This window comes from Vicia villosa, unplaced genomic scaffold (assembly GCF_029867415.1).
Source record: "Vicia villosa cultivar HV-30 ecotype Madison, WI unplaced genomic scaffold, Vvil1.0 ctg.001217F_1_1, whole genome shotgun sequence".
NCBI classification, from domain to species: Eukaryota; Viridiplantae; Streptophyta; class Magnoliopsida; order Fabales; family Fabaceae; genus Vicia; species Vicia villosa.
The window spans coordinates 53,579-125,667 of NW_026705539.1; the positions used below are offsets into that span (position 1 = coordinate 53,579).

The following is a 72,089-nucleotide window of genomic DNA, read 5'->3' on the forward strand; positions in this document are numbered from 1 at the left end:
CAAAGGTTTGCCCACTAAGGACTTAGGAGCAAATACCCTTAAGAACCGGTAATTGATAAGTTGAATTTTGTTAATGAAACAAGGATTCAGAGTTGTTACATATGTTAATGCACACACCTACCCTGGCATGTTACTCATATTTGTCAAAAAGCCAATTTACTTTTCTGCTTATTTTAATTATTGTTTAGTGACAATTTGCAAACAAAACCCCAACATTAGTTTTTTGTTTAATTGAACTATAATTTGAACTTGGTATTAACGTGCAGTCCTTGAGATCGACATTCGGGGAATTTTCCCTTTATTACTACAGAGGCAAAATAGTACACTTGCTATTTTACCGATCACCCATGCACCACCTTTTTCCGATACACATGCACTTACTTCCTCTACAGGTTCCTAATAAAGAAGGGAAAGAGAGTCAGTACTTTCGGCCAATGGAAATGTTTAGCCGTTTGCAAATCACTATCCCATCTTTAGAAGGTTTAAAGTTAAAGCCAAGATTTGAAAAATTCATCACGGAGAGGTTCTCAAAGAAGAAGAAATTAACGGATAAGGAGGTTATCTCTCTTGAGGAGAGAAAAAAACAAATGAAGGAAGAGAGATCGCGAGTTGAAATGGTAAGAATTAAGGATGAAGAAACCAAACAAGCAAACATGAAATACTTTTGGGGCTTCACATTGGTAAGAAAAGTGCCAAGAAAACGAGACAATGGTTGATGATTCAACCATGAACCGTCGAGCCATGCGACGTTAAACGAAGCGCTTCGTGGAAGGCAAACCACACTTCTAATGTTTTGTTTTGTTTTGTTTTGCTTTTATTTCAGGAAATAATCAGGGAACCCGTCTGGTGAAAGCTAGGAGGCAGCAATTGATATTGCGTTACTCTCTGTAAGTCACCCTCTCGGACTTGTTACGAAACATTGAGGTCAATGTTTAGTTCAAGTTTGGGGGGTGGAGCTATTTATTTTTTGAATTGTTCAAATTTTCTGTTTTTTTTTTTATTATTTAATTATGTACTCCCAGTTAGAGTAAGTATTCCCATAACAAAGCAAGAATCTCAAGCAAAGTATCAACAATGAAGCAACATGTATGAAAGTGGTAGGAAATGAATGTTCAAACTTTTTTCAGTTTCACTTTCTTTTTCAATAAGTAACAAAGCAGGTATGAATTTTTGAACTCAAACTCTTAATGTGTGCAATGAAACTTAAGGTGTTAGTAAGTACTGTCAGAAGTTCTTTATGGTACATTGTTTATTGGATCGGCTTAGCTTTAACCATTGTGAGGAAAGCTTTCCATTGTCTACTATATGCAGGAGACCATCAATTATTTTGACTTGTTTGTATCATGCTAAACCGGTTGTTGCATCATCTGTGGAAATCTGTGAAAGTGATTTAGGCAATTGTTTGAATCTGAGAGTTCTTTTAGCCTATTCTAAACGTGCAACTTAATTTCTTCTGTGAGAGTGTGATCCTTTGCTAACCATTCTTTGAGCCTGAGGTCAAGGTAAGTGTCCTAATATGCACCAAGGAAATATCTGGTGAGTTTGATCTCAATAAAAAGTTTTGTTGTGGACCATCAACCATAAAATGTGGTGATGTGTTTTCTCTTTGACCTTTGTTAGAAAGTAGGGGAGCATTCATATAATCTAAATACAGGTTGATCTCCAAGTTGGGGAGAGCCACATTCAAAAGAAGAGTAAGTACATGTGGTAATTGGTGAAAGACAAAAGAAGTCGTAGCTTGAAAAAAAAAAAAAAAATTTTGGAAAATTGAACACCGTTTGAATATAACGGTTATTGAAAAAAAAAAGAGAAACCAAGCTACGAATGGAAAAGGATGATCGGGTGAGAGAATTAAAGTTATAGAGGAGAAGGAATGAGTTATGATTTGGATGCTTCCCTAGATTAGGAACAACCCTTGATTATCTTCTTTTCTTTGAATCTAAACCACACTACAACCCGAGAAAGACCTTCTGATTCTCAGATTCCACAGGACTTGATGCTAGCAATTTGGTGAACGTATGATATGGATTTTTGTTGATTGAATTGTTTGGATGAGTGTTAAACCCCTCTTTTATTCATCATACTTCTTGATGAGAGTGATTAGTGCTGATTCAATTACAATTGTGTAGTGTTTTGAACTTCTGAAGGTAATTTGCTTTCAAAGTTTGTTTCATGTGTATATTTTGAGTTTGCAGGTAGAAGAGGAGTATTTGACTTAGTTACTGGGTTGAACCACTTGAGAAAAACTTTTTGAAGAAAAACTTGTTGCATGATTGTCGGTAAGCTTTGCTAGAGGTAAGTAATTTTGTTTAGGGACAAACAAAACTCTAAGTTGGGGAGAGTCTGTTAGGAGTAAATTAATGGTAAATTCATGTGTTAATATAAGTGATTTCTTCTCTAGACCAATGCAAAAATGTGATGAATCCATAGGTTTCTATTAAGAATTGAACTAAATAAGTTTAGTTCGTGCGTAAATCAAATCGAATCACTTGTGGGTGTTATTGTTGCAGGTTCTGAGCTGAATAAGAACTTAAGAAGAACATGAGGAGGAAAGAAAGCGTGAAGTATCAAAGGCAGAAGAAAAAGATGGAAAGTACAAAGGGCGCGCCGCGAGAGTTCCTAGGGCGCGCCGCGAAAATATCTCTGTTTGAGGGGCGCGCCGCGCCAGTTCGATGCCGCGCCGCGGCCTCGGCGTTAAAAGCCCTAAACTTCTATTTAAAAGCCCTAGCTTCCAACTTTGTGGCATATACTTTTGTGAGCGAAATTAGGAGAGCAATCTGATTCTGAAGAGAAGAACAACAATTGAAGGTGGATTCTTTACCAATTGAAGACATTCCATTGATGAAGATGAATTCCTCCATTGATTCTTGTGTGTTCTTCATGTCTATGGAGAGCTAAATCCCTCTTGTTGAGTCTAAGGTAGTAGTTAGCCTATGAATATACATTGCCATTGATTAATTCCTGTGAACAATTGTTTGAATTCATTATCAATAAGAAACCTTGTTTTTATTCTTAAATTATCGTTGAATCTTTGATCGAAAGAAAGGATTTAACTTTTGCCCTAGGTTACTATATTGATTCAAGAGCAATTTGCAGAGATGGAATTGTGATTGGGTTTTCATAATTATCGTTCTTAATTACTATTATCGATATTGATATTTGGAGAGATCGAATCTCATACCGGTAAAAGTTTATCTAATTTGATTTGCAGACATGGAATCTTATTTGAGGATAAGTGAAGATAATGATTCAAAGGATTGTTCTATTGAGAATTAATTGATAATTGTATAGGATTAGGTTGATGAACCCTAAAGACTCAACATCTTTATTTAATTGTTAACACAAAGTCTGTTACTTGCTTTTATTTTATTAGTTGCTTTTGATATTATTATTAGTAAAAAAACAAACCAAACCAAGTTTCCTAACTCAAAATAAACAACTATAGAACGGCAGTGATATTAACCAATCCCTGTGGATACGATATATTACCGAAAATATTTACCCAAAAATACTTTCAACAAATTGGCGCCGTTGCCGGGGATTGGTGTCAATATCGCACGCATTGCAATAGTTTTTATTTTGAGTTAATTCCTTATTTTTAGTTAGATGATTTTTATTTATTTACTTATTTTTAGATTTTTTGTTTATTTACTTAATTTTAGATTTTTAGTTTAGATTTTTGTTTAGTTCCTTTATTTTAGATTTTTAGTTTAGTTCCTTTATTTTAGATTTTTAGTTAGTTACTTTATTTTAGATTTTTTTTATTACAATAGTCTTTTAATTTTGATTTTTTTATTTAGTATTATTATTTCTATCTTGCTATTTCACTTGGTTGCTAGTTTTGTAGATTTTTGTTTGATGGAGTGGTTTGACCCAAATATAAATGACGCGATTCATGCTCAAAACGAGATCCTTTTTCAACACATGGAGTATCTCATTCAAAGTATGTCACAGTACACACCTCAAGCTAATGAGTTTCATGATATCGGATGGTACACACCGGAAGATACGATGGAGTATCATATAGCTGACCATGAATATCAACAACAAGCCTTTCAACCGTACACTCAACCGTCGCCACAACAACAAGGTTATCAAAGTGGACCCTCTGAGTTAGAAGAGACCATGAATCAGTACATACAAATGTCAATGACAAATCAACAACAAGGGCTTTCACATTATAATCAAGGTTATCAAAGTGGACCCTCGGCGTTAGAGGAAACCATGAATCAATTCATGCAATTCTCTTTATCCATTCAACAAAACCGGGAAACGCAAGATGTTCAACTTACCAAACTCTTAACCGAGCAAAACGTAAGTCAAGTCTTAACTTTTCAAAACCCTATGACTGGTGTAGAAACTTGCAATGCGACTTCTATACAGAGTGTAAAACTGATTGATGAGGAAGATGATGACAAGGAAGATGTTGTTGAAAAGGATAATATAGAGCATATAAACATCAAGAAAAATATAGAAGTTGAGTATGAGCCCTCAATGAAGCTACCTTATCCAAGACCTCCTAAAAAAGTAGATGATGTGTTAGTCGAAGGAACAAAAAAGGAGGATATCATCAAAGAAGTTGTGAATGAGTCAGAAACTTCAAAAGTTGAAACTTTTTCAAAAGATAATATGGTGGACTTAGAATTGAAGAAGAGTAGTAATGCAAGTGAGCAGAGACTCTCATTGGAATTACTTCCTCTACAGGTTCCTAATAAAGAAGGGAATGAGAGTCAGTATTTTCGGCCAATGGAAATGTTTAGCCGTTTGCAAATCACTATCCCATCTTCAGAAGGTTTAAAGTTAAAGCCAAGATTTGAAAAATTCATCACGGAGAGGTTCTCAAAGAAGAAGAAATTAACGGATAAGGAGGTTATCTCTCTTGAGGAGAGAAAAAAACAAATGAAGGAAGAGAGATCGCGAGTTGAAATGGTAAGAATTAAGGATGAAGAAACCAAACAAGCAAACATGAAATACTTTTGGGGCTTCACATTGGTAAGAAAAGTGCCAAGAAAACGAGACAATGGTTGATGATTCAACCATGAACCGTCGAGCCATGCGACGTTAAACGAAGCGCTTCGTGGAAGGCAAACCACACTTCTAATGTTTTGTTTTGTTTTGTTTTGCTTTTATTTCAGGAAATAATCAGGGAACCCGTCTGGTGAAAGCTAGGAGGCAGCAATTGATATTGCGTTACTCTCTGTAAGTCACTCTCTCGGACTTGTTACGAAACATTGAGGTCAATGTTTAGTTCAAGTTTGGGGGGTGGAGCTATTTATTTTTTGAATTGTTCAAATTTTCTGTTTTTTTTTTATTATTTAATTATGTACTCCCAGTTAGAGTAAGTAGTCCCATAACAAAGCAAGAATCTCAAGCAAAGTATCAACAATGAAGCAACATGTATGAAAGTGGTAGGAAATGAATGTTCAAACTTTTTTCAGTTTCACTTTCTTTTTCAATAAGTAACAAAGCAGGTATGAATTTTTGAACTCAAACTCTTAATGTGTGCAATGAAACTTAAGGTGTTAGTAAGTACTGTCAGAAGTTCTTTATGGTACATTGTTTATTGGATCGGCTTAGCTTTAACCATTGTGAGGAAAGCTTTCCATTGTCTACTATATGCAGGAGACCATCAATTATTTTGACTTGTTCGTATCATGCTAAACCGGTTGTTGCATCATCTGTGGAAATCTGTGAAAGTGATTTAGGCAATTGTTTGAATCTGAGAGTTCTTTTAGCCTATTCTAAACGTGCAACTTAATTTCTTCTGTGAGAGTGTGATCCTTTGCTAACCATTCTTTGAGCCTGAGGTCAAGGTAAGTGTCCTAATATGCACCAAGGAAATATCTGGTGAGTTTGATCTCAATAAAAAGTTTTGTTGTGGACCATCAACCATAAAATGTGGTGATGTGTTTTCTCTTTGACCTTTGTTAGAAAGTAGGGGAGCATTCATATAATCTAAATACAGGTTGATCTCCAAGTTGGGGAGAGCCACATTCAAAAGAAGAGTAAGTACATGTGGTAATTGGTGAAAGACAAAAGAAGTCGTAGCTTGAAAAAAAAAAAAATTTTTGGAAAAATGAACACCGTTTGAATATAACGGTTATTGAAAAAAAAAAAAGAGAAACCAAGCTACGAATGGAAAAGGATGATCGGGTGAGAGAATTAAAGTTATAGAGGAGAAGGAATGAGTTATGATTTGGATGCTTCCCTAGATTAGGAACAACCCTTGATTATCTTCTTTTCTTTGAATCTAAACCACACTACAACCCGAGAAAGACCTTCTGATTCTCAGATTCCACAGGACTTGATGCTAGCAATTCGGTGAACGTATGATATGGATTTTTGTTGATTGAATTGTTTGGATGAGTGTTAAACCCCTCTTTTATTCATCATACTTCTTGATGAGAGTGATTAGTGCTGATTCAATTACAATTGTGTAGTGTTTTGAACTTCTGAAGGTAATTTGCTTTCAAAGTTTGTTTCATGTGTATATTTTGAGTTTGCAGGTAGAAGAGGAGTATTTGACTTAGTTACTGGGTTGAACCACTTGAGAAAAACTTTTTGAAGAAAAACTTGTTGCATGATTGTCGGTAAGCTTTGCTAGAGGTAAGTAATTTTGTTTAGGGACAAACAAAACTCTAAGTTGGGGAGAGTTTGTTAGGAGTAAATTAATGGTAAATTCATGTGTTAATATAAGTGATTTCTTCTCTAGACCAATGCAAAAATGTGATGAATCCATAGGTTTCTATTAAGAATTGAACTAAATAAGTTTAGTTCGTGCGTAAATCAAATCGAATCACTTGTGGGTGTTATTGTTGCAGGTTCTGAGCTGAATAAGAACTTAAGAAGAACATGAGGAGGAAAGAAAGCGTGAAGTATCAAAGGCAGAAGAAAAAGATGGAAAGTACAAAGGGCGCGCCGCGAGAGTTCCTAGGGCGCGCCGCGAAAATATCTCTGTTTGAGGGGCGCGCCGCGCCAGTTCGATGCCGCGCCGCGGCCTCGGCGTTAAAAGCCCAAAACTTCTATTTAAAATCCCTAGCTTCCAACTTTGTGGCATATACTTTTGTGAGCGAAATTAGGAGAGCAATCTGATTCTGAAGAGAAGAACAACAATTGAAGGTGGATTCTTTACCAATTGAAGACATTCCATTGATGAAGATGAATTCCTCCATTGATTCTTGTGTGTTCTTCATGTCTATGGAGAGCTAAATCCCTCTTGTTGAGTCTAAGGTAGTAGTTAGCCTATGAATATACATTGCCATTGATTAATTCCTGTGAACAATTGTTTGAATTCATTATCAATAAGAAACCTTATTTTTATTCTTAAATTATCGTTGAATCTTTGATCGAAAGAAAGGATTTAACTTTTGCCCTAGGTTACTATATTGATTCAAGAGCAATTTGCAGAGATGGAATTGTGATTGGGTTTTCATAATTATCGTTCTTAATTACTATTATCGATATTGATATTTGGAGAGATCGAATCTCATACCGGTAAAAGTTTATCTAATTTGATTTGCAGACATGGAATCTTATTTGAGGATAAGTGAAGATAATGATTCAAAGGATTGTTCTATTGAGAATTAATTGATAATTGTATAGGATTAGGTTGATGAACCCTAAAGACTCAACATCTTTATTTAATTGTTAACACAAAGTCTGTTACTTGCTTTTATTTTATTAGTTGCTTTTGATATTATTATTAGTAAAAAAACAAACCAAACCAAGTTTCCTAACTCAAAATAAACAACTATAGAACGGCAGTGATATTAACCAATCCCTGTGGATACGATATATTACCGAAAATATTTACCCAAAAATACTTTCTTGTCGACTAACTCGCGAGAGTGTGACGACTTCAGCTTAATATTGTCCTCTTCAAAGATTCAACTGCAGTCAACCAAATCAACAAACCTGTGAATCCTCTGATATCTGATACCCTGTTTAATCTCATCACGGAGATTATTCTCAAACTTAACACACTTCGAGAACTCGCTAGCCTAATCATTGTTGTAGTGGACATAGTACTTCGCCAGTTCAACAAACTTGGACGCATACTCCGGCACGGTCATGTTACCTTGTGTCAGCTCCAAAAATTCAAACTCTTTCCTGCCTCTAACATCCTCAGGAAAGTACCTCCGCAAGAATTCTCTCTTGAACACAGTCCAAGTAATTGCAACACCAGTAGCTTACAGTTCATTCCTACTAGCCATCCACCAATCATCAGCTTCTTCAGACAGCATGTGAGTACCATATCTCACCTTTAGATTTTCATCGCAATCAATCAACCGGAAGATCCTTTCAATTTCCTTCAGCCACCTCTGAGCGCCTTCGGGATCGTGAGTGCCTTTGAACAACGGAGGGTTGTTCCTCTGAAAATTGTCCAGCTTCTTGTCAACACAGATTCCAGCCCCATTGGTATTCCATCCCAGCACACCCACAATCATGCCCAGAGCCTCAGCAATCGCGTCGTCTTTTCTTCCTCCTCTTCCGGCCATTGTTCTGCTAAATATAAAACAATATTTATTAGAACAAGAAGTATCGATAGTGTCAACCTTACACTAATTGCATACGAGGGATTAACCGACACTAAGACTATGACTCAAACGATCGACTATGCTCTGATACCACTAATTGTAACACCCCTCTAATACCCCGCATAAATATTAAACAATAATAACATTAAACATGAAAAAGGGCATTACAACTTCCATATAATTAAAGCAATACTCATTTCATTCCATAAAAGAGAACGTCAAGCCAAACTTATTCAGATCATCATCTTAACACAGAGGAATTATCTTTAACATCTGAATAATAAAACAACCAAGTCATAGACTTAAAACACCAACATAATCAGTCCACCCGAATAAAAAGAGTTTAACAAGTAACTTTAAACAACATTCTCAGTGTTACACGACAAGAGCATGACACGGACCCAACTGACTCTAACGAACCACTTGACGAGCTAATCCTCACCCAGTACGAGAGCTACTCCTCAATCTAAAAAATAACAACAGTAAGGGTGAGTCTCATTCATATTTAACTAATGTTATAAAATATAGATAATAGAATATCAATCACATATCATTCACCCAATTACAGTTACGGTCAAATTCCCAAACACACAATTAATCACAACCAATACACGATCACACGTATTATAACATTGGACAATCTTCCATTCATGTTATAATAACACAAGTAACCTAATGCAATGCAACTACATGCATGTGGTACCAAAATCTAGGATAACCCATCTCACCGATCCACCATCGTCAAGGATACGACAACACCCACTCACTAATTCCACACAATGGGAAGTAGCTACCACTGATCCACCATCATCAAGGATCAGCCATGTAATGATTATGAAATGCATGTATCAACCATAACATGCTTATCATCCACATAAACCAACCAAATGTCATAATCATCAACCAATAGAGTAATCAATAGCCACACACAGTTTATGCTATCCTCAACAAAATAGAGTGCATATTTTACATCAACAATGTATGTATAACAAACACCAATTACAACCACGGCCTCATAACAGTAAACATTCATTAATGTACCTGTACGCAAAAACCATCACAATTAAATAAAATCGAGAGTTTTTAAAATAATTTTGGCTCACGACCCAAAACACTATTTTATTATGCAACTAATTTGATTAGTTTTACTATGCTTAAAACGGCACCAAAATCTGATTTACGGTTTAAAAGTTATGCCTCTTTAGCACTTTCCAAAATGGCCTGTCACTAACAGCACGCAGCACCAACATTGGTTCGCAGGGCGAACTGAACGAGTAAAAATTCCTTAACCTTCTGCCAAGCACTTCGTGGCGCAAACATGTGTTCGCAAGCGGGAAACGAGAAAGAAGTACGCATTTGCGGCGCAAACATGTGTTCGAGGCGCGTACTGAATACATAAAAACTTCTTGGCTTTTTGCCAAGCAGTTCGCGGCGCTAACTCCTGGACGCGGCGCGAACTGGCAATTTCTTGGAATCCGAATCGCAGAAAACAACTTGCGATTTTGTCCTTATTTTACCGAATCATTACCAAACCGATTCCATTTTTACCAGATTTCACGTACAGTAAAAACAACACATATTATAACACACTTCAACCATCCAATTCACACCATACATGATCAATACGACATTATTAATCAATTCTCCCAAAACCTAACACTTCTACAACCTAAGCATAACTCAATTGACATAAACAACATGATCAATTCTATCATACTACCTATAACCCCATAATAGAAGATAAATGGAATAGTCCCCCCTTACTTGAAGGTTGATTCTTCGCCCTTCCTCTGTCGTACTTCTCTGCTTCTCTTCTCTTTTCACGTTCAAGCTTTTTATCTTCTCCTTGGTTCTATTCCTCTTTCCCACAATTCCTCTATTTTGTGGAAAAATAAAATAAAACTATTTTAATTAGTAATAAGGCCTAACAATGCACCCCCTCTTTACTAATCACGACTTAAGCCCATTTGCTTAATTTCTCAATAATTCCAAATAATTCCAAATAATTGTCCATAATTCAATTAAATTAATTTTTAAATTAAATTATGAAAATATGGAGTGTTACAACTCTCCCCCAATAAAAGAGTTTTCGTCCTCAAAAACATACCTTAGGCAAATAACTCTGGGTAGGAATCCTTCATCTGACTTTCCAGTTCCCAAGTCACATTCCCACATGCTGGTCCTCCCCAAGCTACTCTGACCAGTGCTATCTCTTTTCCACGCAATTGTTTCAGCTTTCGATCTTCAATTCTCATAGGAAAAGCTTCAACTGTCAGGTTATCCTTTACCTGCACATCATCTACCTAGATCACATGAGATGGATCCGCGATGTATTTCCTCAACTGTGATAATTGGAATATATTGTGCAAATTCGCAAGCGTTGGTGGAAATGCATTACGGTAAGCCACCTCTCCAACCCTCTTTGTAATCTGATACGGACCAATGAAACACGGAGTCAACTTCCTCGATTTCAATGCTCTACCAACACCAGTCGTAGGAGTCACTCTCAAGAACACATGATCTCCCTCTTGAAATTCAAGTGTCCTTCGTCTTTTATCATGGTAGCTTTTCGGACGACTCTAAGAAGCCTTCATCTTCTCATGAATCATCTTAATCTTCTATGTGGTCTCTTGTACAATTTCTGGTCCAATCACAGTACTCTCACCAGATTTATACCAACACAAAGGTGTTATACATATCCTACCATACAAAGCTTCAAATGGAGCCATACCAATGCTCGAATGAAAACTGTTGTTGTAGGAAAATTCGATCAACGACAAACAGCTATCCCATGCACCACCTTTTTCCGATACACAGGCACGTAACAAATCTTCCAATAACTGAATTGTCCTCTCAGTCTGACCATCAGTTTGCAGATGATAAGCAGAACTCAACCTCAATTTAGTACCGAAAGCCTTCTGCAAACCTTCCCATAATCGAGATGTAAACCTTGGATCTCTATCTGATACGATACTCGAAGGAATACCATGCAGACTTACTATCTTCTCAATATACAATTGAGCTAATCTCTCCATCGGATAATCCATTCTCATCGGTATAAAGTGAGTAGACTTCGTCAACCTGTCCACAATAACCCAAATAGCTTCACAATTATTTACCGTCCTCGACAAACCAGAAACAAAATCCATAGATATACTATCACACTTCCATTCAGGAATAAATAACGGTTTCATAGCTCCATACGGCTTCTGATGTTCAATCTTCGACTTCTGGCAAGTCAAAAAGCATAAACAAATTCAGCTATCTCCTTTTTCATTCCAGGCCACCAAAACAACTTCTTCAAGTCATGATACATCTTGGTAGCACCAGGATGAATAATCAATCCACTACAATGTCCTTCCTCAAGAATACATCTTCTCAATTCAGCAACATCAGGAACATAAACACGATTGCCAAACCTCATTATACCATTCTCGTCGATTCTGAATTTACCTCCTTTACCTCGGTTAATCAGAGTCAACTTATCAACCAACTCTACATCAGTCTTCTGACCCTCTCGAATTTCCTCAAGAATACCACTAGTCAGCTTCAGCATACCCAATTTAACACTGTTAGGAGTGTCTTCGTATATTAAACACAAATCTCTGAATTGTTCAATTAAGTTCAACTCCTTCACCATTAACATAGACATATGCAAGGACTTCCTACTCAAAGCATCGGCAACAACGTTTGCTTTACCCGGATGGTAATTCAGTCCAAAATCATAATCCTTGAGAAATTCTAACCATCTTCTTTGTCTCATATTTAGCTCTTTTTTGTCAAATAGATACTTCAAACTCTTGTGATTGCTAAATACTTCAAACCTCGAACCATACAGATAATGCCTCCATAGCTTCAAGACAAATACAACTGCTGCCAACTCTAAGTCATGAGTCGGATAATTCTTCTCATGAAATTTGAGTTGTCTTGACGCATAAGCGACTACCTACCTGTTGATTCTGTATTAGCATACCTCTTAATCCCATCAATGAAGCATCACAATAAACAAAAAATGATTTCGCCGGATTTGGAAAAATCAAGATCGGCGCACTAGTCAACCTCCTCTTTAACTCTTGGAATCCTTCTTCACATTTCGAATCCCAGATGAACGCTTGACCCTTCCTAGTCAACTTAGTTAACGACAACGCTAACTTTGAAAAGCCTTTAATGAACTTTCTATAATAACCCGCCAGACCAAGAAAACTACGGATTTCAGAAACTGACTTCGGAGCTTCCCACTGAGACACAACTTCTACCTTTGTTGGATCCACGACGATACCATTTTTGGAAATCACATGTCCAAGGAAACTCACTTTGCTTAACCAAAAATCACACTTCGACAGTTTAGCATACAGTTTCTCCTCTTTCAGCAATTCTAATACCACTCTAAGATGATTTGCATGCTCTTCTTCATTCTTATAATATATTAAAATATCATCTATGAACACGCATGCCCTAACCAGTTGATCCATTAGATCATCAATCCTCGGTAACAGATACCGATTTTTTATAGTAACTTTATTCACCTGTCTATAATCCACACACAACCTCATTGAGCCTTCTCTCTTCTTCACTAGTAACACTGGTGCACCCGACGGTGAAACACTAAGACGAATAAATTCCTTCTCAAGTAACTCTTCCAATTGACTCTTAAATTCAGTCAATTCTGATGCCGACATGCGATAAGGTGCCATCGACACAGAACTAGTTCCCGGAATTAACTTAATAGCAAATTCCACTTCTCTCTCAGGTGGCAAATCTCTAACATCTTCTGGAAAGACTTCGGGAAAGTCGCATACTACCGGTAAATCACCACTCATCACTTTCTCCTTCACTGCCATAGATGCAATCAACATAAACACGGAAGCCCCGTCCTTAACCGCTTTATCTACCTGCCTAGCTGTCATCGCCAAACCTTCCCCACTCACATCTTCCGGAAAAATAACCGTCTTCAAGAAACAATTGATATGAACCCGATTGAATTTCAACTAGTTTATTCCCATAATAACATCGAGTTGTTCCAACGGAAGGCACACTAAATCCATTCTGAATTCTCTACCAAAGATATCAATTGGATAATTCAAGCAAGCAAACGAAGTATTCACTGAACCCGACGCAGGAGTGACAATGACCATACTTCCATTTATATCATATATTTCTAAATTCAACCTTTTAGCACAATCCATAGAAATAAAAGAGTGTGTCGCGCCAGTGTCTATAATCGCAATTAAAGGAGTGCCATGGATAAAACATGTACCTTTAATTAATCGATCCTCTAGAGTAGTCTCGGAACCAGATAAGGCGAACACCTTACCACCAGCTTGATTCTTCCTCGACTTAGGACACTTAGGACTAATATGGCCCTCTTCTCCGCAGTTGAAACAAGTTACAGTGTTTCCTCTGCACTCAATAGCAATGTGACCTACCTTTCCACATTTATAGCACTTCTTTTCTTCACTTTTGCACTCGTGAATGTGATGTCCAGGTTCTCCACACTTGAAGCACTTAGTAGGGGCACTAGAGTCTCCCCCACTAGGCTTCTTCCAACCTCCAGCTTTCTGGTTACCTTTACCATACGGCTTACCACGATCCATATGCTTCTTCCCTTTCTTGTCGACTAACTCGCGAGAGTGTGACGACTTCAGCTTAATATTGTCCTCTTCAAAGATTCAACTGCAGTCAACCAAATCAACAAACCTGTGAATCCTCTGATATCTGATACCCTGTTTAATCTCATCACGGAGATTATTCTCAAACTTAACACACTTCGAGAACTCGCTAGCCTAATCATTGTTGTAGTGGACATAGTACTTCGCCAGTTCAACAAACTTGGACGCATACTCCGGCACGGTCATGTTACCTTGTGTCAGCTCCAAAAATTCAAACTCTTTCCTGCCTCTAACATCCTCAGGAAAGTACCTCCGCAAGAATTCTCTCTTGAACACAGTCCAAGTAATTGCAACACCAGTAGCTTACAGTTCATTCCTACTGGCCATCCACCAATCATCAGCTTCTTCAGACAGCATGTGAGTACCATATCTCACCTTTAGATTTTCATCGCAATCAATCAACCGGAAGATCCTTTCAATTTCCTTCAGCCACCTCTGAGCGCCTTCGGGATCGTGAGTGCCTTTGAACAACGGAGGGTTGTTCCTCTGAAAATTGTCCAGCTTCTTGTCAACACAGATTCCAGCCCCATTGGTATTCCATCCCAGCACACCCACAATCATGCCCAGAGCCTCAGCAATCGCGTCGTCTTTTCTTCCTCCTCTTCCGGCCATTGTTCTGCTAAATATAAAACAATATTTATTAGAACAAGAAGTATCGATAGTGTCAACCTTACACTAATTGCATACGAGGGATTAACCGACACTAAGACTATGACTCAAACGATCGACTATGCTCTGATACCACTAATTGTAACACCCCTCTAATACCCCGCATAAATATTAAACAATAATAACATTAAACATGAAAAAGGGCATTACAACTTCCATATAATTAAAGCAATACTCATGTCATTCCATAAAAGAGAACGTCAAGCCAAACTTATTCAGATCATCATCTTAACACAGAGGAATTATCTTTAACATCTGAATAATAAAACAACCAAGTCATAGACTTAAAACACCAATATAATCAGTCCACCCGAATAAAAAGAGTTTAACAAGTAACTTTAAACAACATTCTCAGTGTTACACGACAAGAGCATGACACGGACCCAACTGACTCTAACGAACCACTTGACGAGCTAATCCTCACCCAATACGAGAGCTACTCCTCAATCTAAAAAATAACAACAGTAAGGGTGAGTCTCATTCATATTTAACTAATGTTATAAAATATAGATAATAGAATATCAATCACATATCATTCACCCAATTACAGTTACGGTCAAATTCCCAAACACACAATTAATCACAACCAATACACGATCACACGTATTATAACATTGGACAATCTTCCATTCATGTTATAATAACACAAGTAACCTAATGCAATGCAACTACATGCATGTGGTACCAAAATCTGGGATAACCCATCTCACCGATCCACCATCGTCAAGGATACGACAACACCCACTCACTAATTCCATACAATGGGAAGTATCTACCACTGATCCACCATCATCAAGGATCAGCCACGTAATGATTATGAAATGCATGTATCAACCATAATATGCTCATCATCCACATAAACCAACCAAATGTCATAATCATCAACCAGTACAGTAATCAATAGCCACACACAGTTTATGCTATCCTCAACCAAATAGAGTACATATTTTACATCAACAATGTATGTATAACAAACACCAATTACAACCACGACCTCATAACGGTAAACATTCATTAATGTACCTGTACGCATAAACCACCACAATAAAATAAAATCGAGTGTTTTTAAAATAATTTCGGCTCACGACCCAAAACACTATTTTATTATGCAAATAATTTGATTAGTTTTACTATGCTTAAAACGGCACCAAAATCTGATTTACGGTTTACAAGTTATGCCTCTTTAGCACTTTCCAAAATGGCCTATAACTAACAGCACGCAGCGCCAATATTGGTTCGCGGCGCGAACTGAACGAGTAAAAATCCTTAACCTTCCGCCAAGCACTTCGCGGCACAAACATGTGTTCGCGCCATGAAACGAGAAAGAAGTACGCATTCGCGGCGCAAACATGTGTTTGTGGCGCGTACTGAATACATCAAAACTTCTTGGCTTTCGGCCAAGCAGCACGCGGCGCCAACTCCTGGACGCGGCGCCAACTGGCAATTTCCAGGAATCCGAATTGTAGAAAACAGCCTGCAATTTTGTCCTTATTTCACCGAATCATTACCAAACCGATTCCATTTTTACCAGATTTCACGTACAGTAAAAACAACACATATTGTAACACACTTCAATCATCCAATTCACACCATACATGATCAATACGACATTATTAATCAATTCTCCCAAAACCTAACACTTCTACAACCTAAGCATAACTCAATTGACATAAACAACATGATCAATTCTATCCTACTACCTATAACCCCATAATAGAAGATAAATGGAATAGTCCCCCCTTACCTGAAGGTTGATTCTTCGCCCTTCCTCTAACGCACTTCTCTGCTTCTCTTCTCTTTTCACGTTCAAGCTTTTTCTCTTCTCATTGGTTCTATTCCTCTTTCCCACAATTCCTCTATTTTGTGGAAAAATAAAATAAAACTATTTTAATTAGTAATAGGACCTACCAATGCACCCCTTCTTTACTAATCACGACTTAAGCCCATTTGCTTGATTTCTCAATAATTCCAAATAATTCCAAATAATTCTCCATAATTCAATTAAATTAATTTTTAAATTAAATTATGAAAATATGGAGTGTTACAATTGCATACACAGACTTTTCTAGTGAGGGATCTTTTACAGTATCTCCTTCCAAAGTAAGGCTCTCATGGAGCAGTTCTAGGTAGTGTCCATTGACATTGAATTTTGTATTAGTGCCTTCTCCTTTTATTCCAAGATCAAAGAACGATTTTCGATAAGTAGAATTTTCTAATGGGAACGTGAAAGTGATCTCATTTTTCATATTATCAAGGATCAAAGAGTTAAGGGCATGCCTCACTACTTTTGCTTCACCTTCAAGTAAGATCTTATGCATATACATGGTTGGGATAATATTAGGAATGTTAGCCAGGGTCCATCCATTTCCCTTCTTATATTCCTGCAATAATTTCTCTTCTTGCTCAAATTCAAACTTTGATGAATAATTTAAATCTCCAAGAAGTGGTTCAAGCTCTAAAGAAAATGGGTTTTCAATGGACGGTATGTTTGGGGAATTTGGTCAGTCAAGAGCTCAAACTTCATAAATAGCTTCATTTATACTATCACCCTGCAAGGCAGCATAAATCTTTGCACAAATAACACAAAGGTTACTGTTAGTACAATCATCACACAAATAAACATCATCAAAACCAGATAAAGATGGAAAATCAGTGGAAAACAAATCAGAATAATTTCATCATCAACATCAAATTTTTTTATTTTTCTTTTCATGAATGCCCAAAATGATTGGTGATCTTCTTGAATTTGTTTCTCCAACCATGTCCATAATGTAAAAATCTGCATGAAAAATCAAGTCTTTAACTTGAACAAGTACATGTTCCACTACTTCAAAAGGTCTGGCATTGCTCTTGTTTGCCAACTGAATAGTAAGACCTGTATGCTCAAAAGGACCAAGATCAAAATGGCTAAAAATAGAAGTAGGTATACCATAAATAGAAGCTCCTAAATCTAACATGCAACTTTCGAATTTACTATCCTCAATGGTACATTGAATAGCAAAAGTTCATGGGTCCTTGCATTTTTATAGCATTTTTTAGGGCTGGAACGGTGACCTTTTCATGAAAAGGTTTAGGCTGAATAAGAGTCGAAACATTTCATTCCAAATTGATTTTCGCATTTCACTTCAGCCTTCTCTTGTGTGCGCACAAATCTTTTAGTAGTTTTGCGTATTTTGGAACCTGATTAATCACATCAAGTAGTGGAATGTTCCCTGCCACCTTTCTGAATACATCCACAATCTCTCTCTCTCTCTCTCTCTCTCTCTCTCTCTCTCTATCTCTCTCTTTCTCTCCCTCTCTCTCTCTCTCTGTTAGTTGCCATTCTCAACACCATGTTATTATTGAAGAAAACTGCATGTATATTGAGAAGATTAGAGATATTTGACAAGATGACATGATTGAGGAAAATTTATCGAATTGTTCTTTTGATAAGAAAAGTTGTTAGACATGGACTTAGAAATATTTTCTAAGTTTTTGATATTTGGTTCGACAGAAACAAGCCTTCGATAAGAGGTTAAGTCTGGACGAAGGCGTGGCCGGGTAGTGCAAGTATAAACACTCAGCCTAAAAAAATTATGTAACACCACTATAAATAGTAGGAAGACGACTCTGTCAACATCGGCAAGACTCTCAAACAATCTTCGGTGAATACTTACAAGGGGCTCTGACCCATAAGCCGGTTAAGTCTTCGGGCCACTGTCCGCAACTCGGTCAACCTCGCCAAGGCTCTCAAACCATCTTCGGCGAATCCTTGCAAGGGGCTCTGAACCACAAAGACTACCCGATCAACCTCGTTAAAGCTCTTAAACGACCTTACAGGGGGCTCTGTACCCAATAACAAAAAATTCTAAGCGCACTCTTAAGCATATGGCATAATCGACTTCGGCCAGGTTAAGTAAACTTAAACCTCTGGCCTAACCGAATCCAAGTGTACTTGAAGTCTCTAAAATAAAACAAAAATTCCGAGCATTCTCAAAAACTCAGACAAAACAAAATTAAAACTTCTCGTCCAGGAGACAAGTAGTTATAAATGTCTCGCTTAAAAATTCGGGTATATAAAATAAAGATCATCCAGAAATCAAATATACTTAAGCATATGAGTTATGTGCAAGATAAAATGGATATCCAAATAGAGATGAAAACCAAGTAAGCTACCTGGTCAAGAAATCAAGTAGGCTAGAAAATAACTCGAAAGCACAAAAGCATTTAATATTAGCTAGCACAAGTAAATAAAAAACGCTTGGGGCTTACATAACACGAGCTTTCACCCGCTTCATAATCGTGGAGCTATATAAGTCGTCATAACGAAGCAGTAAAAGGAACGAAAGTTCTTATTTATGATTGACGATAATGATAAAATACAAAAGCAAGAATAAAAAACTATTCTTCTTATTTGCGGAGTCGATGATCTTCATATATGAGGTATTGAAGCCAATCTTCAATTTAGTCTCTGTGACTTTACTCTTTTGAGTATTGGAAGTATTCTTCACATTCTGAGAAATTCGACCTTGAAAGCTCGACCCATTCCCAGTCTCGCCAACACTTTCTTTTACCTTTCTCGAATTGCATGGTCTTGAGACTTCAAAGGGTTGTTTACCTCCATTTTTATCCATTTTTAAAAGGAGAAAATGATCTTAAAATTAAAAAAAAAATCATTTGCCACACCTTATATAGGGACTTTGGGAAAGGCACAAACATGAATATAATCGGCAAAAATAAAAGTTGTACAAATCTAAAGTAAAAAAGATTAAAGCAAAAATGACCATACGATTATAAAAGCTACATAGGACAGTTCAAAAGACAAATCCCTTAGACAAAAGCCATTGGCATACGCCTTAAGGTGATTGTTCGCCACTAAGCCGGTTACGCCCCTAGGCCTCAGTCTGCACCTATTAACACTCCTCGTTTAAAAGAGTCGAGTAATAAAATGACACTCTCTATTTAAGGGCCGAGTTCTAAAATAAACACTCCTCGGGTAAAAGGTGAAACCCTTTCTATGGCCACAACTAATAGAAAGAAAAGGGAGTATAATATCTGTAACACCCCTTACTAACCCCGCAACAATTTAAACAAGTATTCAGAGTATATGAAAATAAGGGTGCCACAATTCATAATAAATAAACATCATTCAGTCATGTCATGCATTCACTAAGGTAATCATCATAAATTAAAACGTTTAAAACATCGTTAAAACTTATCCTTCAAAACATCAAAACATAACTAGAGTTATCAAACATAAACTCTAAACATCGCGTCCCCAGTGTTACAACTATCAGAGCATGACACCTGACGCTAACTAAATAATTGACTCATGAGCTAATCCTCACCGAGTCGAACAACCGCTATCCTTAATCTGAAAATGACAACATGTAAGGGTGAGTCTCATCATAATTAACAAATGTAATAAGGTTATAAAGCAATAACACATCACATTTGCATTATTCACCCAATTGTTTCATAAACAGACATTCAAAACAAGTCTCATCATCACAAACAAACAACCAACACATCATCAAATTTACAACACTGGAATACATCCAATCATGTTATAAAATTATGCATATGTATGAATTGACACTATGCATGTGGTACCAACATTATCAAATGGGAATAACCCATGATCGATCCAACATCATCAAGATACGGCCCTACCAGCACAGATTCCACACAATGGGAATCATGCCCTTCACTGATCCAACACATCATCATGGATACAGTATCATCAATAAACATGAATGAATGCAACATATACAACATACTTATACCATCATCATCATCATCATCAATATCATCATCATCATCAAGTATGTTCATATATATTAACATCATTCAATTACAATTCCATCATCATCATCATACAAAAAACATACACGTATTTACACCAATCATCATCATCAATAAGAAATAGCATACATGTATTTTCATCATTCTAAAACCAATCAATCATCATCATCATCATATATTATTTATAAGGTTCGTTTAGCTCGAAACAGCACATCAAACAGACCAACAGTTAAAAAGTTATGCATCTTTGAACTTTTTAAAATATCCCAAACATCAACAGCACGCGGCGCCATCTTGGTTCGCGGCACGAACTGAGCGTCTCAAAAATCCTTGGCTCTCTGCCAAGCTATTCGCAGCGCAAACATATGCACGCGACACGAAACGAGAAAAAGTTATGCCTTCGCGGCGCCAACACTGGTATGCGGCGCGACCTGTGCGTATCACAACTTCCTGGCATTCTGCCCCTCTGTTCGCGGCACAATCGATGTACGCGGCGCGAACCGGTAATTTCAGAAACCCCAACCTGCAGAAAATAACATTCTACACATTCCAAACTCACTCATTTCATACCAGTACGGACCTAAGGAAATGGAATGCACATACAACACGGAATACACCTCATAACACACCAATTACGCATCAATTGAGACCATAATAACACAAACATCATGGATTCAAACATAGGGATCAAACATCATACAATTTGACTCAATCCCTAAATCTATCATATGACTCAATCGACCCGAATTCTACATCTATTCAGTATTATCAACCCCTAACCCGATAATAGATGCTAATCAGATAAGTCCCCCCTTACCTTAGCCAAATTCTTGAATTAGTTCCTCTTCCTCTTTGGTTCTCCTTCACGTTCTTCAGCTCCTCTTCTCACAACTTCTGATTTTCACGTTCTAACTTTCCCCTCTCTTCTTGTTTTCCCTTATTTTATGAAAAACATAAAATTAGAAATGGGCTCCTACACAATTACACCCCCACTTTACTAATTCCACCGCACGACCCAATAACTTAACATTTTATATTTTTCCACATAATTCGATAAAACGTTAATTTCCCATAATTAATTTAAAACTCGATTAAATTAATTAAATAAGAATTTTCGGGATGTTATAATATCCATAATCTTGAAGGGATTCTAGCAAGAATCGATTGAGTGTAAGTGCATGGAATTATGAGGCTCTTTATAACCGAACACTTCATCCTAGTAACGAGACTCGTGCTCGGGGGGCTTGTTATATTCCCCATAATTCTCCAGGCCAAGGACAATCAGTTATGTCGATCAATGCAATGGTAATAGAAGCCGACTAATCATATACTGGTCTGGTTGCGCCTGGCCAAGTTATGCCTGGCCGAGTTGTACAATACTTATGGATAGCGGTTACGAACGTTACAAGTCATTATGGGCAGTTACGAATGTTATAGTACTTATGGACAGTTACAACCGTTACAAGCACATTAATAACCATTACACAAGAACATTTCCGGTTTTTTACACAGGAACACTTCCAAGTAGTGATTTAGTTGCTTGCAGGATCAATTAGATTGGTCCTAGAACATATATGTCTAAGTTTCTAAAATTTGTTGTAGTTTGTGTTTAAAAGAAAAAAAAATAAGCAATATAGAAATGATTTGCAACAATGGAAAATAACGTAAAAAGAATTTGACAGAACAATAAAGTGCAGAAAAAATAACTTAATGAAATTGACTTTGTATTGAATAAATGAAAATGGTGTTTCATACGTACATTTTCACTCAATGACTCTTTTCTCAATATGCTAGATACTTTGAGTAATCATGAGTTTGTATACAACTAAACACATGAATCCTATTTTTAAAACTCATATTTTTACTAAATCGAAATAACTGTCTTCAAACGGGTTTTTCTTCAGCCATCGACACATTTCTTTCTACATGCATCTTCTCTCTGACTTGTTTCAACGTATCTTTCGCCATTGGATAAGGCCAACAAATAATTATTTAGCTTGTTTTTAAATCTCCCAATTGACTCATCTTCAATTTCACTTAATATTTCACTAAGTCTATTCTCATGTGTCATACCCCAAAATTTGCCCATGCTATTCAAAACACAAAGCTCCAAAACATAGTCTCCTACACAGAAGCTCCAAACTAGGGTTTGACTAATTCTAGGGAAAATCAGTGAATCAGTGGATCAAGGTGGTTCAATAAGGTTCCTAATATCCCAAAGCATCTCCATATAAAATTTCAAGTCAAACAGAACAAGTTTGGTCCTTCAAATCATGATTAGGTCAACAGTCGATCCACAAGGGCAAAACAGTCATTTCAAGTCAAAATACAGTCAAAGTTCAAGACATTTGGTCAACAACATCCCCATAAACCTAAAATCATCATTTGATCAAGGGTTGATCATGATGATGCAAGGAAAGATCAGAAAAGTCAAAAGTCAAAAGTTACTATTTTTGGCATGAACTGAAAAAGTCAACCAAACTTTGAAAATTCACCAAAAATTCATAATTCATCAGAAAAATTCCCACCAAAGCTCATTTTGAAGGGAATTCAATCCTCTATCCAATGGTACAAGAATCAAAGCTTATAGGTCAATGGTTTAAAAATTATGGCCTCATACATTACAGGTCCTTTTCAAAAGTCAACAAAAAGACACTTTTTTCAAAAGCTCATAAAATGAGAATGAAAAAAGATTTTTATATGGGACCAAGGACATTGGTTAGAGGACTCTCCAAGGTTTTCAAAATGTCCTAGAACACCTCCATACCTCAAAAATTGAGGGAGATACACCTTGTCAAAGTTAGGCTATTTTTGAAGGAAAAATGTGAAGGAATTTGAATATTTTTGCAAATGGGCCTAAGATATTTTAACTCAATCTTGATTCCCAAGTATCCAAGAGCCCAAGATCTTATTTCCACGAAATAAATAATTTATTTGATTTATGGTGATTTTTTATTTCATTTAAAAGGATTTAAAATGACATAAATCAAAAGAAAATCAAATCTTTTGCAAGAGGTGTGATTTGAGCCTATTCTTATCATCAAATATATCACATAATCAATGCAAATTCGTGCAAGGGATAATAAGTGGAGAAAGATTGGATTTGGCTTGAAATAGAAACATATTTTCCAAAATATTTTCTAAAAATCTCCAAGATTACCAATATTGGATTCAACAAGATTTGTTTGGGTTTTGTTGACCTAAAACATTCCTCTATAAATAGATGGCAGATTCTGAGGGCAAGGGGAAGAGTTTTTGCAGTCATAGAGTCCAAAATCCGGGTGCAAAAAGTGGAGAAAAAATCAAATTCGATTTTGGCATTACAAGAAGGTGCAGAGAGATTCAAAGACTCCTATACCTTCAGGAAAGACCGCTGAAGCTATTCAGACCCAAAGCAAGCTCCATAACGATCGGAATTGGTAACTGTAAGCCATTATTCTTCTTGAATATTTTTGATCGGATTGGCATAATTCATGAAGCATAGGCATGTTTTTTTTGCATATAATTGTTTGTGATACTATGCTGATTAATTCTGGGCGCTTAATTGGATCATTACGCGTTTAAACCGTGAATCACCATTGTTGCATATTAGGGTTCGTGTTTGGGGCTTTACTTTACAGGTACAATTAGGCCAAATCAAGGCCATAATCGTGTTCAGGGGGACTGGACGATTCCAAGGGCATAGTCGCGAAATATTTTCGTTTTGTTTTTGTGCATCCTTGAATTTCGCAGGTGTGATAAATACGAGCTTTCACAGCTAACATAAAAAGGGCGCTGTAAAAGGTGAGTTTCAGTTTTTGGGTGAAGGAGACGAAGAGGTGGCGACCGCTGATTGGCTGGTTCGAATCTCTTTTTGGCGCGTCTGTTGGGAATGGACGGAAAGATCTGGTGCGCACCGGTCCATGTGAGTATGATACGACCTCGTCCAATCAGCCATCTGATCATCCTCGTCGCGGATCTAACGCACGTGAAACTGCGGGTGCATTGTAGGCCATATACGCGCGCCACACTGAATCAAAGCTAAGAAATTTTCCAATTTTTTTTATATTTAATTATACAATTCTCTTTTTTATTATTTATATATATATATATATTTATGTTCTTTTATTTGTTTTTTTTTCTTTTACTTATAAAAATTATATTTATTTTTATTTTCTAAAAAAAAACTTTTTTTTTATAATATTTATTTTATTTAAAATTTGTTTTATTTTCTTAATATCATATATTTATTTATTTTAATTAGGTATTATATTTATATATTTCAATAATCCATATATATTTTATCTTAATTCCAAAAAATGCATAAAAAATGTTTTTTGCCCGATTTTATTTTTCTTGTTCGATTTAATTAATTAGGTTGTAAACCAATAATTAATTTAATTGGTTTTGGTTATTTTACGAACATTGATTAATTTTCGCCCTAATCAGGGTTTACGAGGGACATGCCAATACACTGATTTTTCTTTCTTTTTGTGCATGATCAGGGTTAGCAACATGATTTGCCTCGAGTGCGCGCCTTCAACAAACCTCCGAAGTTAAGTACTCTATTTAATTTAATTTAACTTTCTATTTTGATGATTATATTTTTTAGGGTTTTCCTGTCTTTCACCTCCTTTTTTGCCTTGACTTTTCAGGTTTACCCCCGAAGTTTCCTCCGACTGCCAACCATATCAGATCAAATGCAAAGCTAAGTATTCTCTTGTATAATTTTATTTACTTTCTTTTAATTTCTTTATTCTTTACTTTTAGGGTTAACCCCTTTCGCCTTTGAATTAGCCATACACTCACCCCATCTTTTGGTTTGCTTGCCTTTCAGGGTTCGATGATTCTAAAGCTGCGGGTTTGGTAACCCTAAAACTTTATCCATTTATTTTTCTGTTCTATTATTACTTGTATCAAACCCTAACAAGGGATCCACTGGTTACAATTTCCCGCCCCCTTATTGCTTTATATTATTATCTGCGTGGTTAGTAATCTAGGGAGTGATAACTTCGAACTGAACATAGAATAATTAATTATAAGATAAATATTATCTGAATACAATCACGTGATTGGTGCACACACGCACACTTTTGGGTAACCCTCTCTGTTGCCTTGTTGCCTATTGCCTTTGTTGCCTTGTGTTTTTTTGCAGAATAGTCAGTCCCTCGAATACGAGATACCTCAGCCAGGTTGCCTCGATAAAAGGTCATGAGACCCTAAAAATGATGCTGCCTTCGATACACTAACATGACCTCGACCCTACGGAAAAGGCTGAGGTATCTTCTGGTTGCCTACAAAAAAAAGGCTATTCTGATCCTTGCCTTAGACTACCTGCCCTTCTATGGCATGGGACAGTCTTATGGCAAAGGATACTTCGATGACCCTTCAACCTCCAAACGAAAGGCTTCCTGCCCTCTTATGGCAAGGATAGACCCTTTCATTCTGAAAGGCTAAAAAGAGACCTATCTTCTAAGTTTAAGGTAATTGCCCCTAATTGCCTTGCAATGCTCACCTCTAATATTTCTTCTCACAATTCTTCCAAAAACTGGCTACGCTCATTTACGAGCTAAAGTCCACTTTCTTCCTTCATCTACTTTTTTCTGAAAACGAGCAGGCAAAGCAATTAAGAGCCCATGGAAAACCATGGATGCAAAGGGTGCTTTACACCTTCCCTTTGCATAAATTACCCCCCGAACTTAGATTTCTTTTAAAAGGTTTTTTTCTGTTTCTTTTTGCCTTTCTGATTTAGTTTGGATAAAATAAAAGTCGGTGGCGACTCATGCTTAACCGCGACATTTCGATCATTAAAAAGTCAGTTCACCGTATTACATCATGACTACATCTGTAGGAACTTTGATCAATTTTCTGCAAACTTATATGTCGAACCAAATTTTCTATATTAAGAACTGTCAAACTATTCGCCAACCTAGCTTCAACTTACTCCAACATTTAATCTATTCAACTTTTTGCATAATCATCAAATACGTCAGAAATACCAAACTAACACCTAGGTCCATGTCCATTACTATCAGGACCCCTAACAAATTCAATGAAAACACTTGAGATTTGATCAAGATCATGTGCAACTAGGGCTGTTCATAAAACACTATGAACCGAACCGTACAGCCGAACTGAACCGTACTGAAGATAAAATATATGAACCGTTATGTTTGGTTAGTGAAACAAACCATATTGTACAAATAGTTCTAGAACCGAACCAAAATTGTAACTGAACTGAGCCAAAACTATAACCGAACCGAAATTGAAAATGAAAAATTCAAAAAAACAAGTTTTAATTTTTTTAAAAATAAAAATAGTTTAATGGTTCGGTTCTTTAATAACTATAAAGTGCAGAAAAAATAACTTAATGAAATTGACTTTGTATTGAATAAAAGAAAATGGTGTTTCGTACGTACATTTTCACTCAATGACTTTTTTCTCAATATGCTAGAAACTTTGAGTAATCATGAGTTTGTATACAACTAAACACATGAATCCTATTTTTAAAACTCATATTTTTACTAAATCAAAATAACTATCTTCAAACGGGTTTTTCTTCAGCCATCGACACGTTTCTTTCTGCACGCATCTTGTCTCTGACTTGTTTCCACGTGTCTTTCGCCATTGGATAAGGCCAACAAACAGTTATTTAGCTTGTTTTTAAATCTCCCAATTGACTCATCTTCAATTTCACTTAATAGTTCACTAAGTCTATTCTCATGACTACATCTGTAGGAACTTTGATCAATTTTCTGTAAACTTATATGTCGAACCAATATAGAACTGTCAAACTATTCACCAACCTAGCTTCAACTTACTCCAACATTTATTCTATTCAACTTTTTGTATAATCATCAAATACGTCGGAAATACCAAACTAACACCTAGGTCCATGTCCATTACTATCAGGACCCCTAACAAATTCAATGAAAACACTTGAGATTTGATCAAGATCATGTGCAACTAGGGCTGTTCATAAAACACTATGAACCGAACCGTACAGTCGAACTGAACCGTACTGAAGATAAAATATCTGAACCGTTATGTTTGGTTAGTGAAACAAACCATATTATACAAACAATTTTAGAACCGAACCAAAATTGTAACCGAATTGAGCCAAAACTATAACCGAACCGAAATTGAAAATGAAAAATAAAAAAAAAACAAGTTTTAATTTTTTTAAAAATAAAAATAGTTTAATGGTTCGGTTCTTTAATATACAGTTTGGTTTGGGGAAAATTAACTATTACAGTTCGGTACGGTTTAGAATTTTGAAACGGTATACTAAACCAATTATTATAGTTCGGTTCGATTCTGAGTAAACTGAAACAGTTCAATTCAGTTCGAGTCTATTTTTATTATAAATCAATTAGATTTAATTTGATTTTCACATTAAACCAAATCACAAACAGTCCTTTGTGCAACTATCAAAATGGTTTTTTTTAATTCCAATTCTCAACATCAACCTATAATTTTAATGTACCAATATTTTGTACCATCCATTCCAATAGTTATAACTGTATTTCGAAATTCTCCATATTTAAAAAAAAATCAATATATTGAAAAATCAAACCTTTCAACAAAAAAACTTATCAAAGCCTAGCTAATTTTTTTTTAAAACTATTGATAAGATTCAAAATGTCCTCTTGAAGAATCTCATCTTAAAAAAAAATGACTTAGACTTACTTTGACAAGTAGGTGAAATGTCAAACCTTCTTTCGTTTGGTAAATTAAAATACCCTCCGCGATAACGGGAGAAACTAATCTAATATTCAAAAGATTACTTCCTCACAACATATATTTTTCCATAAACACTAATTCAAAATCGAGTCCAACATCAAATAACTAATGTATTCGAGTCTCAACTCTCGACCACTTGTTTCAAACCATTACCATTTCAGATGACTAATCCTTTTAGATTCGCCAAGGAAACAAAACAATGACGCAGCTGCCAAAACCGCATACAAGTTTTAAATTGAGTTTTAACATTCCATAAATGTTTGTTTCGTCTGCAAAATCCATACATAGGGATCGAGTTAAACATTTTCTCATAAAAAGTGAGATAAAAAAAAAATAAAAACTTAAAAAATGTTAAAATTAAAACAGACACCGTCTTTAACTCAATTATGTTTTTTTTGATAAATAAATGATCTTAATTCTCAATTTAATAGTCGAATTTAATTTAAGATTCATTCATTTATCCAATTTTCGTTTTTTATTTTCATTTTCCTTTTTCAGATAGCTTCAAACCATGTCATCATCATCCTCTTAATCAGATAAATTCCAATTCAGTACAATTACCAAACTATCCTCGCGCCATTCTCTAGTGTTGCATTCATCGGCACCACCACCATCGCCGTCGCTACTATGGAGGGTGGAAACCGACCTGAAGCTGAGCGATGGCTTTACACAGCCAACAAGCTTCTAAGCGCGCGTGATCTACACGGCGCACGTTCCTTCGCAATACGTGCACGAGAGTCCGACCCGACTTTCGATGCCTCCGAGCTTCTCCTAGCTGTGATCGATGTTCTGTTAGCCGGAGAATCGCGGATCAATGATCACCACCGTGATTGGTACGGGATCCTTCAAATCATCCGCTACTCCACCAATATCGATCACATCGCTAACCAGTATCGCCGCCTCGCTCTCCTCCTTGACCCGAACCGGAACCCGTTCGCTTTCTCCGGTCATGCTTTCTCTCTCGTTCATGATGCTTGGTCCGTTCTCTCCAATACGGCTAAGAAGGCTATGTACGATAGCGAGCTGCGGTTGCTCACTACACCAACTGTTCCGCCTCAGCCGCAGATTCAGCCTCGACCTGCTCCACAACCGGTGCCACAGTATCAGCAGCCTCAGCACCCTCAACCAACGCCGAAGAAAAATCCTAGACCGAGAGACGGCGTGGGTGCTGGTGCAGGTGCGACTGAACCGATTCGACAGACACCGAATCGGAACCCTAGCGAGCCTGCTGAGTCGACTCGGCAGACTCGGACTGCGAGTGCTGCTGAAACGGAAGGTAACGTTAGCTTCTGGACTTTGTGTCCTTACTGTTACGTTTATTATGAGTATCCGAAGGGGTATGAAGAGTGTACCCTGCGGTGCCAGAGTTGTCGGAGGGGGTTTCATGCGGTGGTGATACGTTCACCGCCGTTGAATGAGATAGATGCTTCGTTTTGCACTTGGGGATTTTTTCCGTTAGGGTTTTCTGGTGATTCTAAAGATGTGAGTGGGACTTCTTCCAATTGGAACCCGGTTTCTCCTCTGTTTCCTTGCTCCTTGAAAGGAGGATCGACGAGTAGGAAAAAAAATTGGGCTTACTATGATGAAGCGGCAACTGCGGCCTTCATCGATATTTCTGATCCGAGTGATGATGATTCTGATGATGGGGATTGGAGGGGTGGTGCTGGTAAGAAACGAGGGTCGAAGAGTTCGAACGTTACCAGGAGAAAGATTAGGAAAGATTCCGGTAATGCTAGTGGGAGAGAAACTGTGGAGAGACCTAGGAGGAGTGCTACTGGTGCTGCAGCAGGGAATGTGACTGAGAAGAATGTCGGTGCTGTTGATGCTTCTGGTGCAAAGGCAGAAGCTAGTAAGAAAGCTGCGCCGGGTAGTTCCAAAAAGAATGTGGCTGTAAACATGGGGAAGTTGGATTTGAATGTTGAGTGCAGTAACGAGGCGGAAGAGCCTTCCCGTGGAGCCCGTGACCGTGAAGGGAATGCAACTGGCAATGCTGAGGATAATATTGAAGGAATTGGGTTTTTTGAGGGTCTTGATGAGTTCCTCAGTAGCTTACCCATTCTTAATGCGGTGGCAGATGATAAGGTTAAGGATCATTAGCCATTTTGCAATCTAGATCTTTTTTATTTTATTTTTTTAGACTATAGTTGGTATTACTTGTTGGTTGCAATTATCGCACAAATTGATGCTGAGCGAATTATTGCCATTGCTAGATTTTATAATAAGTTATGATAGCATTTGAGTACATTATAGTTTTTGAAGTAATTGAGGAGGATTACTTCATGTCATGTAGATTATGGTTGTATCATTGAGGAAGGATTTATAGATTGATGATTTTAGACAAGTCCACCACTCTCTCTTTCACTAATAGAGCAAGAATGAGTTTATTTTGGAGTTTTAATTGGTCATAAACTCCACACTGTTTGCATAACTAAACACACACTCACATGTATTGTCTGATCTGATGGTGTTCTAACCATGCTTGGTAGTAATTATTTTCTGCATAAAACTTTCACTATTGCTTGCCAGGTGTTTATTTTGGATATTTTGTTTGGTTCTGTCGATTACTTCTTGGGTGTTATATGAATTCGTTCTGTTGTAAATTTTGCTATGTTGAGGTTACTTCTTGTATGATATAGATTTTCAAGTCTGTTTGGTCAAGGCTTAAAAACATCTGCCATTGTTTTAAAATGCAATTCCTGGGTGCGGTGATATATGTCAGGTCTTTGGTGCCGCAAGTCAGTGTTTCAGCATTTTCAAACTGCTAGCAATTTATCAATCTGGCATTTGCTTGTGAGTTTAGCATGACTTTTGTATTTTGAACTTCTTGTGTCATGTTTTTGTATCATGCCTTTTCAAAGTGTGGGTACCCTCATCTGCTTGTGTTTCTGTTTCTAAAATTCTGAATTCTGATAAATCATTTCGGCTGTTGCTAATATGCAATTTATTTCAAGTTCTTTTCTTGATTGGAAGTGTAAATAAGATCAGAATTAGTTCAATATTCTATCAACATTATACAAGGTGTCATCTATATTAATACCTTTATCATGAACATGGATCATAGAAGGTGCTTAAAGAGTATTTGCAAGAATGACCTTTGTTCATAAGTGTGTTTTGTTGATTCGCTGGCATTCCTCAGTAGTTGGATGTGGTGGATAATGTCTATTCATAGATGATTTTCCCCTTCTCCCTGCCTTAGCTAAGTGGCAGTGTCAACTCATATATTGTATGTTCTATCTCTAAGTAACATACTAGGTCTTGACAGAGCATATATCTCTGAGACTCCTAAATAGATTGAAGAAATATAGGAGCCTAGAAGTTCCTTGTTTTTTTTTTTAAACCTAAAGAGAAGAAATAGCAAAGTGCGATGCCCCGTGAAAGATAGCTCCTTGTTACTTGTTGTCACATTTGAAAGAACTGTAGTTGGTGTAAGCACCAATTGAGAGAGATAATATAATTCCACCTTTACGTTGTGTTTGATTTTGTGGAGAGACAATATAATTCCACATTTACGTTGTGTTTGATTTTGTGGAAAGACAAGAAAAAGAAACGAAAATGAGTGGACAGATCCCTTTTCATTATTTGGTAACAATGCAAAAAGGAAAGGAATGAAAGTTTATAAAGGACCAAAATATATTTTCCGCGCCAGATTGAAGGGAAATAAGAATAGACCAAATTTTGCAAGAGAAGACAAAATTAACCATATGTAATTTTTTTTCAATATTTTAAAAAGTGACTCCGACAAGGTTAGGGGAGGCTAAGGAGTCAATGATTGAATTACAAGATCATGGTTGAATTGCTTGCTTTAATGACTCTAATAAAATGGAATAATCTCGTATAATCTGGTTTCGATAAAAGTATTGTATAAATATTAAATCGTGTTGAATTGAATAGCTCAATCTCTAAAAAAATCATAACCAAAAAAAAAATAAAAATTCAAAAGACTAAATAATTTATCATAATTTCACAATTTCTTTCTTCTATTAAAAAAAAGTCAAAGGACATATTAATAAATTTATACATTTTTTTTAAAGCTAAAACAAACAGACTCTTAATGGTCAAATTTTTAATAATCATTTTATCTAAAAGAAATAATTGGATATACATCCCTTTAGTCTTCAACCGTTCAAACACAAGTCGTACCACTTGTTTGTTAGAATGCTTGCCTTTCTTTATAAAAAGTAATTAATAACTTTGGTCTCTAAAATTGATTATACTTTAAGTTGGAATTTGTAACTTTTGAGTTTATAAGTGATTTTTATACTTGAATTTGTTGTTCAACTCACTTTTACATAAATGTATTGAAATATAAATTAGTATACATCTAACCTACTTTTAACTATAATCAATTTTATAAAATTAATTTACACATAGTCAATTCTTATTACGGCAACCAAACACGCACATAATTTTTAAATGGAAGATTACGGCAACCAAACACGCACATAATTTTTAAATGGAAGATGATGGATAGTTATTCACTAATTTATTTTTACTATATTTTTTATATTATTAATTTGTATCCAGACCTTTACTAAATTTAATCAAATCTTATCATTTAGAAATTAATGCTTGTACATTATTTATACATTCAGATATATTATTCAGATTTTACAAAAATGGTTTCTCTTCAGACAAAATTGATCATATGACATTATGCCGTTGTTTTATGCATACTATTGAGGGAAACACTATATTTTGTTTATCCTAGCCTATTTGTAATATTGATGTTTGTTCATTATTTGTAAAGTATCTTGCTGTGGATATTAAGAATTGTGGTAGATCACCTAATCTACCGTTCGAGCATGTTGAAATGATTTAATTTTCAGTATTCTGAATGTTTAGGAAGCCAACAAGTCTAATCACAAAATGAAATAGTCAAAGTGAAGCATAGGAAGTTCAACTAACTAAAGATTGGAAAAGCTCTTGATTTTCTCCAAACTACCCTCCATCAAATCTCTCTTTCTCTATATAAGACCATCAAACATCTCTTTGCTCCTCATCAAATCCCAAAACAACTTCTCTCAATACAAAATATACATTCATTAGCTCGTATAATTCATCAAGTTATCAATGGCCTCAACCAAATCCTTCATCGCAGCTTTACTTGTTGTTGTTACAATGTCAAGCATGTGCCTAGAAGCTCGCCATCTTTTGCAAACAACCACACAACCAAATTTGCCTAACATTCCAACTTTACCAAAACCAACAACATTGCCACCATTACCTTCGATTCCAACATTGCCTCAAGCAAGTCTTCCACCATTGCCTACTAACATTCCATCTCTTCCTAAGCTTACTATGCCACCACTTCCAAGCTTTCCTACAAATATTCCAACTATTCCATCTCTCAACATTCCACCATTGCCAGCAGTAACTTCACTTCCCAATATCCCCACCTCAATCCCAACCACTTTCCCTTCCATTCCATCTCTTTCCCCACCACCTTCTTCAACCTCTAGCCCTTAAATACATCTTTACAAGTTGCATTATGTGTTGATCAGCTGAATGCATGCAATAGACATTGCATCATTTCTTTATTGTGTGTGATTAAATTGTTTGAGGTTGTAATGGTATTGCTATATTTATTGGACTGTATGGTGTAAGAAAGTCTTTGTATATTTTCTTTCTTTCTACTTACCAGTGCGTCACTATTGTTTGTATTTTTATATTTATAATATTGATGTTCAATTTTACGTTTAGATACAAATACATTTGTTATGACCTCTATCTTCTTTTCACATCGCGGGGAAGAAACTCAAAATTATCAAACTGAAGTATAATTGCGCCAAGGCCATAAAATTGACAAACCTTATTGTGACTCAGTTGAATGACTTCACCTATATTCAGTTGCAAAGTCGCAAAGTATTCTTTACTTAGTCTTATTTGTAAGAGAATCTTGAGTCTGGAACCAACTCATATATGTCTCCAAATTCATTACTACTAGCATATCAACACTTTCATAACTATCCTCATATTCAGAAAACACAATGTAAACATAATCTACCTTGACCCTCTCAAGACAGTCTTTCTTTAAGTGATTGAGTTTATGATAAGTGAAGTATTTTAACCTTCACTTATCAAAACCTTGTCCCCTCTTGTTCCTACCTCTTTAAACACCAAAGACTTCACTACCATTTTCAACCTTAATATATTTCATCTTTGACGGCTTTTTGAACCTTATAGTTGATTAAGTCTCCTTCAAGCTGATAATGTCTTCTTGACCATTAAGAATTACTTTCTTGAAATACTTAAAGGATTTAGCACTAATACAAAAAGTACCTTTCGTAACGCCACCAAATTTTACTTCATCACGGCTAAAGGATTTACCGTGGTAGAATTTATCCAATTAGACGCTTTTATTTTATTTTCATTTTTAAGCCCACTTTTCACCACGGTTGGAAATTTCAACCGTGGTGAAGAGTGACACCATGTCATGAGTTAGAATCCTAGCACCGATAATTTTATTTTTTAAAATTTATTTTTAACCCACTTTTCATCACAGTTGGAAGTTCCAACCGTGGTAAAAAGTGGTGCATGGTCATGAGTTTGAATCTTGCTATTGTTGTTGTTTTACTGCTGTATTTTTTATATTTTATTAAAAGACATACAACAACAGTTATTTAATACAACTGTTTTTTATGTAGTGCGCTTATTGAGTTTCTTCACTGTCCTTAAACAAATCTTGAACGTACATTTAGTGATTATCAATGCTCAAGACACTACTATTAGTGATCTGCTGTATTTTTCATCACAGTTGGAAGTTCCAACCGTGGTAAAAAGTGGTGCATGGTCATGAGTTTGAATCTTGCTATTGTTGTTGTTTTACTGCTGTATTTTTTATATTTTATTAAAAGACATACAACAACAGTTATTTAATACAACTGTTTTTTATGTAGTGCGCTTATTGAGTTTCTTCACTGTCCTTAAACAAATCTTGAACGTACATTTAGTGATTATCAATGCTCAAGACACTACTATTAGTGATCTGCGTGAAACTTAAAACTTAGACGAACTTTCAACTTAGACGAACTTCATCTTCTATCTCCAAACGTCATCTTTCATTTATAACACTCTATTTCTCCACTAAACCAAACTCGAAAACATAATTTATTTCATTAACAAATTTCAAAACTCCATCATCTCTTCTCCAACTTGAATGAGACAAGGAAAGTATGAATTCAAGTTAGCAATGTTAGTTGTTGTTGTTGTTCTTTTTTTGTTATTGTTGTTCTTATTGTTTTTGTTGTTGTTGTTGTTCTTGTTGTTGCTCTTGTTTTTGTTCTTGTTGTTATTGTTGTTGTTGTTGTTGTTGTTTTTGTTCTTCTTCTTCTTCTTCTTCTTCTTCTTGGTGTTGTTATTGTTAATATTGTGGTTGTTGTTTTTGTTGTTCTACTGTTGCATTTTTTAATTTTTATTAAAAGACATATAATAATAGTTGTTTAATATAATCGTGGTTGTATGTAGCGCGCTATCTAGTTTACTACGACGGACAATAGACTGTGATGGTAAGTAATCCACTTACAACTACATCCTACCTAACAACGGTTGTTCAAACGTTATTATAGGTCTTTCGCGTTCGTTGTTATATGTGTTTTTCGTAGTAATGTAGGAAATGATCAAAACAAGAGTAGGGTATTGTTGTCATCATTAAACACCACCTCAATATTTAGAAAGTCAACAAAGATCTTATTGAGTTTTGTCAATCGCTCCATAATGGATTTTTCTATATCTTTTGTAAAAAGGCAGAGTTGATATTTTATACACAATCTGTGAGCTAAGGTATTTGTTATAGATAATAATTCAAGTTTGACTAACATCTCAACCACATCTTCTCCCTGGATTTCTTAGAAATTTATTTCTGAGGCACAAGATAATGACCCTCACTTCCTGATCCACCACATCAGTTTACCCTTTTTGTGTTTGGCATGCAGGCTTCAATACCTCACCTTTCAAAGATTCTGCATACTTTTGTTGAGTTACAATTTCTTGCATCTTCACTTTCCACAACTCGAAATTGTTTTCCCTAGAAAACTTTTGATGCCCCAATTAAAATCTTTGGTGCTCACTTCTAAACTTAATTCCTTTGTCCAATGGTGGACACATCTTTTTGTGAAATCTAATAATATAAGAAACACCAAGACCTTTGGTGTGAGGGACAAAGAAGATTTGAAACCAAAATAAATGCTCTCAAATTGATGAAAACACACATATTTGTTTATCTAGTTTTGATCAAGCTCATCTATTTAGAGAGAAGTTCTCCAATGTGTTATATGTCAAGATTTGTTATATTACAAAAGAATTACAAGAAAGTAGTCTTTCAAGTTTTCAATCTCCTATTTTATTTCGAAGGATTTCTCAATTTCTCCTATTCTCATTATATGAATCAATCACATAAATCCAATGTTTTCAAACGTGTTTCTCAATTCTTTTAAATATTTTCAAATGTCCTCAAATTCTTAGAACCGTAAATCCTGAGAGTTTCTGCCATTATCTCACTAAGTTTCCCTCACTCTGATTTCTCCACTTTTTCCACTTGAAACCCTGATGGACCATATTTCAAATCCCGATCCACGACCCAACGCATATTGAGACATATTTCCACACATTAAATGTGCATTATAGTTGACTTGTCATCTTCCTCAAAAACAAAAAAATATAACAAAGAATATGTAATTTTAGAAACCTTAAAGAGAGAAGCCTAGTGGCGGAGTTAGAACACTTTTATTGAGGGGGGGGGGGGGGGGGGGGGGGGGGTCATCTTCCTCAAAAACAAAAAAATATAACAAAGAATATGTAATTTTAGAAACCTTAAAGAGAGAAGTCTAGTGGCGGAGTTACAACACTTTTATTGAGGGGGGGGGGGGGGGGGGGCATGTTATATTGTTGAAATATATAATTATATTAAATTTTAAACATAACAAACTAAATTTTTTTGATAAAAAAAAGGTTTAAAAATATTATATATGATTTTTTTAAATAAATAAATGTTAAATCAGGTCACATACGTGAAAGTTTTTTTTTTTCTTGGAATGGTAGAGAATTTAGAATAAAATATATTGACCTTATAGATCGAGAGACTAGACCAACGCTTCAATACTTTGATTTGTACAGAATTCATCAACATAGCTGGATTAAAATAACCAAGTTGATTGGTCTTGTAATTTGCAATGCATTGGCCACAGTCATATGATATGAGAGCTAATGGTAAAATGTAATAGGTTGTAAACTGTAAGCTGTTTAGGATTACGTTCGAAAACATGGATGATACCAACTTAAATTACCAATTCTTATATGTTGCAACTACATTTCTTCTCAGTCACCAAATCCATAAAAAATAACATATTTAGGAACACTTTGGCTCTTTGAAAAATATTAAAAACAAAAAGAGTTGGCCATCATACTATTGAATATTAGGATTTATGAGTAGCCTACTAGTCCAACCACCAAATGCTTTAGTCAAAGTGGAACTTAGGAAGTTGAACTAACAAAAGATTGAAAAAGCTCTTAATGGTTCTAACAACTATACCCTATTCTCCAAATATCTTACTCTATATAAGATGATTAATTATCCTATACTTCTCATAAAATAACAAAGCAAGTTCTCTCACTACAAAAACACTCTTTAGCTCCTAAAATAATCAAGTTATCAATGGCCTCAACCAAATCCTTCATCACTGCTTTACTTGTTGTTGTGACAATGTCAAGCATGAGTCTAGAAGCTCGCCATCTTTTGCAAACAACCTCACAACAACCAAATTTGCCTAGCATTCCCACTTTACCAAAACCAACAACAACATTGCCACCTTTGCCTTCAATTCCAACATTGCCTCAAGCAAGTCTTCCACCATTGCCAGTGCCAACTACCATTCCATCTCTTCCTAAGCTTACTATGCCACCACTTCCTACCTTTCCTACAAATATTCCATCCCTTAACATTCCACCATTGCCATCAGTCACTTCACTTCCCAACATTCCAACCTCAATCCCAACCACTTTCCCCTCCATCCCATTTTTTCTCTCCACCACCTTCTTCAACATCTAGCCCTTAAACACTTCTTCATTTATTATCTTTACATGCAATATACATTGCATCATTTCCTTTTTGTGTGTTTAAATTGTACGAGGTTGAAATGTTATTGGTATATTTATTGTATTGTATGGTGCGAAAAAAATATGTATTTTTCTTTTTTTTTTCCTACTTACACCGGTGTGTCACTATTGTTTGTATTTTTATTTTTATATTATTGATTATTGATGTTGAATTACACATTTAATACAATTGTGATGACTTATTTCTTCTCTTGATTTGATTTATTAGTCTTATTATATTCTCATAGTTTTTATAAGGTGAACACTCCGGTACCCTTGAGTTTAGATGGGTACTGGTATCCTCAACCAATCAAATGTTATAATTTCATGCCATATCATTTATTTATTTTAATTTATTTTAAAATAAATTATTATTTAATAATAATTTAATAATAATGAGGAAGAAACAAGATGGTTGTTTCTTTATTTGAGTAAAGAAAGAGCTATGCTTAATCATTGGATCACCTCACACTTAAATAAAAAAAATAGTTTAAGTTAATCATTGTGATGACTTCCTTCTTCATCAATAGGGACATCCAAGTCCATTTCTACATCCCACACCCAAGTATCTTCAATCCATGATCCCATATTTATCACTTTAGAGGTTGGGAAAGGTGAGCCCGAAAAAAGATTTGGAAACTAATAGCTTAATGGTTCAAAACCTAACCATATGTGCTTCCAAAAAATCAATACTTCTGCCATTTCATAACTTACAATTTATGGAGTTGGAAAACCAATTTTGATTCTCCAAAAAGGACAATCCCACTAATCATTCATCCTCTAACGTCTTATTCCAATCACCATAAACATCTACATATTATTTCTTCACAAAACTCCATCATATGATCTTCTACAAATTGTATGGATCTAAGAAAGGTGACACAAAACATACAAAGACGGAATCACAAACTCATTTTTTGACTTCTTCATATGCATTTTGTGAAACATTTCCACACTTCATGTTATGAGTTATGTTGTTATTGTTGTTCCAACTATTTATTCTTAGGAGTTGCGTTTTTCTTATTGTTGTTGCTTTTGTTGAGTTATTTTATTGTTTTTGTTGAGGTAATAAAGAGAAAGTTCGAATTAAATTTAAAATCTAAAAACTTTTTGGTTTTTTTTTTTTCTGTTGAGGTTACAAAGAGTCTTTTCGTAGTTGTGTGTGCAGCCGAAAATTCATTTCAAGTAAAATAATCAAATGAAAAAGGTGTTTTGACAATCATCATGCATTCATATCATTTACTTTTGATATTTTTGATTTCCTAATTCCGAAGACAATTAATCTTTTAGATTAAGTTAAGATACTATATAACAATCTTGTGTCTTTTAGGACCGTGGTAGAAGATTAGTTTTATATTTTTTAGGAGATAATGTGCCTTTCAAAAATCTTATTCCATCTAACACATACTTATATCTAATGAGCATGCTAAAATGATATTAAAAAATCTAAGCAAATAGACTTCATACCATGTTTGATTTGGTTAGAATTAAAACAAAAGATAAAACAATTTAAATTACTTGATTTGACTTCCACCGGTCCTCTACATGTCAACTGACTCAATATTTCATTGAACAAATTGGATGAAATTAAATTAATTTAAACAAAATTTTAAGTAAATTAATTAAAATAAAATAATTTTTAATATCAATTTATTTTTTTAGGTCATTGTCAATTTCTTTTTGAGGCTACACAATATTTGTTCGGTTGCATTCGTTTTGTTAGATTAAAATGCACAATTTGATTAATGAATAGATAAAATAGTTTTGCATAAAAACTCAACTTTCATGATTAATAATGCATCGAAGGCAGTAATAAAAATCGCAAATCCTTTAATTAGCCAACAAATCTAACCACAAAATGCATTTTGCGAAGTGAAATATAGAAAGTTAAACTAATATATAAAACCATCAACCATCCCTTTCCTTCTCATCAAACCTCAAACCGTCTTCTCATCTCAATACAATCCATCAAGTTATCATCAACAATGGCTTTCTCCAAATCATTCATGATTGCTCTACTTGTTGTTGCAACAATGTCAAGCATGAACATCGAAGCCCGCCGTCTTCTTCACACAACCACATCAAAACCATCTATGCCAGAGGTAATTCCATCATTTCCTAAAGGAAGTCTTCCACCATTGTACACTTCCATTCCGTCTCTTCCAAAGCACACCATGCCATTTCCCAGCTTTCCTTTCACTAATCCAACAATTGACGTTCCACCAGTGTCAGCTCCAGCTCCTGCTCCAGTTTCCAATACTCCCATTCCCAAATCAAGCCTTTCCTTTTACAACTTCTTCCCATTTTTCTCACGAACTCCTTCAGCCACTAATCCATAAACAATTCTATAAGTTGTAATAAGATAAATTTAGTAGAAAAAAACTTGTTAAGTTGGTTAAAAACATATTTTTAGAACATGAGTTGGATATATTTGAGTCCCAACTCCACCACCTTCATTCTTTGATATTTTGACGCTTTGACAACAACAATGGTTGATGCAACTTGATGATTTGGGGTGGATGATTCTTAGATTGCGATTGACACCGCGAGAGATTTTAATTCTTCTCGTTTATTTCTTATGTATTTCCCATTTTTTGAGGTTTGTATGTAAGTTACTCTAATATTATGTATATGTACTAACAATGATATTATATTATATCTATTGCTCAAATAAATATCTATGGTTTCCTTATTAATGCTTTGTGCTTGAGGTTTGAGTTGTTATAGTCATATACAGTTTAAATCTTATTCTTGGATAATTATCTGTTAGATTCTTGATCTAGAGATAGATTTAGATCTAATATTCACAATGGGTATCAAAACTTAATGCTTTCGTGTTGTTAGAGTTGTGCGAGACATCGCCGACGAGAGTAATACGATTGTTCGCTCAACTATGCGTTAGACATAACCTTGTTGTGAGCGATACGTGATAATATTGACGAGTGATTTATATTGCGTACAATTGATCAGTAGGTTTAAGTATTTGACAGGTAGTTGAAATTCAATCCCAAGAGTTCTCTCATATCCAAAGAATGTATTTATTTTATGCTCATATGTTGTTTTGCACTTTACTTTTAAACCATTCAACCCAAGTTTAGAAATGTGGAAACTATTAAACGAAATTCTTTCCCTCGCACTGATCTTTGCGGAGGCGATAAAATTAGGAATACTTCCGATCATTTACTTGCCGCTTTACCGCTTCAACAACACCATTGATAAGTCCATAAATCCAAACACTGAGGTAGTTCTATTGGTAAAAATACTTAAGCATGATTTACTTAGCATTAGCTAACTTTGTGACAAAGGTAACAATGTAACATTTGATTCTTCTGGCTGCATGGTCATAAATCAAAGTCAAAAGAAACTCTATTTACTAGCTCAAGAAGTGAAAATACCTAGACAATGAATTTGAATAAAATTCCTTCAAATGATGTATGTCTCCCAAGTAACGAGGATGAATATTGGCTATGACATTTGAGAATGACACACATCCACATGGACCACTCAAACAAGTTGGTTCGCTAATATCACGTAGATGGCTTGCCAAATTTAGATTTTGAAAAAAAAACAAATAATGTGATGCATGCATAAAGGGAAGCAAGTAAGAGCCTATTTTAAATTTAAAAATATAGTTTTTACTTATCGTCTCTTACTACTGCCTCACGTGAACCTCTTTGGCTCATCTAGAAATGTAAGTTTAGGTTGAAACGTCCATGCTCTGGTTATATTCGATGATAACTCTCGATATACTTGAACAAAATTCTTATCTAAAAAAAGAGGCACGTTTGTTGCCTTTCAAAAAATGGTCTAAGTTATCCAAAAAGAAAAAGGAGTAAGGATCACAAATTTAAAAACTGATCATGGCGAAGAAATCTAAAATGAGGAATTAAAACAATTTTGCAAGGAGAATTGTATTTGGCATACCTTTTCCATTCCACAAACTCCCCAACAAAATTGGGGTAGCAGAGAGGAAAAACAGATCTCTAGTAGAGCTTGCAACGACGATGCTCAATAAGACCAATCTTCCTAAATACCTATGGGTTGATGTTGTAAATATTGATTGGTATGTTATGAATCATGTCTTGATATACAACCAATTCTAAAACAGACTCCCTATGAGCTATACAAAGGAAGAAAGCCAAATATCTCTCACCTACATGTCTTTGGATGCAAATGGTTTATCCATAATAACACGAAAGATAACCTTAGAAAATTCGATGCAATAAATGATGAAGTCATATTCATAGTATATTCCACTATGAGAAAAACATTTGGAGTCTATAACATAAAAACTAAAACAACCAAAGAATCAATTCATATTACCTTTGTTGAATCTAACCCCAAACATGTAGAATTAGAAATTATTGATTATGCATGTATCATGTGAAAGTCAAGTCTAGAGGATGATAAAGATCTAAACTAAGAGAAGAATGAAAATCAAGTCATAGAAGAAGAACTAGTTCTGGTTCCAACCCTAGACACTCCACAGGAAAATCGAGATCTCTCAAAAGAATAGAGACGAACAAACATTCATCCAATTCAAAATGTTATTGGAGATATACCCAAAGGAGTTAGCACTAGATGATCACTCAATAAGGTATGTGGTTTTGTAGCGTTTGTTTCACAAATTAAGTCAACGAGAATTGGAAAAGCTATAGTTGATGTACATAGGTCTCTTTCTATGCAAGAAGATTTAAATAAATTTGAACAAAGCAGCATTTGGGAACTTGTTCCCAAAGCTTCAACTAATCTAGTGATTGGAACCCGAAAGGTCTTTCGCAGCCATATGGATGAAGATGTCAACGTTTTAAGAAATAAATCCATACTAGTTGCAAAATGATACAACCAATAGCAAGGAATTGATTTCGATGAAAACTATGCTCTTGTAGCTAGATTATAAGTCATAAGGATGCTATTAGCATTCTCGTGCATCATGAATTTCAAATGGATGTATACGTACATTTCTATATGGTTACATTCAAGAGGAGGTATTTGTTGATTAACCTCCAAGTTTAACTAACCATACTGTGGACCGTCCTTTCGGGCCATACCCCTCCGTGGGTGGGATACGTGAACTGACTCTTTTTTGTCGATCGGACGCTTTCGCGTCACTTTTGAAAAAGTTTACAGAGTCGCCACCGACCTTTTATTTTATCCAATGAAGGAAAGGTTTATAAAAGAAACAGAAAAAAGACCTTTGAGAGATTCTGGGTAAGGGGGGTAGGTTATACAAAGGGAAGGTGTTAGCACCCTTTGTATCCATGGTTATCCATGGGCTCTTTAGTTTGCTTAGCTCATTTGCTTTACTTTTCAATTGATTCGGAATGCTTTACCTGTGTTTTTGAAATACCTTTGCAAATAGAATTTGTAATGATCCTTGTGCGGATATATACAAATGCTTGTTTATCTTTCGAAAGATGTTTTGAAAAGATCGTTAATTTTGTAATGATCCGTGTTTGGATGTATACAAAATATTGTCTTTTGGAAAATTCGTTTTAAAAAAAACAACAGTGTATGAGAGTTTTGTTTGTTTTGATTTTGAGCAAGCAAACTAGGAGGTCTACCCTGAGTTAGGAGGTCTTTATCCTTGTTCCCTTTAAAAATCTATCCATTCGTCGGATATAAACAAAAGGTTCGATTTTGTACTCGAAACAGTAGAAATGTAACTTTGATTTTGAAAAGAGTGAAAAGGGGTTACCCTAGGAGGTGCAAATGTGATTGTGATTGAATTCAGATATTTATCTTTGAAGTTAGTGATCTGACGGTTCAGTTTTATCTTTGACATACACGCAGTTTATATGGGTGCTGGAAATTAAAATGCGGAAATGTAAAGTGCAGAAAGTAAATCTACGCTATTACATCGATTGTGCGGGAAATGTAAACTAGCCTATTTACATGAATTTGACATCCTATACATTTATCTAGGAATCTTAAATTGCAAGAAATAAAAGGCATTTTTTTTGTATTTTTGTGATTTATTTTAAATATAATTAATGCATTATTAATTAATTTAAAATAAAGAAAAGATGGAAATATGATTAAACCTAGCAAATAAGTTTAAAAATATGTACAAAATGTTTGTTAATTGATTTTAGAACAAAACTAATTTTTTTGGAATTTTTGAAATTTGTTTTTGGATTTTTTAAGTTAATTAAAACATAATTATATAAATAATTACACAAATAATTAAAACTTAAAGAGAAAATTATCCTAAATATGTACAAAATTAGTTTATGATATATAAACAATATTTAACACAAAGAACAATTTTTTTTATGATTTTTTTGATTGGTTAGAATAATTAAAAAGTAAATATATAAATATAAACTAATTAATTATGTAAAATATTGGAATTATGAAGAAAAATAAAATATTTTTATTTCAGAAAATAATATATATTTTTAGAAGTCTAAAATATTTTTGTGGAATTTTTTGATTTTTTAAACTATTTTTAAATAATTTTGCAATAAAAATAAAATAAAAATAGAAAATATGAAAGGATACTGATCCTGTGTGGTAAGATTGAGGGTCCATGGTATAGGCTATGTGTTATGATCATTGGATGAGCTGGCTTGATTGATCATGTGGTTCAGATTTGGAGGCGCATGATATGAGTGTGGGGAGCATGTACTGAATTCAAGGAGAATTCAGATTCTCTGACTGGGACCCATGCTGGTTGACCAGCGAATGAGAAACGTGGAAAGGGCCACGCAGGCACGCTGAAAAGTCAAAGCTGGGGCTGACGAACCACGCTGGGACGCGTGGTCGTCTTCAACCTCCAGAAGTGTGGTTTTTGGACTCAAATAGCGGGGGTTTTTAACCTCCCTTATTTGAACGATAAAATATGCAGTTTTTGATAACTTCTGAACCTGCAAAAAACAAGCGTTAGCAATGAATGAAAGTGACCCAGATCCCTTAAAATCACCTCCTGAACACGATGGTGGTATTAGTTTTGCAATTTGAGGTCTGTAGCCATGGATTCGAAGAGATTCAAGTATGAACACTCATGAGCTCGTGTTAATGGTATGGGGTGATTCTCACGTGGGAACTCTCATGTTAAAGCCCAGATCACTCATATAGGACCTCATGAACATATTAAGATGGTTAGTTTACATGGAAATTGATTGCGTATAAGAAAACGAAAGTAAAGGGCATATGTACATGAAGAACTTTATGTGCACTATACGACTCTCATGGGACTATATTATGAGTTCAATCTTACTCTATGTTGTTTGAGAAGATGATTGGAAAGCTTTGTTTGTATTAATATTGATTGAAATATAGAATTGGAAAATTACAAAGTGTATGTATTTTTTGGAGAATTTTATGATAAAGATGGCTATGCTCTTGTTCTAATTCGTGTGTCCCCTTTGCTGAAGTATGATGCTTCTTTTATAGCCCAAAGTTGCTTGGAACTCAAGCTAAGAAGCTTTGTTGTCTTTGTTGAAAGTTTGATTTTTAAAATATTAAAAATCTTTGAATTGTTGACCAAGCTTGACTCCATTCAATGCTCTTGTCTTGCTCTTCAATTCTTGCAGAAAAAATGAAGATTCCTTGAAGTGAGTCATACTTGGAGGCCAAGCAACCATTATCCATGCATTTTCCTTTTAATTTTAATCTTAAAGTAAGATAAAATTATGCAAAAAATGGCCAATAAAGATGTGGGCTTTGTCTTGGTCGTGGGAGGCCCATAGTAACATGGCAAAGATGTTTGGACCATAAAAACTTGGCATCTTTTGGAAAAAAAACATTTTTGAGCAATGTTGATTTCATGCATTTTCCCAAAATTTAGCCAACTTCAACAAGGTGTAAATCCTTCAATTTTTGTCATATGAAGGAGATCTTGCACTTTTTGGAAACCTCAAAGAGTCCTCTAACCAATGTCTTTGGTCTCATGTCAAAATGATTTTTGGTTCTCCTTGTGTGTCCTTTTGAAAAAAGTGTCTTTTTGTTGACTTTGAAAATGACCTGTAATGTCTTTGGCCATATTTTTCAAATGGTGAATGCTATGACCATGGGATCAATTGCATTTGAAAGATAATTGAATTTCCTTCAAAATGAGCTTTGGTTGACATTTTTTGGATGAAGGATGAGAGAGTTATGATCAGTCAAAGTTGAGTTGACTTTTCAGGCAAAAACCCTAATTTTGAATCTTAGGGTTTTGTTGATTTTTGATCTTTCCTTGATGAATTGTGATCATCCAATGATCAAATGTTGAATCCTTTGACAAAATATGGACTTTGACAAAAAATTTCATTTTTGACTGTCAGTTGACTTTTTTGGTCAAACGGGTCGTCTGTTGACTGTTTGAGCTGCTGACGGTGCGTCTGAGTGAATTGAAGTTTGAAAATTTGTATGATGGTACTTTGAGATGTATGGATGTATATGAAATCCATTTGAGCTCTCAAAACTTGTTGCTCCTGTTAAAACAAGAAAAACCCTGATTAGGGACTGTCTGTATAGGAGGCAGTTAAGCGTACCTGATTTTTGTGCAGTGTTGAGTTTCTGCTAATCATGTGATATTCAGAAGACTTCTAACACAAAAATCTTGGAAATTTGAATTGTGAATGATTGATTTGATTGATTGTACAAATCACTGTGAATTGTACTGTCTGCAGTTTGTCTGTCAACCGACTGTTCGTGTACTGAAGCAGCAGTTAAAGTGAAAAATCAACCGTCAAAGTTAATTTTCTTTTTTTTTTGTTTGTTGTTATTTTTGTTTTTGTTTGGTGTGAAGCATGAAAATTTATTTACATGACTTGTTAGAAAACAGAAACATAATAAATAACTGATATTTACGGTATGCGGGCAAAATTACCGATAATAACCTGAAAATTATTTAATGCACAGAAATAGAAATATTTGACTGGCAGAAAATACACAAAATATTATCTTAGTAATTAAGCAATATTATGACAACTAGTACAACATTTAATACTGACAGTATAAATATTACATACTATATTGAAAAGTACGACGAATAAACGGTACGTTTAAGAAAATAAGAAACACGGCAAACTTTAAAAATGACGGTTGATGAACCATGCTATGATCAATAACATGTAGAGGATTGGGAATGCAACCATTGCAGGTCCACACTTCTCAGGACTGTGTAGGCAGAAGAAAGTCATGATCACCGTAGCAATGGTGATGACTGTAAGAAACAGTGTCTCTATCCATTTTGCCATTCTTGCTAGGAAAGAAGAAAGAAAATGGATGATGAAGTAGAAATTTGAAAGATGATTTAGAATTTGATGTGAGATTTGTGGGAAGAATGAGAGGTATTTATAGAATGGAAAAGATGATAGAGACGTTGGGGAATGATATGATTCCGTACAAATGGAAATTGAGTGGAAGTGAGATTTGAAAGAAAGTGTATGATATTGTTGGAAAAAGAGAGATGGAGAATAAAGTTGAGATTTGAATTTGAAAGAAGAGATTTGAAAAGATTTTGAAAATAATGGAATATAGTACAAAAGTTAGTGGGAAAACAAAAAAACAATTGTTACCAGTACAGTGTGAGTTTCCTGCTTTTGCGCCTGCAAAAAGATTTAACTCTGCATGAATCGTGTCAGTACTATTTATCTGTAAAATAAATAAATAGTATTTGTGAAGTAAAGAACAGTATTTGGCGTTTGCGTAAGAATAAATTCCACTGTAAGCCAAGTTACTGTGTAAGAAAAATTCTGAAAACCAAGTTCTTCATATGTCAGGATATTTTGAAAAAATCCATGTTTATATGAGACTCTTAATTTTCATATTGAAACTTTCCTGAAAAAAGAAGTGGGCAAATTTTGGGGTATAACACATACTTTTCTAGACCATGTCTTCAAGTTTAAGAAGCACTATGCATTATAAAACAAGATCACAGAGCATGGAATGATCATTTAAGTAAATTTTTGCTCAAAAATAAGTTTCAGAAATGACAAGTTGATAAAACTCTTTTCATTAAGAAAACTGAGCATGTAATTTTTTTTAGTTCAAATCCATGTTGATATCTTCGTAGCTACTAACGAATCCTCGTGCAAGGAACTCTAAAAAATAATGCAGAATGAGTTCGAAATATCTATAGGGGAAGAACTAAAATACTTTCTATGACTTCAAATCCATCAAACAAAAGGAAAAACATTTATAAATAAAACTAAATACTACTAAAGAGATTTGAAATGGAGAAATTCAAAATAACAACAACCCCAATTTCAACCTCACGCTACCTAGACAAAGATAAAGACATAAATAAATTAAAAAGAGAAAATATCGAGATATGAAAGACAATCTTTTTTCCTTTATCTCATTTCGTCCTACCATAATTTTTTAATGTCATCAAAATAAAATTAAAAATGATTATAGTACCCAAACTATAATTGTATGCATGTTTTTAATTTTTGTTCCTAATTTTTATTGTATTTATCTTCTTCTAAAACTAAATTATTTAAGATGTTATATATAAAAAAATATTATTCATACGTGAGATTGCGACAAATGTTTTATGACAAATAAATTAATTCAATTAATTATATTTTAGATATTTTTAAAATAATTATAATAAGAAATATGAAAATATGAATTATAATTTTTCATAAAATAATACTTAAGACATTGACATATTTTATAAAATTATAACTAGTAAGATACCCGTACGAGATATTGCATAAAATGTATTTTGACACATGTAAATTTGAAGTGAGTTGACTTAATTATAAATGAACAATAATCCTATAAATTCAATAGTATAAATAATCATACAAAAAAAGAATCCATGAGATGGAAAAAAATGAAATTTTAACTTTTGAACATAATTTTTTTGTCTCAAATAAAAGTAATTGTGGATAAATTTAAATAGATATTGTGTTGATAATGACCCGTTGTTGAAAGTATTTGTGGGTAAATATTTTCGGTAATATATCGTATCCACAGGGATTGGTTAATATCACTGCCGTTCTATAGTTGTTTATTTTGAGTTAGGAAAATTGAGTTGGTTTGTTTTATGATTCTAATAATATCAAACGTAAACAATAAATTAAAAACGAGTAATGAACTGTTGTTAACGATTAGAGAAATATGTTGAACCTTAGGGTTCATCAACCTATTCCTATACAATTATCAATTAATTCACAATTGAACAATCTTTTGAATCATTATCTTCACTTATCCTCAAATAAGATTCCATGTCTGCAAATCAAATTAGATAACTTTTACCGGTATGAGATTCGATCTCTCCAAATATCAATATCGATAATAGTTATTAAGAACGATAATTATGAAAACCCAATCCCAATTCCATCTCTGCAAATTGGTATTGAATCAATATAGTAACCTAGGGCAAAAGTTAAGTCCTTTCTTTCGATCAAAGATTCAACGATAATTTAAGAATAAAGACAAGATTACTTATTGATAATGAATTCAAACAATTGTTCACAGGAATTAATTAATGGTATTGTATATTCATCGGTTAACTACTACCTTAGATTCAACACGAGGGGTTTAGCTCTCCATAGACATGAAGAACACACAAAGATTAATGGAAGAATTCATCTTCATCAAAGGAATGTCTTCGCTTGATAGAGAATTGGTCTTCAATTGATGATTGTGGCGGCACCTTCAGATTGCTCTCCTAATTTCGCTCTTCCCAAAAGTTCTTTTTCTCTTGGAAGCTAGGGCTTTTAAATAGAAGTTTCGGGCTTTTAACGCCGAGGCCGCGGCGCGGCATCGGACTGGCGCGACGCGCTTCAAAGCAGAGATATTTTCGCGGCGCGCTCTAGAAACTCACGCGGCGCGCCCTTAAACAGAGATATTTTCGCGGCGCCTTACAGGACTTCCGCGGCGCGCCCTTTGCAATTTCCATCTTTTTCTTCTGCCTTTGAGACTTCCAGCTCTCTTTCCTCCTCATGTTCTTCTCAAGCTTCAATTCAGCTCTAAACCTGTAACAATAACACCCACAAGTGATTCGATTTGCTTTACGCACGAACTAAACTTGTTCAGTTCAATTCTTAATAAAAACCTATGGATTTATCACATTTTGCATTGGTTTGGAGACTAAATTACTTCTATTAACACATGAATTTACCATTAATTTACTCCTAACAAACTCTCCCCAACTTAGAGTTTTGTTTGTCCCTAAACAAAATTACTTACCTCCAGCAAAGTTTACCGACAATCAAGTAACAAGTTTTTCAAAAAGTTTTTTTTTTCTCAAGTGGTTCAATCTAGTAACTAAGTCAAATACTCCTCTTCTACCTGCAAACTTAGAATATACACATGAAACAAACTTTGAAAGCAAATTACCTCCAGAAGTTCAAAACACTACACAATTGCTTGAACCAGCACTAATCACTCTCATCAGAAGATATGATGACTCAAAGAGGGGTTAAACACTCATCCACACAATTAAGTCAACAAAAATCCATATCATACGTTCACCAAATTGCTAGCATCAAGTACTGTGGAATCTGAGAATCAGAAGGTCTTTCTATGGTTGTAATGTGGTTTAGATTCAAAGAAAAGAAGATAATCAAGGGTTGTTCCTAATATAGGGAAGCATCCAATTCATAACTTATTTCTTTTTCTCTAAAACTCTAATTCCTTTACCTGTCCATCTTTTTTCATTCATTCGTAGCTTGATTCTTCTTTTTCACTTTTTTTCAACAATCGTTATATTCAAATGTTGTTACTTCTCTTTCTCTTTTTTTTTTCAAGCTACGACTTTTTTTTTCTTTCACCGATTACCATAAGTACTTACTCTTCTTTTGAATGTGACTCTCCCCAACTTGGAGATCAACCTGTATTCAGATTATATGAATGCTCCCCTACTTTCTAAAAAGGGTCACAGAGAGAACACATCACCAAATTTTATGGTTGATGATCCAGAACAAAACTTTTTATTGAAATCAAAACTCACCAGGTATTTTCCTTGGTGCATATTGTGATGCTTATCTTGACCTCAGGCTCAAAGAATGGTTAGCAAAAGATCACACTCTCACAGAAGAAATTAAGTTGCATGTTTAGAATAGGCTAAAAGAACTCTCAGATTCAAACAATTGCCTAAATCACTTTCACAGATTTCCACAGACGATGCAACAACCGGTTTAGCATGATACAAACACGTCAAAATAATTGATGGTCTCCTGCATATAGTAAACAATGGAAAGCTTTCCTCACATTGGTTAAGGCTAAGCTGATCCAACAAACAATGTACCATAAAGAACTTCTGACAGTATTTACTAACAACCTAAATTTCATGCACACATTAGGAGTTTGAGTTCAAAAATTCATACCTGCTTTGTTACTTTTATTGAAAAAGAAAGTGAAACTGAAAAAAATTTGAACATTCACTTACTACCATTTTCATACATGTTGCTTCATTGTTGATACTTCGCTTGAGATTCTCGTTTTGTTATGGGACTACTTACTCTAACTGGGAGCAAATAACAAACATAAAAGCATAAAATTGAAAAATGCAACAGAGTAAATCCACCCCCAAACTTGAACTAAACATTGACCTCAATGTTTCGCAACAAGCCCGAGAGGGTTGACTCACAGAGGGTATTGCAATATCCATTGCCTCTTCCTAGCTTTCACCAGAAAGATTCCCTTATTATTTCCTGAAATAAAAATAAACAAAACAAAATAAAACATTAGAAGTGTGGTTTGCCTCCTACGAAGCGCTTCGTTTAACGTCGCATGGCTCGAAGGTTCATGGTTGAATCATCAACCATTGTCTCGTTTTCTTGGCACTTTTCTCACCAATGTGAAGCCCCAAAAGTATTTCATGTTTGCTTGTTTGGTTTCTTCATCCTTAATTCTTACCACTTCAACTCGCGATCTCTCTTCTTTCATTTGTTTTTTCCTCTCCTCAAGAGAGATAACCTCCTTATCCGTTAATTTCTTCTTCTGTGAGAACCTATCCTTGATGAATTTGGCACATTTTGGCTTTAACTCTAAACCTTCTAAAAATGGGATGGTGATTTGCAAACTGCTAAACATTTCCATTGGTTGAAAGCAATGACTCTCCTTCCCTTCTTTATTAGGAACTTGTGAAGGAAGTAATTCCAATGAGAGTTTATGCTCATTTGCATTACTACTCTTCTTCAACTCTAAGTCCACCATCTTCTCTTTTGAAAAAGTTTCAACTTTTGAAGTTTCTAACTCATTCACAACTTCTTTAATTATATCCTCCTTTTTTGTTCCTTCGACTAACATATCATCCACTTTTTTAGGAGGTCTTGGATAAGGTAGCTTCATTGAGAGCTCATACTCAACTTCTATATTTTTCTTGATGTTTAGATACTCTATATTATCCTTTTCAACAACATCTTCCTTGTCAATATCATTGTTTTCAACTTCCTCATCAATCACTTTTACACTCTTTATAGAAGTAGCATTGCAAGTTTCTACGCAAGTCATAGGGTTTTGAAAAGTTGAGACTTGACTTACGTTTTGCTCGATGAAGAATTTGGTAAATTGAACATCTTGCGTTTCCTGGTTTTGTTGAACGGCTAAAGAGAATTGCATGAATTGATTCATGGTTTCCTCTAACTCAGTGGGTCCTCTTTGATAACCTTGGTTATAATGTGAAAGCCCTTGTTGTTGGTATTCATGGTTAGCCATATGGTATTCCATCGCATCTTCCGGTGTGTACCATCCGATATCATGAAACTCACTAACTTGAGGTGTGAACTGTGACAAACTTTGAAATAGATACTCCATTTGTTGAAAACGGATCTCGTTTTGAGCATGAATCGCGTCATTTATATTTGGGTCGAACATCCAGACAAACAAAAATCTACAAAACTAGCAACCAAGTGAAATAACAAGATAGAAATAATAATAATAAATCAAAAATCAAAATTAAAAGACTATTGCAATAAAAAAAATCTAAAATAAAGTAACTAACTAAAAAAATCTAAAATTAAGTGTGGTGTCGTTTTCTTTTACCTCCCCGTTTCACTTGGGAGGACGACACGCTATACCCTTCACGCGAAATTTGGAAGGAGGATGCGCCCGTGGTGGGAGGAATTTTGTTTCAGTTCTTCCTACGATATCACACGAACTTTCTTATTTGTCCTACGAGTAGGAAAGGGGAAAAAAGATCTCAACTAAACCCTAGGAGTTTGCTAAGTATGGGGATTTCACCTAGACTAGAAATTCTGGAGTCCGGGGGGTCGGTTATACATAGGGAAGTGTTTAAACACCCTACATATCTGTAGTACTCTACATGAACCTTCTCTGTGTCATTGTGATTGTGTTTATTGCTAATGATTGGGAAAGTTTCTCCTTTGTATTAGGAGAAGGAATTGAATTAATTAAAGAAAGACAGACAGACAAACAAACTGACTATTTTTGGTATTTTTATTAGCTCGCTGAGATTCCTTGTGAACCTCATGCCTACATATCCCTAGTGGAAGTCAGAGCTTAATGTAGTTCGGGGAACTAACTGGGGAAATTAATTATTTTTGGTGCCTTGCTTGAAGCTCAAGGTTGAAGCTTGAATTAAATCTCTGTTTACCATAAAGAGACATTAAATCATCTCTACAGAGAGGTATTTATACTATTCCACCACAAACATTTAAAAAGTGACAGAATAACTGAATTCATTTCATTCAAGAGGGGGCCTTACTTGTGTATGTGCAAGTATACCAGTCAAATGCCTCTTAAATGAAAGAAAGATGCTCATCCAAATTAGGGAAAGTTACCACATGTCTGGGTTTTACTGCCAGCTCATGCCTTTCAAAATCCTAAATGGGAGACTTGATTAAAATTGAAATGAAATGTAATGTTTGTTTGAATGTGGTAGAGTAGTAAAAATATCTCTCTATAGAGATAAGCTATGTCTATCTACTGTATAAAAGACTTGACTTTAGCTGGCTTGAATGAGGCCCAAGCTTGAGGCTTTTTTTTGATTGATTTATTAATTATTATTTGACTCTGGGAGATGACTCCACTGGGGATTAATTACAGGGTATTTTTGTGTTCTGTACAAAGCCCAGAATTGAGGCTGACTCTATTTGGAGAGTGTTTATTTGATGGATTTTTATTTGGTGTTCTGTACAAAGCCCAGAATTGAGGGTGACTCTACTTAGGGAGACTCTATTTGTGTGCCTTGTACTAAGCCCAAGATTGTGGCTAACTGCTGAGGATAAATGAATTTTTGAGACTATGAATGACTCTATTTTGGTGTGCCTTGTACAAAGCCCAAGGTTGTGGCTGACTCTAGCTAGGGAAAACATTATTTTCTACCTTGTACAAAGCCCAAGGTTGTGGCAGACTCTTAAATGAATTGAGTATGGATGACTCTATAGGAAAAGATCCTAGGTGTTAGGAATCTTTGACACATGAAAGTACGGTTTAAACTACCTTGTACAAAGCCCAAGGTTGTGGCTACTGAATGATGAAGAACTCACTGGGGAGACTCTATTATCTGCCTTGTACAGTGCCCAAGGTTGAGGCTGACTCTTGACAGGGGAGTTTTATTGTTTGGGTGCCTTGTATGAAGCCCAAGGTTGAGGCTAACTGTTTTTGTTGGTTTTGACTCTACTGGAGATTTTATTGATTAAAAGACTGTTTTTCTTTGGAAGCTAACCCTTTCCAGGGATTTTGACTCAGCTGGAGAACTCATTTGGTAAAAGACTGACTTTATCATGTTTTTTGGAGGCTGACCCTTTCCAGGGGTTTTGACTCTTTTTTTTGGGGAAATTATCTCCTAAGAGAATGAATCTTTATTTATTTATTAATTGACTTTGGAGGCTAACCCTTTCCAGGGGATTTTGTTGACATGAAAGAATGTGTGGAAGCTAACCCTTTCCAGGGATTTTGTTGACATGAAAGAATGTGTGGAAGCTAACCCTTTCCAAGGATTTTATTAAAATGAAGAAAATGTGTGGAAGCTAACCCTTTCCAGGGAATTTTATTGAAATGAAAGATTGGTTTTGGAGGCTAACCCTTTCCAGGGGTTTTATTGAAATGATTGGCAAAAAGATTATCTAGTGGAGACTTCTTGTTTAAAGCCCAAGATGAAGGCTGACTCATGATGAGGATGATCAAAACATGGATCCTAGACTCTGCTAAAGAAGATTGATGAAGATAAGGGTGACAGAGACTGTCCATGTCTCTCATTCCAAAATGTGTACTCAATGTAAAATTGAGACAAACTTAGCTTGTTTAAAGTCTGGTTTAAATTGGAAGAAACTCACCAGGGTAGGCTAAAAGGTGACTAAAGACCTGTTCCTATGTTTATAAGAAACCTGATGGGTCCTTGTATACAAGCTCAATAGGAAGCTGGAAATGCTTTTAAGAAGCCTGTGGGTCCTTGTACAAAGCCCAAGAGGAGGCTAATCGAGGGTCCTTGTTATAGCACAAGAGAAAGCTATGTGGTTTTGAACTTATTTTGGCTCTAAGCAAATGGGTAAGAGGTTTCACCGGGAATAATTCCTCTTTGGGTGGATGTGTCCTATTATTTTTGGATTCTAAGGTTTTTACCAAGATGTTTCACCGGGAATAATTCATCTTGGGGGTTTGAATTACAGATCTCTAATTAGGAAAGAGCCTTCACCGGGAAGACATTCTCAATCCTAGGTCATATTCCTATAATATATATAGTTTAACTGTCCTAGGGTTTACACTCAAACGTAGCTCTAAACTAATATATACACAGTTTATATTTGACAGTAATTTAAATAAAGACTGTAAATTGAAAGCTTGTAAAGCCTAACCTGGATGGAGTGGAGGCCTTTGAAGAAGTATGTACAGAGCCTCAACAGTATTTGGTGGATAACAGTTGAATATATATATGATAAACAGTTAATGGTTTTTGAAAACAAAAGAAGTGAAGATGGACAAAGGTCACATAGGTATCTGAAGAGTTTCACCGGGAATAATGCCCTTCAAATACCAGAAGAATGTTTTGAAAACAGAAGGAAGATTTTGAAAATACAGTTTTGAAAACAAGCTAAGAAGAGAAGGTTTTTGGGACTTACACTCTATTAGAGGCCCAGTACTTTACAGTACTGGTGTAAAAGCAATTTGAAAATGATTTGGAATGATACAAGGTTTTGTTGTTTGAAAACCTTAATCATTTGATTTAATCAGAGATTAAAAACAGTTTTGAGAATTGACAAAAGTCAACTTAATTAAAGTAAAAATAAAGATTTTTACTTAATTAAGACCTAAACAATTAGGGTTTTATCATAAACTTTATTTACAAAATGATTAGGTTAAAACAAAGTGAATATATGTATTTAAAGTATTTAAGAAAACACTTAAAACATACTATTTTAAACCTAATAAAAATATATGAAATAAATAATATTTTTATGATTTTTTTTATTATTCACAAAATAGATATATTAAATGACAAGTGTGTGAAAAATGAAGTGAAAATAAATTAATTTGATAGGTTAAATAAATATGTGAAGTTGTGAAGAAAATAGGTGTGACAAGTGATAAAAAAAATAGGAATGTCTCCACCAAGGCTTGAACTCACGCCCTTTAGGTCACACACCCAAAACCAAACCACTGGGCCAGCGCGCGCATGGTGATAGCAAACTGACTCCTTTGCAACTCATATCTTATTCAAGTGTATAGAAGCAAAAAGAAAATAAAATCAAAAGGTCTGGGGCGAGGGGGATTCGAACCCCAGACCTTGGGCACGCGCAACACACAAACACTCTTTACCACTGGGCTATCACGTTTTAGTCGTTTATAAAACAACTTCCATTCAAAATAAAATAAACTTTGGCCCCAGATTTAAATTTTGCACGCCATGGCCATAGTCATCTTCTTCCTCGAGCTCAAGGATTTTCAAAATCCTAACTCTCTGGTTTCTCAACTAAATGACATGATGTAAACATCAATCTTGTTCTAAATTTCCTCACGAATCCAGATATCTAACTAACATTTATTTATATGAACTATAGCTACCTAATTTCTCAGAAAACCCTAAGAACACATGAACCCTAAATTTGAAATTAAATGACAAACAGGATGAATAAATGACAAATGATAGAGGGTTTTCAATCCTCTGATGATGCTAAACAAGATAGAATCGAGCTTTAACTCAAAGAGTGCTTAAATTAAAGAGGTGTGGTTCAGAAACTTACCTCTGAAAATGGAGGTCGTGAGGATGATGGAGAACACCTGGACTTGAATGAATGATCTCAATAGCTTCCTTGAGACTCAATGATGCTAACTGAATGCTTATTGGAGCTTGAATCTTCCTGAATTGCTCTATGGACCTCCCTCGATTTCAGCTTCAAGTGAACATGGAGGGTGATGATTCTCGAGTTACAGATGAGCTGCAGCCATCTGATTAGCTTCACTATGACCTGAGGAGTGTGTCTGGATGATTGGCTTGGCTTGAAACCTCCTGAATTACTCTATGGACCTCCAACTGCAAATGCTCCAAGGTGAGAGCAACAATGGTGTTCCTCCACTTACAGAAGTGATCCTGGTGCTTGGATCACCTCAAATGACCTCCCTTGAGATGTTAGAATGCTCACTTTCCAAAGATAAGCTCTGGTTTGAAGAAATCGATTCTTCTTGCCAAAGAACTTTGAAAAACAATGAGCATGAGAAGAGAAAGAGAAAGCAAGGAATATGGTTGCTTTGGTGTGTTTTTTCACTGAAGTATGCTCCCCTATTTATAGGTAAATGATTCAGTACTGATTGAGAGAGTGAGCTTGCTTAGTGAAGTGAATTTGGTTTCTTAGCCATGAAGAAATTTCAAAGAATATCCAAGTGTGATCATTGCATTTTCGAGCCAGCTCCCCTATCCATTGATTCTATCTGATCTTAGGGGACATTTCATATGCAAAGTGAGCTCTAATTGGTTGGTGAGAAGATTCCTTGGGTGATTCATCAATTTGCCATAAATTCACAAATGTAATCATTACATAATCACATGTTCTTGTTTTAGGAATCTTCTTCAATTATCATGGCATGGTGAAAATGAATGCATGGTATGTTTTCAGATGTGTTATGGGTCGTGTAGCATCCATAATTGAGGTCATGTGCACAAAATTTCAAAGTTCAAAAATGATGCATGACCTATAATTTTACTTCATGAGGCCAACTTTGAACAAGCATAACTCCTAGTGAAGGATAGAAAAACACTTAGAAAGGGGGGGATTGAATAAGTGTGACTTAAAAACTTGGGCGATAAAAATAAATTGCACAGTTATTTTTATCCTGGTTCGCTGTTAACGAAGCTACTCCAGTCCACCCCCGCAGAGATGATTTACCCCAACCTGAGGATTTAATCCACTAATCGCACGGATTACAATGGTTTTCCACTTAGCCCACGACTAAGTCTTCTAGAGTATCCTGATCACAACTTGATCACTCCAGGAACAAACTGCTTAGCCAACTGCTAAGACTTTTCTAGAGTCTACTGATCAACCTGATCACTCTAGTTACAACTGCTCAGCCAACTGCCAAGACTTCTCTAGAGTATACTGATCCAACTGATCACTCTAGTTCTTACAACTTAATGTAATCTATTCAAGAGTTTACAAATGCTTCTTAAAAGCTATAATCACAAACTGTGATATTTCTCTTACAACTTAAGCTTATTCTCACTAAGATATTACAACAGCAATGTAGTGAGTTGATGAAGATTCTGAGCTTTGATTGAACAGCGTTTCAGCAAGTTTATTTTCGTTCAGAGTCGTTAAGAATTGGTAACCTTGCTTCACATCAGAACTTCATATTTATAGGCGTTGAGAAGATGACCGTTGAGTGCATTTAATGCTTTGCGTGTTCCGTACAGCATCGCATTTAATGTTATACGCTTTCGTCAACTACCTCGAGCCTTGCGTACGCTGTGTCTACTGACGTTGCCTTTAATAGCTTCCAACGTTCCTTTTGTCAGTCAGCGTAGTCTGCCACCTGTACTTCCTTCTGATCTGATGTTTGTGAATACAACGTTTGAATATCATCAGAGTCAAACAGCTTGGTGCAGTGCATCTTCTGATCTTCTGATCTTGAAGTGCTTCTGGTGCGTGATACCATCTTCTGATCTTCAGTGCTTCTGATCTCTTGTTCTTCTGATGCTTTCATAGACCCATGTTCTGATTCTGCTTCGACCATCTTCTGATGTCTTGCCAGACCATGTTCTGATGTTGCATGCTGAACCATTTGAGATACATCTTCTGAGCGCTGAATTATGCATACTCTTTATATATTTCCTGAAAAGGAAATTGCATTGGATTAGAGTATCATATTATCTTAAGCAAAATTCATATTATTGTTATCATCAAAACTAAGATAATTGATAAGAACAAATCTTGTTCTAACAATCTCCCCCTTTTTGATGATGACAAAAACATATATAAATGATATGAATTTGCGATCAGAAAGAAAGAAATGGCAAAAGACAAATTACACAGCTATAGCATAAGCATATGAATATGTCTCCCCCTGAGATTAACAATCTCCCCCTGAGATAAATAATCTCCCCCTGAAATAAATACTCGAAGAACTTTGATAAAAGACTTCCCTGATTATTTCGGTAGAGACGATCATATAAGCTTCTGCTTTCAGAGAATTCATAGCTTCTGACTTCTGCTTCCATTGGACAGCTTCAGAACTTGAATTTCTTTAGATCCTTAGAGCACTCACAGCTTCTGATTCTTGCTTCCATCCTGGACAGCTTCAGAACTTGAGTTTCTTTGATCTTCAGAACATTCACAGCTTCTGATTTCTGCTTCCATTCAGGACAGCTTCAGAACTTGAATTTTCTGGATCTTCTAGATCATTCATATCTTCTGATTTCTGCTTCCCTCGGATAGCTTCAGAACTTTGAATGTCTACTAACATCACTTCATGCTAGATTTGTATCAGAACATTGTTGAATGTACCAGAGCATCATCAGAGCATCTCTACATCCTGAAATGTTACAGAACAAAAACTAAACGACAAAAGTCAGCATGAATGAATCAGAACATAAAATGTATATTCAAATACATGATATGTATCAGAGCCAAATGTATCAGAGCATTATGGCTTAAAAAATATGTATCAGAGCAAATAGAATTTTGTCAAAACAAAATAGACAGATATATTCAGATTCTATTCTCCATGCTTCTGATCCCTGAAGCTTGACAGCACTCAGCTTGCTTCAGTTTCCAAGAGCTTATTCTTTTTACAGAATAATGCTTCTTTATGGTCTTGCTTCTAGTGTTTGCTTCTGAAGTTTCACTTCATTTCTTTGTCCCTGCAAAACACTTAAACCATATAGAACTTGCAGTTCTTGTTAGTGTATGTGTGGGAGCCTTTACCCAGCAACTGATAGATTTAATCAAATCATTTATCATTTATCTTTCTCCCCCTTTTTGTCATAACATCAAAAAGAATATTTAAAAAAGATTCAGATGTAAAAACGACAAAGGAAAACATTTACTGGAATGTAAAACACAAAGAAACTTTTTATTGATTATCAAAAGATATTACAAAAGGTTTCTATGTTTAACAAGATGAGAAACATTCCTAGCAAATACAAAAGGGAATTTCCGACAAGGAAATTACCACAAAAATTAAAAAAAGATTTCCAAAGAGGAAATTACTAAAATAAAAAAGACTCCAAACTTTGGCCAAGAAACTCAACATAGACGTTGAGCATATCTTCCCATAACTCAAGAAAATCTTCAATCTTTGGGTGAAAGCTGATAACACCATCAAAGAAGAATCTGACTTGAGAGGTATAAGAAGAGCCATCCCGAGATGCACAGAGATCTGTCGCCTTTGAGACATGAAAGCTAGGTTTTGAAAGAGAGGAGACGAAAAACCGAGATAGCGAGAGAGGAAAAACTTTAAGAGGAAAACAAAGAGATAGGAAAAACAAAAAACGTTTTGAAGAGTATTTAAAAGAAAAAAGAAAGAAGCGGTTTACGAAAAAAACATTTAATGTTGCTTGAAAAGAGGGAAAACAATAAAGACAAGTGAGGTGACTAGCACAGTTACCTATGGTTGACGTCCCTTCATCTGTACGCGCGCTTATCCACAAACAGTAACAGCAGGTTTACCGTCCCGAGATAAAGCGTTACAGCTGTTTTTGCTTTAAAAGAGGTTCTGAATCAACTTAGACAATGAAACGTTAGTAATAACAGAATCATAATTTCTAAAAGATTTTCATCAGAACTTCTGATTATCATTCTTTTCAGAAGATACTCATACATGAGAACTTCTCATCTTCTCATTCTGGGCATAGATCCATACTGATGTTCTTCAGAATGAATTTAAACCTATCTTCAGCCAGGGGTTTTGTAAAGATATCAGCCCATTGGTGGTCTGTATCCACAAAGTTCAAGGAAATAACACCCTTCTGAACATAGTCCCTTATGAAATGATGTTTAATCTCAATATGTTTAGCTTTTGAATGAAGAATAGGATTCTTAGATAAACATATAGCAGAAGTATTATCACAGAAAATAGGTATGTTACTCTCGTATATCTGATAATCTTCTAACTGACTCTTCATCCAGAGCATCTGTGTACTACAACCAGCAGCAGCAACATATTCAGCTTCTGTTGTTGAAAGAGCAATAGTTGCTTGTTTCTTGCTGTACCAGGAGATCAAATGACTTCCAAGAAATTGGCAACTTCCTGAAGTACTTTTTCTTTCAATTCTGTCTCCAGCATAGTCAGCATCACAGAATCCAACCAAGTTGTATTCTTTAGATTTTCTGTAAACTAAGCCAACATTAGTAGTACCTTTCAGATACCTTAGAATTCTCTTAACAGCAGTTAAATGAGATTCTCTAGGATCTGATTGGAATCTAGCACACAAACAAACACTGAACAGAATATCAGGTCTAGAAGCAGTCAAATATAGAAGAGATCCAATCATACCTCTATATAACTTCTGATCTACCTTCTTACTTACCTCATCCTTACCTAGGATGCACGTTGGATGCATAGGAGTTTTGGCTTCTTTGCAGTCCATAAGATTAAACTTCTTCAGAAGTTCCTTCACATACTTGGTTTGGTGAACATATGTTCCTTCTGATGTTTGATTTACTTGTATTCCAAGGAAATACTTGAGTTCTCCCATCATGCTCATTTCAAACTCAGCCTGCATAGACTCAGCAAACTCCTTTCCAAGTGTAGCATTAGATGTTCCAAAAATAATATCATCTACATAAATTTGACAAATTAAAATATCCCTTTTAAAGGTTTTACAAAAGAGAGTAGTGTCCACTTTTCCTCTAGTGAAATCTTTGTCCAGAAGGAAAGAACTTAAGCGTTCATACCAAGCTCTGGGAGCTTGTTTCAATCCATACAGTGATTTCTTTAATTTAAAAACATGATTCGGAGACATAGAGTCTTCAAAACCAGGAGGTTGATGGACATAAACTTCTTCATCTATATAACCATTTAAGAAGGCACTCTTAACATCCATCTGATAAAGAGTGATGTTATGTTGAGTGGCAAAAGAAATTAATAGACGAATAGATTCTAACCTGGCCACTGGTGCAAAGGTTTCTGTATAGTCAATCCCTTCTTGCTGACTATAACCCTGAGCCACCAGTCTGGCTTTGTTTCTTATCACTTCACCTTTCTCACTGAGCTTGTTTCTGAAGACCCACTTTGTACCGATTATATTAAATCCATCTGGTCTAGGAACAAGATCCCAAACATCATTCCTTGTGAACTGATTCAGTTCTTCTTGCATAGCAATTATCCAGTCTGGATCTTCTAGAGCATGATCAACAGAAGTTGGCTCGATCAAAGATACAAGACCTAATTGGCAGTCTGCATTGTTCCTAAGAAATGCTCTTGTTCTGATAGGATCATCCTTCTTTCCAAGAATGACATCTTCTGTATGACCAGAGATGAGTCTGGATGATCTTCTGACAGATGGTTCTTCAGAAATGCTTAGATTGTCCAGTGAAGCTGTTACTTGATCTTCCGATTCTTTGCTTCTGAGAAGCTCTGCTTCTGATGCGCTGCTTCTTGGTTCAACAACTTCTGATATGTCAATATCATAACCTGCAAAATTATCAAACTGCTTTGGTTTTTCAGAACCAAGCTTATCATCAAACCTGATATTGATTGATTCTTCCACAATCAATGTCTCAGTATTGTATACTCTGTAGCCTTTTGAGCGTTCAGAATATCCAAGAAGGAAACATTTTTGAGCTTTGGAATCAAACTTACCAAGATGATCTTTAGTGTTCAGAATAAAGCAAACACATCCAAAAGGATGGAAATATGAAATGTTGGGCTTTTTATTCTTCCACAATTCATAGGGAGTCTTATTTAGAATAGGTCTGATAGAGATTCTATTCTGAATATAGCATGCAGTGTTTATTGCTTCTGCCCAGAAGTGCTTAGCCATATTGGTTTCATTGATCATGGTTCTGGCCATTTCTTGCAGAGTCCTATTCTTTCGCTCTACAACTCCATTTTGCTGTGGAGTTCTAGGACAAGAGAAATCATGGGCAATACCATTCTCTTTGAAGAACTCTTCAAAGGATCCGTTCTCAAATTCACCACCATGATCACTTCTAACCTTTATGATTTTACACTCTTTTTCAGATTGAATCTGAATGCAAAAATCAAAGAACACTGATTGAGTCTCATCCTTGTGTTTCAAGAATTTTACCCACGTCCAGCGACTATAATCATCCACGATGACCAATCCATATTTCTTTCCTCTGACAGATGCTGTTTTGACTGGTCCAAACAGATCAATGTGCAAGAGTTCTAATGGCCTTGAGGTAGAAACAACATTCTTAGGCTTGAATGCAGGTTTGGAGAACTTGCCCTTCTGACATGCTTCACAAAGAGCATCTGATTTGAATTTCAGATTAGGGAGTCCTCTGACAAGACCTAGTTTGTTAATCTGAGAAATTTTTCTCAAACTAGCATGACCTAGTCTTCTGTGCCAGACCCACTGCTCCTCAGAAACAGACATAAGACAGGTCACCTTCTGACTCATAAGATCTTGCAGATCTGTCTTATAAATGTTGTTCTTCCTCTTGCCTGTAAATAGGATTGAGCCATCCTTCTGATTTACAGCCTTGCAAGACTTTTGATTGAAGATTATATCATAACCATTGTCACTTAATTGACTGATAGATAAGAGGTTATGAGTTAATCCATCTACAAGAAGTACATTAGATATGGAAGGAGAGTTACCAGACTTTATAGTTCCAGAGCCAATTATCTTGCCTTTCTGATCTCCTCCAAACTTGACTTCTCCTCCAGATTTAAGCACCAGGTCTTGGAACATAGACCTTCTTCCTGTCATGTGTCGTGAGCATCCAGAGTCCAGGTACCATGACATGTTGTGCTTTGTCTTCTTTGCAGCCAAGGATATCTGCAATAGGAATAATCTTATCCTTAGGTACCCACATTTTCTTGGGTCCTTTCTTGTTAGATTTCCTCAAGTTCTGATTGAACTTGGGTTTGACATTATAAGCAGTAGGAGGAACAGCATGATAATTTCTAACATGAGTTTCATGATATTTCCTAGGTTGTGTCGCATGCTTTTTAGTGTGTGCTATGTGAAAGCTTTTAGCATGTGAGGTGTGCCTAATATCATGTGAGTGGCCAAATTTAAATTGGTTATACAGAGGCTTATATGATATTTTCATATCATCCACAGATTCAAGCTTGTACGGGGTTTCACCCTCATAACCAATGCCTACTCTATTGTTTCCAGACACAGCATATATCATAGAAGCAAGTTGACTTCTGCCTATGCTACTAGATAGAAATTTTCTGAAACTCAAGTCATATTCTTTCAGAATATGATTCATGCTAGGAATGGCTTTTTCTGTTTCAGAAGGAGATCCACTATTCTTGGATAGATTAAAAACTTTTTCCTTCAGTTCAGAATTTTCCAATTCCAGCTTCTTAGTTTCAAATTCAAATTGCTTCTTCAGCTTTTTATATTTGATACTAAGATGAGCTTTGAGTTCCAGAAGTTCTGTCAAGCCAGAAACTAACTCATCTCTAGAAAGTTCAGAAAATACCTCTTCAGAATCTGATTCTGATGTAGATTCTGATCCGTCATCTTCTGTCGCCATCAGCGCACAGTTGGCTTGCTCATCTTCTGAACCATCTTCTGAATCATCCCAGGTTGCCATAAGACCTTTCTTCTTATGAACTTTCTTCTTGGGATGTTCATTTTGAAGTTGTGGACATTCACTCCTGAAGTGTCCTGGCTCATTGCACTCATAGCACATGACTTTCTTCTTGTCATATCTTCTGTCGTCAGAAGATTCTCCCCGTTCAAATTTCTTTGAACTTCTGAAGCCTTTGAACTTCCTTTGCTTTGTCTTCCAGAGTTGATTTAGTCTTCTGGAGATCATGGACAGTTCATCTTCTTCTTCAGATTCTGACTCTTCAGGATCTCTTCTTTGGCCTGAAAAGCGTTAGTGCATTTCTTGATATTTGACTTTAATGCAATAGACTTACCTTTCTTTTGAGGCTCATTTGCGTCCAGCTCAATTTCATGACTCCTCAGGGCACTGATCAGCTCTTCCAATGAAACTTCATTCAGATTCTTCGCAATCTTGAATGCAGTCACCATAGGACCCCATCTTCTGGGTAAGCTTCTGATGATCTTCTTTACATGATCAGCCTTGGTGTACCCTTTGTCAAGAACTCTCAATCCAGCAGTAAGAGTTTGAAATCTTGAAAACATCTTTTCAATGTCTTCATCATCCTCCATCTTGAAGGCTTCATACTTCTGGATTAAGGCAAGAGCTTTAGTCTCCTTGACTTGAGCATTGCCTTCATGAGTCATTTTCAATGACTCATATATATCATAGGCTGTTTCCCTGTTTGATATTTTCTCATACTCAGCATGAGAGATAGCATTCAGCAAAACAGTTCTGCATTTATGATGATCCCTGAAAAGCTTTTTCTGATCATCGTTCATTTCTCGCCTCGTCAGCTTTACGCCTCTTGTATTCACTGGATGTTTGTAACCATCCATCAGCAGATCCCAAAGGTCACCATCTAGACCAAGAAAGTAACTTTCCAGTTTATCTTTCCAGTATTCGAAGTTTTCACCATCAAATACCGGCGGTCTTGTATAACCATTGTTACCGTTGTTACCATTTTGTTGCTCAGCAGAGCCAGATGTAGATGTAGATTTATCAGCTCCATCAGCCATCTTTTACACGAAGCGTTTTTCTCTTCCTGAATCTTTTCTAAACACGGTTAAGTGCTTGCACCTTAGAACCGGCGCTCTGATGCCAATTGAAGGATAGAAAAACACTTAGAAAGGGGGGGATTGAATAAGTGTGACTTAAAAACTTGGGCGATAAAAATAAATTGCACAGTTATTTTTATCCTGGTTCGCTGTTAACGAAGCTACTCCAGTCCACCCCCGCAGAGATGATTTACCCCAACCTGAGGATTTAATCCACTAATCGCACGGATTACAATGGTTTTCCACTTAGCCCACGACTAAGTCTTCTAGAGTATCCTGATCACAACTTGATCACTCCAGGAACAAACTGCTTAGCCAACTGCTAAGACTTTTCTAGAGTCTACTGATCAACCTGATCACTCTAGTTACAACTGCTCAGCCAACTGCCAAGACTTCTCTAGAGTATACTGATCCAACTGATCACTCTAGTTCTTACAACTTAATGTAATCTATTCAAGAGTTTACAAATGCTTCTTAAAAGCTATAATCACAAACTGTGATATTTCTCTTACAACTTAAGCTTATTCTCACTAAGATATTACAACAGCAATGTAGTGAGTTGATGAAGATTCTGAGCTTTGATTGAACAGCGTTTCAGCAAGTTTATTTTCGTTCAGAGTCGTTAAGAATTGGTAACCTTGCTTCACATCAGAACTTCATATTTATAGGCGTTGAGAAGATGACCGTTGAGTGCATTTAATGCTTTGCGTGTTCCGTACAGCATCGCATTTAATGTTATACGCTTTCGTCAACTACCTCGAGCCTTGCGTACGCTGTGTCTACTGACGTTGCCTTTAATAGCTTCCAACGTTCCTTTTGTCAGTCAGCGTAGTCTGCCACCTGTACTTCCTTCTGATCTGATGTTTGTGAATACAACGTTTGAATATCATCAGAGTCAAACAGCTTGGTGCAGTGCATCTTCTGATCTTCTGATCTTGAAGTGCTTCTGGTGCGTGATACCATCTTCTGATCTTCAGTGCTTCTGATCTCTTGTTCTTCTGATGCTTTCATAGACCCATGTTCTGATTCTGCTTCGACCATCTTCTGATGTCTTGCCAGACCATGTTCTGATGTTGCATGCTGAACCATTTGAGATACATCTTCTGAGCGCTGAATTATGCATACTCTTTATATATTTCCTGAAAAGGAAATTGCATTGGATTAGAGTATCATATTATCTTAAGCAAAATTCATATTATTGTTATCATCAAAACTAAGATAATTGATAAGAACAAATCTTGTTCTAACACCTAGCTCAAATTGAATTTGGAGAAGGTTGAACACAATTTGGAAAGCCCTAAACATCTACTTTAAATCATTAGTTTGGAGTTTCTTCAGAATCCTTTGGCAAATTTGTGAAAAATGAGGCCAAAGTTGGAAGAAAACTAGGTTAAAACACTTAGAAAAATTTCTAAGTGTTTATGACCTAAACTTCAAAATTTCCAAAACTTCTTAAATGATTGATCTTTTGAAAAAAGTTCCTTTGTAATATGTTGTTTTATTTTGCAAGATCTACAACTTTCATGTTGGAAGTTTTTTGAGTTGTGTAGGTGAAATTTTGAGTTCTCACCATGCCTTAAAAAACCCTAATTCCCGACTTTTCGCTCCTTGATGAATTTCTTTGAATTTCTTTGGTCAAATGACTTTAATATCCATATATTGATGATATTGATCCTTGAAAGTCATTTTTTGACCAAAGATCTCAAAAGTCAATGGTGATCCCATACAGTTGACTTTTTCCAGAGAAAGTGAGATTTTGGACTTTTGTGTAGAATCAAGATCTTTTCCTCAAATGAATGATGTAAATAGATTATATTGAGGTAGTAGAGATTCTTGAATCATGTCTTGAGTTTTGGATCCATGCCCTGATTAAAAGTCAACTATCTTGGTGAATTAGGTCAAAAACCCTAATTGTCGACCATATGAAAATGATGACTGTAGACTTTGAATTGAGGTGTGATGTCCAGTGGATCTTGTCATATGAGTTATTTGAGGATGATTGATGTCTTTGAATGATCCCTTGGGGCTTTTTATGGTTTCCCAAAGGTGATCCCTGATTTTAGTCCTTGATAAGGCTCAAAACCCTAGTCTGTGGATCTGAGTAATTCTGTACTTAGATGACTGGGTGTTTAATCAATCATAGGTGAAATAATGAAGCTCTTGAGTCTTAAGATTGTATTAGAGACTAATCTTCCTATTGATTGATCCTTTGTCTGAGTTTTCCTGTCTTTGAACACCCTCGATTGAATGTCAGACTGCTCTGGGTACTTACTCTGACTTGATGAAAATCCTGAAGATATGTCATCTCAGGGGGGTCAAAAATTAGGGTATGACATTAAGGAACTAGACTAAAAATCTAAAATAAAGTAACTAACTAAAAATCTAAAATAAAGGAACTAAACTAAAAATCTAAAATAAAGGAACTAATCTAAAAATCTAAATTTAAGTAACTAAACAAAAAATCTAAAATTAAGTAAATAACTACAAATCTAAATTTAAGTAAATAACTAAAAATAATATAACTAAAAATAAGGAAATAACTCAAAATAAAAAACTATTGCAATGCGTGCAATATTGACACCAATCCCCGGCAACGACGCCAATTTGTTGAAAGTATTTGTGGGTAAATATTTTCGGTAATATATCGTATCCACAGGGATTGGTTAATATCACTGCCGTTCTATAGTTGTTTATTTTGAGTTAGGAAAATTGATTTGGTTTGTTTTATGATTCTAATAATATCAAACGTAAACAATAAATTAAAAACGAGTAATGAACTGTTGTTAACGATTAGAGAAATATGTTGAACCTTAGGGTTCATCAACCTATTCCTATACAATTATCAATTAATTCACAATTGAACAATCTTTTGAGTCATTATCTTCACTTATCCTCAAATAAGATTCCATGTCTGCAAATCAAATTAGATAACTTTTACCGGTATGAGATTCGATCTCTCCAAATATCAATATCGATAATAGTAATTAAGAACGATAATTATGAAAACCCAATCCCAATTCCATCTCTGCAAATTGGTATTGAATCAATATAGTAACCTAGGGCAAAAGTTAAGTCCTTTCTTTTGATCAAAGATTCAACGATAATTTAAGAATAAAAACAAGATTACTTATTGATAATGAATTCAAACAATTGTTCACAGGAATTAATTAATGGTATTGTATATTCATCGGTTAACTACTACCTTAGATTTAACACGAGGGGTTTAACTCTCCATAGACATGAAGAACACACAAAGATTAATGGAAGAAATCATCTTCATCAAAGGAATGTCTTCGCTTGATAGAGAATTGGTCTTCAATTGATGATTGTGGCTACACCTTCAGATTGCTCTCCTAATTTCGCTCTTCCCAAAAGTTCTTTTTCTCTTGGAAGCTAGGGCTTTTAAATAGAAGTTTTGGGCTTTTAACGCCGAGGCCGCGGCGCGGCATCGGACTGGCGCGGCGCGCTTCAAAGCAGAGAGATTTTCGCGACGCGCTCTAGAAACTCACGTGGCGCGCCCTTAAACAGAGATATTTTCGCAGCTCCTTACAGGACTTCCGCGGCGCGCCCTTTGCAATTTCCATCTTTTTCTTCTGCCTTTGAGACTTCCAGCTCTCTTTCCTCCTCATGTTCTTCTCAAGCTTCAGTTCAATTCTTAATAAAAACCTATGGATTTATCACATTTTGCATTGGTTTGGAGACTAAATTACTTCTATTAACACATGAATTTACCATTAATTTACTCCTAACACCCGTGAGAAATAAAATTTATTTGATGCGATACAAAATGTATTTAAAATGGAAATAAGAATGTGTGGGAAAACTAATGTGAGAGAAATTTGAAATTTTAATTAAGAGAGAGAATGTGTATCTTGGGGGAAAAAGTTGATCAATTAGGTCAATAAACAAATGACACTTATAGAACAATATGATATGGAAAAGAGTTTGAATTGAGACATTTGTTATTTACATTTAAACCCTTTTACAAGTGTAATAATTTTGAACAGAAATGATAATTGAAGTAAAAGACGCAATTGATCTTTTATAGGTAGATAATAGACAATATTGATATATTTTAAAAAATAATTGACATTGACTAGTATTAAAAAATACAATTAATATTTGTCATTAATAATAATAAAAAATATTTGATATAAATACATTAAAAATATTAAAATATTAGACAAAGAATTGTTATTAATAATTATAAAAAAATAATATTTATAAATGATAAATAAAAATGTGGCAAGGCAATATTTTGTTATTGATTAATATAAAAAAACACCTAATACATTTTTTTAAATAATTGTAGAAAAATACAGGAAAAGTGTTTGTCATTGATAAATAAATACAAATAAGTCAAATATTTCCTTGTCAAGTATATGAAATAAATAATAAACTAATATATTAAATCCGTATCAATTAATCGTGACAAGGGATCTCCTTCTTTATAGATGTATTTCTTTTTCTAATTCTATTGATTGTGTTTTATGCGATTTGGAGAGGGAATTGTTGGATCATATTATTCTTTTTTGTTGGGTGTCCGTTTTGATTTGGACGCACTACAAGAAATCCTCTGAATAGCTAGGGGATTTAGCTAGGGGTAAAACTTCTCACAGATAAAATGAGGTTGTTTGGGGTTAAGCCACTCGCAACACACCATTTAAAAAAAACACAATGCACATACCGTGGGGATACCTCTCGCAAACAGAAGAAGAGGGAAATTTTGATTTTTTAAAATATGCATTGCGAGGGGCTACCCCAAGTAAAAAAAAAGTGGCTCCAGAAGTGTTTTTATTTGACAACTAACGCTACACTCAACAAGGGGCAACCCCAAGGAAAATTTGGCACTAATTTTAGCGAGGGGCAGTCCCTCGGAAAACAGACAACATTATCTTATCAACTGTTGCAGGAAGATTGCGCGTGCAGTCCCTATTTTCAAGATGACTATTAGCGAGGGGTCCCCCACGCCTATTTTGACCGTTTTAATTCTGAGGGGCTGACCCTCGCTGATTCCTTCCTCATTATTATTCGAACGTTCCACCAATACTCCATCTTCCTTTAATAAATACATCCATTTCAAACCCATCTCTCAAAATTTATGTTTCTCTCCTGTATTTCTAACAAAAAAAATCCCAATCCTCTCAACTTCTCAACTTCTCAACAATATTATAATTTTACAGGTAAAAATTCTCCTCTACTTCCTCTCAACAATACTATACACTCTTATTGATTTAATGTATATTCTAATTTTTGTTTTATTTTTTATTTTTGATATAACAATTGAATCATATAAGACAAAATCTTGAAAGAAAATCCTGATATTTTGAAGGAAACCTTCAAAGTCTACACCAAAGTTGTCTTCAAATAAGGTACACATAAAATTTATAAATTTTTTATGTATGTGTTTATGATGGAATATATATATATATATATATATATATATATATATATATATAT

At 35.3% G+C, this 72,089-nt stretch overlaps 3 protein-coding genes across 3 annotated transcripts; all 3 read left to right on the forward strand.

Annotated features, from left to right (window-relative positions):
• The first annotated feature begins 28,809 nt into the window (after positions 1-28,809).
• On the forward strand, positions 28,810-30,722 carry LOC131634079 (uncharacterized). Its single transcript, XM_058904757.1, has one exon. It carries the CDS (start codon positions 29,009-29,011, stop codon positions 30,476-30,478), a length of 1,470 nt encoding a protein of 489 aa, XP_058760740.1. The 5' UTR covers positions 28,810-29,008; the 3' UTR covers positions 30,479-30,722.
• A 2,650-nt stretch (positions 30,723-33,372) lies between these two features.
• Positions 33,373-34,018, forward strand: LOC131634060 (protein PELPK1-like). Its single transcript, XM_058904741.1, has one exon. The coding sequence runs from the start codon at positions 33,452-33,454 to the stop codon at positions 33,845-33,847; it is 396 nt and encodes a 131-aa protein (XP_058760724.1). The 5' UTR covers positions 33,373-33,451; the 3' UTR covers positions 33,848-34,018.
• A 3,931-nt stretch (positions 34,019-37,949) lies between these two features.
• On the forward strand, positions 37,950-38,683 carry LOC131634061 (protein PELPK1-like). The gene has a single exon (XM_058904742.1). It carries the CDS (start codon positions 38,031-38,033, stop codon positions 38,421-38,423), a length of 393 nt encoding a protein of 130 aa, XP_058760725.1. The 5' UTR covers positions 37,950-38,030; the 3' UTR covers positions 38,424-38,683.
• The last annotated feature ends 33,406 nt before the right edge of the window (positions 38,684-72,089 follow it).

What these genes read in the sequence shown, in the direction of transcription:
- LOC131634060 (XM_058904741.1), top strand. Translation starts at nt 33,452, where the DNA reads ATGGCCTCAACCAAATCCTTCATCGCAGCTTTACTTGTTGTTGTTACA.
- LOC131634061 (XM_058904742.1), top strand. Translation starts at nt 38,031, where the DNA reads ATGGCCTCAACCAAATCCTTCATCACTGCTTTACTTGTTGTTGTGACA.
- LOC131634079 (XM_058904757.1), top strand. Translation starts at nt 29,009, where the DNA reads ATGGAGGGTGGAAACCGACCTGAAGCTGAGCGATGGCTTTACACAGCC.